Source organism: Triticum aestivum, chromosome 6A, assembly GCF_018294505.1.
Source record: "Triticum aestivum cultivar Chinese Spring chromosome 6A, IWGSC CS RefSeq v2.1, whole genome shotgun sequence".
NCBI classification, from domain to species: Eukaryota; Viridiplantae; Streptophyta; class Magnoliopsida; order Poales; family Poaceae; genus Triticum; species Triticum aestivum.
Genome location: NC_057809.1, coordinates 445,857,882 through 445,929,970, shown reverse-complemented (window position 1 = coordinate 445,929,970; position 72,089 = coordinate 445,857,882). Strand labels below are relative to the sequence as shown.

The window sequence follows — 72,089 nt, the reverse complement described above, 5'->3', positions numbered from 1 at the left end:
ACTCAAATTCAAAACCAAGTTTAAAGTCAAAATTCAAATTTTATCAAACATGAAACTAAAATGTTTGAGGTGTGGCAAATAGTCCCCGGATATTTTTCATGTTGAAATCATATTTTTATAATGTGTTTAAATGCTCTAAAAATAATAAAACAGGGGCTAGTTGTTTATTTTATAAAAAAAGTATATTACAAAAGAAAAGGTAAAGAAAAGGGGAAGCCCCCAGGCCTAGACCACCTCCCAGCCCCGCTGAGCCTCGGGCCAGCCAGGCCGGCCCAACCCTGCACTCCCTCGGTCGCCTTTCTTCGCCACTGCTCACGCGACCGGGCGCCTGCGACCGAGCAGTCCCTGTCGGACCAGCTCGTCGGCGTCACCGCGGAGGCGATAAGGATGCCGCCCCCCTGCGGCGCCTCGGTCCCCTCCCCCACTTGCCCCCTCGCTCCCCACTCCGTCCTCCACTCTCCCTCTCCCCAGATCCCTTTCTCCCCTGCGCCCACCCGACGCGGCCGCTGCTGCCGCCTCGCCGTGACCATGGCCGACGACCTCCCCGAGCCAAGCGAAGACGTCGAGGAGCATCGTCGGCATCTCCTGCGTCTACTACAGCCAGCAGTGCGAGCTGGGAGGCGTTGCTTCCCCGGATCCTCGTCGTCTTCCACCTTCGGCACCGCCGCCGTCACCGCCTCATCGTCTCCGCGGCCAGCGTCGTCCCTTTCGTCCGAGCTTGCGCCAGGAGCTCCACCTGCCTCCCCTGCTTCCCCTACGCGGATCCACTCGAGCTCGAAGCACCCACCTCGACCGAATCGTCCGTCTTCCTCGACTACGGCCGCTGCGGCCATCACCGTCGATCTGCACCACCGGCGCCTCCCGGCCTCGCCGAGCTCGTCCACGGCTTCCCCGGGGTGAGCCGCCGCCCGTTCCCCTTCTCCCCGCCTCGGACTGCCGCTGTAGTCGCTGCCTCCTTCCTTACATGAGCCCGCCCGAGCTTGGCCGTGCCTGCGAGCCGCCACTGCTGCTACTGGTGCGGCCTGCTACTGCTGCTGCAGCCCACGCACACCCAAAGCCACCCACGCCACGACGCCCCGTACTCCCGCTGGCCGCGTCCGGCCACGCGCCGGCCGTCCCCTGGCCGCACGTTGTTGCTCTGCTGTTGGTGCTGACCGCTTGACGTTGTCGTCGCTGCTGCATGCTCTGCCTGATGCCAACGCTGCTCCTGCCGTGCTACTTTGCTCTATGCTGCTCGCTGGTATTGCTCCCTACTGTTGTTGCCTTGCTCACTGATGCCGCTGCTTCGCCTCAACACTGCTGTTGCGCTTCTTTACTGCTACTATTGGCTGGCCATGGCCAAGGCCATGGTCGAGTGTGTTGCGTGGTGTGTTCTGTGTGTGTGACCGGCCAGGATCAATTAGTTTAGGCTAATCTAGATTTAGGTTAATGATTGCTAGGTTAACTGCCAGCCAATGACAGTACCCCCCCTATTAGTTAATCTAATGTAATTAAAGTCTAGTTTAACCATAGACAATGACATATGGGACCCGCCTAAACTATTCATCCTTTGGCTATTCAATCTTTGACTAGGTCAACCCACCCCACTGGCCCCACTGGCATACTCATAGGCTAGAGTAACACTAGGTGACAAAAGTATTTATAGTTATTTTTTTCGAATTAAATTAAATCCAGTAATTACTAGAAAATATTTGAAACCTTAGAAATCATATAAAATAATCCGTAACTCGGTTGGAAAAACTTTGTACATGAAAGTTGCTCAGAACGACGAGACGAATTCGGATACACAGTCCGTTCTTCCGCCACACACCCCTAGCATATCAAACACGCAACTTTTCCCCTTCGGTTCATCCGTCCGAAAACGCGAAACACCGGGGATACTTTCTTGGATGTTTCCCCCTTCGCCAGTATAGGCTAGTACTGCGTTAGGTCACCCCTAACCCCGCGTATTGCCTTGTTATATGTTGTGTTACTTTGATTGCTCTGTTATTTATGGTGTTCCCCCTCCGTTACTCCTTTCCGGTAGACCTCGAGACCGATGCTGCCCCTGTGATCGACTACGTCGATGATGACCCCTCCTTGCCAGAGCAACCAGGCAAGCCCCCCCTTTGATCATCCCGATATCGCCCATTCCTTTCTCTCATGCTTGCATTAGATTTTGCTACTGTTATTGTATGCTCCTATTCTGATGCATAGCCTGCTTTTGTATTTGCTGTTGTACCTTACCTGCTTATCCTAAACTGCTTAGTATAGGTTGGTTAGTGATCCATCAGTGACCCCCACCTTGTCCTTGTTTCCCCTGCTTCATCATTGAAGATCCGATCAACGGGATTGAAGACCAGGCCCCGGCATCGCACATCACTTTCCCCTTAGTTGCTCGACACTGCTGGGTTACTATCGAGTGCCGAGGGTGAGACCTCTACAGCACTTCTGATGTTAACCCTGTGGTGTAGCTATTCGGTCGTGGTCATCGAGGGTGATTCCGCCTTAACCACTTCCGACACGACTCTGTCGTGCAACCCCTCAAGTGTGAATCTCGGGGGTGATTCCTCTTACGTTCACCTTGATGATTACATCGAGTGAAATTCACCGGGGGTGATTCCTCGGGTTTTCCCCTTGATGTTTGGACACACGGTTACTATGGTTACTATGACTTTACACTGAACCATGTTACTAAAGACGGGTTGACCCTAAGGGGTGCCCGCGCGAGCATAATTGCGAGTGATGAGGAGTCGGGTTGACCTGGAAGGTGCCCGTGAGATAATTACGAGGCGTGGCCGGGCATTCTTAGCCCTTGCCGCAAGTCCTCGAGACGGGGCAACGGGGTCACATCTTTCGTGAGTCTCTGCTTGTTACCGCGCGTTCCCAATCCACTACGATTTGGATATTTGATCCGAGGGGCCTCTGGCCTGATAGCACTAACCATCACGTGGGCATAGTATGGGCGTTCTGTGTTGTATGCATCAGCCGAAGCTTAATAGACGTCAGCGACTGAGCGGCACGCGCCGGGTTGGACTGGTAACACCTTCTCTTGTATAAGGGAGGCTAGGTCTGCTCACCGGCCGCGTACGCAACGTGCAGGAGTTTCCGGGGAGATGGCCCATGACCCCTGGGGGCATAGGTTTAGTCCGGCGTGCTGACCTCTCTGTTAAGTCTAGGTCGGGTTGCGGCGTATTGTTTGGCCGAGGCCGGGCATAGCCCAGGAAAGTGTGTCCGGCCGGAGTTAATCAAGCGTGGTGGGTAAGTTGGTGCACCCCTGCAGGGAAGAACTAATCTATGCATAGCCTGTCCTACGGTAACGGACACTTGGAGTTGTATCCCGATCGATACAACTAGAACTGGATACTTGTGATGAGAATTGGATGGTGATGAGAATTGGATTGTGATGATAATTGGATAGTATGGCTCTGGGATTGCTTTCTCGCAGGGAGTCGAGAAAGGATCTCTGGCCGAGGTTGATAACCCTACTACTACCTTACCTTATGTTACTCTACTCCCTCCTGTTTGATGCAAGATGGTGGTTTCCAGAAGATGCTAGTCTTCGACTGGACTAGGCCTTCTCTCTATTCTGGCATTTCTGCAGCCCAGTCCACATATACAACCTTTCTTTGATAATGTTGCATATGTAGTGTAGATCCTTGCTTGCGAGTACTTTGGATGAGTACTCACGGTTGCTTTGCTACCCCCCTTTTCCCTTTCTTTCTTCTTCCTGGTTGTTGCAACCAGATGGTGGAGTCCAGGAGCCAGATGCCACCTTTGACGACTGCTACTACCACGAGGGCGCCTACTACCTCATGAAGACCGCGACGACCAGGAGTAGTTAGGAGGCTCCCAGGCAGGAGGCCTTGCCTTTTCGATCAAGGTTGCTTTTGTGCTAGCCTTCTTAAGGCAAACTTGTTTAACTCATGTCTGTACTCAGATATTGTTGCTTCCGCTGACTCTTGTGTATTCGAGCTTATGTATTCGAGCCCTCGAGGCCCCTGGCTTGTAATATAAAGCTTGTATTATTTTAACTTGTGTCTAGAGTTGTGTTGTGATATCTTCCCGTGAGTCCTTGATCTTGATCGTACACATTTGCGTGTATGATTAGTGTACGATTGAATCGAGGGCGTCACAAGTGGTATGCTTTGGGTAAATGAGTTTACCCTCTTCATCTTTCTTGGTGTGGATGTGACACGGTAGATCCAAAACATCTTTTCCATCTTGGTCTTTAACTTTCTTGGGGTTCCAAGGTCCTTTGGGTTTTCCCTTAAATTTTCCCTGGGTTATGGCCAGGGCCTCCCCAGGAGCGGCTGGCTCGGCTTTCCGCTTCTGTTTCTGACTGGAATTTCCTCCGGTTTCCTGGGCGACTGCTTTATGCTTGCCACTCCGGAGTCGATCCTCATCTTCACCATTAGCGTATTTGGTGGCAATCTCCATCATCAGATTCAGAGACATCTCTCCGGTTCGACCGAACTTTAGATTCAATTCTCTGTACTTAACGCCTTCTTTAAAGGCACAAACTGCTTGATGATCTGGTACATTTTCAACTGTGTGATGCAATGTGATCCACCTCTGGATGTAATCCCTCAGAGTTTCATTCGGTTTCTGCACGCAAGACTGCAATTCCGTAAGGCCTGCAGGTCGCTTGCATGTTCCTTCAAATGTGGTGACAAACACTCGGGATAGATCCTCCCAAGTGTAAATGCTGCTGGGTGCTAACTGATTCAGCCACGCTCTGGCCGAGTCTTCTAACATGAGAGGCAGGTGCTTCATGGCTACCTCATCATTCCCACCGCCAATCTGGACAGCCACTCGGTAATCTTCGAGCCAAGTATCGGGCTTGGACTCACCGGTGAACTTACTAACTCCAGTCGCCAACCTGAAGTTGGGAGGAATTACAGCGGCTCTGATGGCTCGACTGAAACACTCCGGCCCTAAAACATGTACTCTGCTACTGGTAGGCGCATCTTTGTCGTGGCCTTCTCAGTGAGCTCTATTCCTGTCGACCAAACCTTGAACGAGAATGGATCTCGCATCAAAGCCTGGTTCCCTGGGGTCGACTGGAATTCTCTGCCCAACACTATGAGGGCGTCTGTCCACCTGCTGTCGAGGCACATATGATCCACTCCTCGGGGGAGGGGTTGGCACTCGACGTCGATCATCATGATCGAATCGGTGATCATACTGCTCATTCCTTCTGTACTGATCACGCCGGTCTCCACGTCCCTCACGCCTCGGAGGCGATCTTGGGCTGTGAGCTGACTGGACTATATCCGCTGCAATGGATCGACTGTGGATCCTGTTCCGCGACTGAGAAACAGCGGAATTCTGGTCTCCCGCTGCCCGGAGCAACGCTCTGATTTGCAACAAGCCTCTGCCAGCCTCTGACTGGGAGGGCTGAATCGACTATGCTATATGGGTCGTAGCCGCCAAATTCTGAATTGGAGTACGATATACCTACGGGGGCGGAAAGAGTTGACGTCGACTGGATTCTGGAGCCCGTTGACGCACTCGCCCGTCGAGTATTCGCTGGAGATTCTCCAGTCGAGTGCGCTCGGCCAAGTTATCCAAGCGCGCGTCCTCCAAGTCTCGGGCCTCGGGGGTTTCTCCAACTATAGGAGTGTGGAGTGCATCCATGTTCCGGTGGCGAAGTTCCTCCCGCTGCAACAACGTGAGAGGCTCGGGGAGATACTCCTCGTGAGGATGCGACGGGTCGCCCCCATCCGCACCTCCGTCAGCGCGGGGGAAACCGGGAGGACTGTGTGGCCCATCGATCACCAGAACCTCTGCAGCTGGGTCACTGCTGTCGCATTCGGATGCGGTTTCTGTGAAGCCAGTCGACAGGTCGAACATGCCGTAGAGGGATTCGTCGAGCTCGATTGCCGCGACTTGTGGGGTGGCCGACTGGCAGGCCACCGCATGCCTCACCCGCCTCTGAAGCCTCGACCGACCGGAGCGCTTGCACCGACGAGAAACAGGGCGGGGAGATGCCACGGGAGCCGACCGATACTGGGTCGACGGCTGCCGCAGGAGGACACCACGGACACATGCGCGAAAGTGCGTCGCCCCGCGGACGGGGAGCGCGTCGACGTCGAGTGGAGCCTCCTGAAGCCAAGCGGAGTCGTCGGCGATGAACGTGAGCGCGCCGAGATGGATCTCGCAGCCCTCCACCAAAGCTCCTCCCGAAACCATGATCAAGGAGATCGGAAAAAATCGCAACTTCTCAAACTAGGCGCTAAGACTCCTAGCCCCACGGTGGGCACCAACTGTCGTGGTTCTAACTCTGACAGTGATGTAGGGGGGTAAGTATGGAGAGGCGTGGTCTTAGCTATGGAGAGGTTGTAAGGACGCAAGGTTTACGAGTTCAGGCCCTTCTCGGAAGAAGTAAAAGCCCTACGTCTCGGAGCCTGGAGGCGGTCGACTGGATTATGTCTGTATGAGTTACAGAGGTGCGAACCCTTGTCTCGGAGGAGGGGGTGGCTTATATAGAGTGCGCCAGGACCCCGGCCAGCCCACGTTATGAAGGGTTCAATGTACATTAAGGTAGGGCGTTACTGATAACGCTAGTAATAAAGTGCTATGATGACCATAAAAGCTACTTAATGACCGACCGTTAGCGTGCGGAGTGACTTTAGGTCTCCTGGCCGTCGAGTGGTTGGATCTTGGTCGAGTAATTACTTCTTGGTCGAATGTCTTCGAGTTTGTCGAGTGGAACACCTCCAAGTCGATTGTAAGGTGATTTATTCTAGAGGTGTCCTTGGGTAGGGCAGTTAGGACAGGTCCGTGACCCTACCCTAGGTACATAGCTTCATCACGTATAATCCATGGACTCAACATTAGTCATAAAGAACTCACATACTTATTGGAAAAGTTTATTAGCCCTCGAAGCAAAGTACTACTAAGCATGCCCCTAGGGGGGTAGATTGGTAGGAAAAGACCATCACTCGTCCCCGACCGCCACTCATAAGGAAGACAATCAATAAATACCTCATGCTCCAACTTCGTTACATAACGGTTCACCATACATGCATGCTACGGGAATCACAAACCTCAACACAAGTATTTCTACTAATCCACAACTACCCACTAGCATGACTCTAATATCACCATCTTTATACTGCAAAACTATTGCAAGGAATCAAACATATCATATTTAGTGATCTACAAGTTTTATGTAGGATTTTATGACTAACCATGTGAATGACCAATTCCTGTCATCTCTCTAAACAGATATAAGTGAAGCAAGAGAGTTTAATTCTTTCTACAAAAGATATGCCCACGCTCTAACAAATATAAGTGAAGCAAAAGAGCATTCTACAAATGGCGGTTTTCTATGTAAAGAGAAATAGGCAATCCAAGCTTCAAATGATATAAGTGAAGCACATGAAGCATTCTATAAAGCCATACTCAAAATATATAAGTGAAGTGCATAGAGCATTCTATAAATCAACCAAGGACTATCTCATACCAGCATGGTGCATAAAATAAAAAAGAAAAATAAATGCAAAAGATGCTCCAAGATTGCACATATCGTATGAACGAAACGAATCCGAAAACATACCGATACTTGTTGAAGAAATAGGGGATGCCTTTCGGGGAATCCCCAAGCTTAGACACTTGAGTCTCCTTGAATATTTACTTGGGGTGCCTCGGGAATCCACAAGCTTGAGCTCTTGCCTCTCTTCCTTCTCCTCACATCGAGACCTTCTCGATCATCGAACACTTCACCCACACAAAACTTCAACAGAAAACTCGGTAAGATCCGTTAGTATAATAAAGCAAATCACTACTCTAAGTATTGTTGCAAACCAATTCATATTTTGTTTTTGCATTGTGTCTACAGTAATATAACTTTTTCATGGCTTAATCCACTGATATGAATCGATAGTTTCATCAAAACAAGCAAACTATGCATCGAAAACAGAATCTATCTAAAATAGAACAGTCTGTAATAATATGAACATTCACCATACTTATGATACTTGAAAAATTCTACCAAAATTAGGAAAATAAACGATTTGTATAGGAAGACAGTGAAAAAAGAATCAGAACCATTTGACGTTCCAGCAAAAAATGTAAAATTGCGCACTATAGCCAAAGTTTCTGTCCTGCACCGTACAAACCATCAAGCAAATGTAAACATCCTAAAGGCAAACCTTGGCACAATATTTTTATAATACAATGGAATTGTACAAGGGGATAATTATTTTTATTGAAAAGTTTCTGTAATCAAGATTCACAAAGTTTCCATGAGCATGAACGAAGTTCAAGGCTAGCTCCCACTTCAACAATGCTTGTCTTTCTCACTTTCGCTTTCCTTTTTGAAATTTTTTTGGGTTCCCCTCTTTATTTTTGTTGTTTTTAAACTATATAAAAGCACTCAACAGAAATAAATGACTCTCTAAAACTTCTGGGTTGTCTCCCTGGCAACACTTTCTTTAAAGCCATTAAGCTAGGCATATAGTGCTCAAGTAATGGATCCACCCGGATCCCAAGGTATATCAAAGCCAATTTTAATTAACAATGATTTGTAATTTAGTGGTCAGCACAAGGTAAAATATATCATGTAATGACGAAGTCTAACTCTCTTCCTATGCATCGGCATGTCATAAAAGAAAAATTCATGCACACACAGTAAAGGCCAATGCATAGTATAAACAGTTTCTTGCAATTTTACCATGTTGGAAACATAGAGAGGTCGAGATATAGTTCCTCTCTCATAATAATTGCAAGTAGGAGCAGCAAGCACATGCATATTATATCTATCAAAATCATCATGTGTAATAGTAAAACGCAACCCATCAATGTAATCCTTAATAAGGGCAAACTTCTCTGATATAGTGTAGTCGGGAGAATTCAAAAAGATAATAGGACTATCATGCGTGGGTGCAATAGCAACAATTTCATGTTTAACATAAGGAACTATAGCAAGTTCGTCTCCATAAGCATAATTCATATTGGCATCTTGGCCACAAGCATAGCAAGCATCATCAAAAAGGGATATTTCAAGAGAATCAATGGGATCATAACAATCATCATAGCAATCATCCTCCGGTAAGCACGAAGGGAAATTAAACAATGTATGAGTTGAAGAGTTACTCTCATTAGAAGGTGGGCACGAGTAGCTAATCTGCTCTTCCTCCTTTTGTTCTTCGCTCTCCTCCTCATCTTTTTCATCCAATGAGCTCACAGTTTCATCAATTTCTTCTTCCATAGACTCCTGCAAAATATTAGTCTCTTCTTGGGCAGCGGAGACTTTCTCAATAAGCGCATTAATATAGGAATTATATTCATAATTATCATAGCAATATTTTAAGATAGCTAAATTTTCAGGCCTATAAACATCATCATCATAAGCTTCATGCTTTTCAAACAAAGATTCAATTTCATAAGCACCCTTAAAAGCAACAAATTCTTCTATTTATTCCACATCATAGTAATCATACATACCATTAGCATAAGAAGATAAGGTTTCATTATCATTAAATTCACATGAAAAGGGAAGGTGTGGAGCCTTCACCTTAGAGAAATAAGTATAATCATATCTCAAGCATAGTTGCCTAGCATACCAATTCAATATATGAATTTGATCCCATAATAGTTTCCCTTTTTATGTCAAGAGGTAATCCCTAAAGTATTCATGTTGATCCAACGTTACTCCCATTACATAATTGAATGGGGTTTTCTCAGGATTATTAAAGTAGTACATAATATTTTTCACATAACCAACATAGAGGGTTTTACGAGGTTCCCCATCTCCATGAGTAGCAAGTACACCTAATTTTTTTGGTATTTCGTGTTCCATATCCATAACTAAAGATAAAGAACAACTAAGAACAGCAAATAAAAATTACTTAGTGATAAAGCAAACAAGCACACACGAAAATATTCACCCCACGCTATTGCTCCCCGGCAACGGCGCCATAAAAAGGTCTTGATAACCCACAAGTGTAGGGGATCGCAACAGTTTTCGATAAGTAAGAGTGTCGAACCCAATGAGGAGCTAAAGGTAGAACAAATATTCCCTCAAGTTCTATCGACCACTGATACAACTCTACGCACGCTTGACGTTCTCTTTACCTAGAACAAGTATGAAGCTAGAAGTACTTTATAGGTGTTGTTGGATAGGTTTGCAAGATAATAAAGATTACGTAAATAAAAAGTAGGGGCTGTTGTAAGTAAAGAAGCAATAAAGTAACTATAGCGAGTGTGGAAAAGTGGTGGTAGGAGTTGTGAAATTGCCCCTAAGCAATTGACTACTTTACTAGACCGATAGCAAGTATTATGTGGGAGAGGCCACCGCTAGCATGTCATCCCTGACTTGGAATTCTATGCACTTATGATTGGAACTATTAGCAAGCATCCGCAACTACTAATGTTCATTAAGGTAAAACCCAACCATAGCATTAAGATATATTGGTCCCCCTTCTATCCCGTATGCATCAATTTCTATGCTAGGTTGAAGCTTCTGTCACTCTTGCCCTCCAATACATAGTCCTATCAACATACAAATAACCCTAGGGTGTGATCCACACACGCAAGCATATGATGGGCACCAAAGGACATCAACATAACCACAAGCAAATTAAATCAATCATAGCAATTCATCAACCACCGATAGGACAACGAAAATCTACTCAGACATCATAGGATGGCAACACATCATTGCATAATAATATGAAACATAAAGCACCATGTTCAAGTAGAGGGTACAGAGGGTTGCGGGAGAGTGGACCGCTGTAGATAGAGGGGGGGAGGTGATGGAGATGTTGGTGAAGATGGCGGAGGTGTTGGTGTAGATCGCGGTGATGATGATGACCCCCGGTGGCACTCCGATGCCACCGGAAGCAAGGGGGAGAGAGCCCCCCTCCTTATTCTTATTCCTTGACCTCCTCCCTAGATGGGAGAAGGGTTTCCCCTCTGGTCCATGGCCTCCATGGCACGGGAGGGGCGAGAGCCCCTCCGAGATTGGATATGTCTCTCTGTCTCTCTCTGTTTCTGCGCTCTCAGATTCTTCCCTTTCACCATTTCTTATATTCTCGAAGATCCGTAACTCTGATTGGGCTGAAATTTTAACACGATCTCTATCCGGATATTAGCTTTCTTGCGGCGAAATAAGGGCATCAACCGCCTTACGGGTGGCCCACGAGGGTCAGGGGCGCGCCCCCCTGCCTCGTGGCCACCTCGGGCACCGTCTCGCGTGGATTTTTCTTCCCAAAAATCATATATATTCCAAAAAAATCTCCATCAGTTTTTATCTCGTTTGGACTCCGTTTGATATGGATATTCTGCGAAACAAAAAACATGCAACAAACAGGAACTGGCACTGGGCACTGGATCAATATGTTAGTCCCAAAAATAGTATAAAAAGTTGCCAAAAGTATATGAAAGTTGAATAATATTGGCATGGAACAATCAAAAATTATAGATACGATGGAGACGTATCAGGGGGCGCGCGCCCCACCTTGGCATGCCTCCTCTCTACCACTACTAGGCCCATGAAGGCCCAATACTTCCCCCGGCAAATTCCCGTAACTCTCTGGTACTCCGAAAAATACCCGAATCACTCGGAACCTTTCCGATGTCCGAATATAGCCCTCCAATATATCGATCTTTATGTCTCGACCATTTCGAGACTCCTCATCATTTCCATGATCTCATCCGGGACTCTGAACAACCTTCGGTACATCAAATCACATAACTCATAATACAAATCGTCATTGAACGTTAAGCGTGTGGACCCTATGGGTTCGAGAACTATGTAGACATGACCGAGACACATCTCCGGTCAATAAACAACAGCGGAACCTATATGCTCATATTGGCTCCTACATATTCTACGAAGATCTTTATCGGTCAAACCGCATAACAACATACATTGTTCCCTTTGTCATCGGTATGTTACTTGCCCGAGATTCGATCACCGGTATCATCATACCTAGTTCAATCTCGTTACCGGCAAGTCTCTTTACTCGTTCTGTAATGCATCACCCTGCAACTAACTCATTAGTAACATTGCTTGCAAGGTTTATAGTGATTAATATTACCGAGAGGGCCCAGAGATACCTCTCTGATACACGGAGTGACAAATCCTACTCTTGATCTATGCCAACTCAACAAACACCATCAGAGACACCTGTAGAGCATCTTTATAATCACCCAGTTACGTTGTGACGTTTGATAGCACACAAGGTGTTCCTCCGGTATTCGGGAGTTGCATAAACTCATAGTCAGAGGAACATGTATAAGTCATGATGAAAGCAATAGCAATAAAACCAAACGATCATTTATGCTAAGCTAACGGATGGGTCTTGTCCATCAAATCATTCTCTAATGATGTGATCCCGATCATCAAATGACAACACATGTCTATGGTCAGGAAACATAACCATCTTTGATTAATGAGCTAGTCAAGTAGAGGCATACTAGGGACACTCTGTTTTGTCTATGTATTCACACATGTATTAAGTTTCCGGTTAATACAATTCTAGCATGAATAATAAACATTTATCATGATATAAGGAAATATAAATAACAACTTTATTATTGCCTCTAGGGCATATTTCCTTCATGGGTCCCATGCCATTGTCAATGTAGTCAATAAACGAGAGAATTGCACAACGAGCGGCTAACACGAGAGATCCAGTAGCTTGCCCAGTTTTTTTTGGAGGGAAGTAGCTTGCCCAGTTATCTTTGTTTTTTGAGACGGAAACAGGGTGTCAACTAGGCTGTGCGGGGCACTCTGGCCTGTCTAAGCGAGCATTTTCTTTTATGTTTACCACAAGACCATCCCAGTAGTTTTTTTTCTTTCTGAAAATAGCTATCCCAGTTTTTTTTGTTCTATTGTAGAATACTCAACCGAGGCCTACTTGCTTTGTCAGCCCTGCTGGGCTGCAAATCTTTCAAAACAAATCAAACCGGCAATTAGTTTAAAATTTCTTTTTTTTTCATTTCGAGATTTTAAATTCCATTGATTTTGATGCATGGACAATTATTTGGATTTTATATTGATATGAATTTATTTTTCAGATTAGTTTGAATGTGACTCGAAATTTTGGGATTAAAAACAGTTGACCGCACCGAAATATGCAAAAAAATTGTATAATTTTTAATCGTGGCCACAATATGGGCGGTAATGCTAACAAAAAGATGGGCTCCAAAAAAATCCTTAAGAATTAGCAAATGGGTTGTAAATTATTAGAAATAATAGCAGATGGGATGTATGTCGTTTTCCACACATTTGAGGTTGACTTGTGCGCCTACTATAGGTTGACGCGTACACTTTCCTAAAAAAAGTTTGACGCACACGCAACGCCTGTGTCAACTTAGTCGACACACGAGAGCAGTGACTGTTGGATGTCCTTCCAACAGCCTTCGTGCTTCTTCAATGTCTGCTCTTCCTGCTCCAGCCGCTCAAACAAGCTCCAGCGGGACTGCATGCTCCCTCCTCCCGCGGTCGGCTGTTCTACCGCGCAGGCCTCACCGCCCCATCGTACTCCCATTGCTGGCCTAGCCATACCTCAACTCACCCACACCTGTTGTTATTCTCCAGCGACGGCAGACGAACCAGTAAACCCTCGTACTCCCCTCTGTGTGGGAAACAACTATCGAGTCTTCCCTGGCTCCGTGTCGTTCCCTTCCTCGGCCTCGCCTCGTCCACTGCCCTGGTGCTCTCGGCGTGGCGTGGTCAACATGGTCAACGAACAACATCCATTGCAAGTGCACTGTACGTGGAGAGGTTGATAGCTGGGTCCACGACCGCACACAAGGAAATGCCTCCTTATTACGCGCAAAATAATGATTCCTCCACCTGGCAGCTGGGACCCACCAGAATGGCCTCTATATTTTGTGAAAAAATGTTCCCCCGCTGACAGCTCAGACCCACCAGCTATATCTTCACACGCAAGGAAGTGCCTCCTTATTACGCACAAAAAATGAATACTCCCCCTGCTAGCTAGGACCCACCCGTAGTTGGAGGCTGACTTGTGGGCATACTGACGCAGACGGAGGGCTTTGTGAACTTAGTCAATACGAACGATTCTAGCTCCAGTGACCGTACGATGTCCATCTAACGGCCGTAGTGCTTCTTCAACCTCTGGTCTTCTTGCTCCAGCCACCCAAACCAGCGCCGGTCGTGCCACCTGCTCCTGCCTCCCATGGCCGACTGTGCTGCCGCGGAGGCCTCACCGCGCCCCCTACTACTTGTTGGGGAACGTTGCAGAAAACAAAAAAATTCCTACGTTTCACCAAGATCAATCTATGGAGTTAACTAGCAACGACAGGAGAGTGCATCTACATACCCTTGTAGATCGCAAGCGGAAGCGTTCAAGAGAATAGGGATGATGGAGTCGTACTCGTCATGATCCAAATCACCGATGAGCAAGTGCCGAACGGACGGCACCTCCGCATTCAACACACGTACGGAGAGGATGACGTCTCCTCCTTCTTGATCCAGCAAGGGGGAAGGAGAGGTTGATGAAGATCCAGCAGCACGACGGCGTGGTGGTGGATGCAGCAATGATCGCAGCAGGGCTTCGCCGAGCTTCTGCGAGAGGGAGAGGTGTAGCAGGGGAGAGGGAGGCACCAAGACTTGAGGTGCGGCTGCCCTCCCTCCCCCCTTTATATAGGCCCCCTGGGGGGGCACTGGCCCTGGAGATGGGATCTCCCAAGGGGGCGGCGGCCAAGGGGGGTGGAGTGCCCCCCAAGGCAAGTGGAGGCGCCCCCCACCCTAGGGTTTCCAACCCTAGGTGCAGGGGGGCCCAAGGGGGGGCGCACCAGCCCACTATGGGTTGGTTCCCCTCCCCACTTCAGCCCATGGGGCCCTCCGGGATGGGTGGCCCCACCCGGTGGACCCCCGGGACCCATCCGGTGGTCCCGGTACAATACCGGTGACCCCGAATCTTTCCTGATGGCCGAAACTACACTTCCTATATATAATTCTTCACCTCCGGACCATTCCGGAACTCCTCGTGACGTCCAGGATCTCATCCGGGACTCCAAACAACTTTCAGATTACTGCATACTCATATCTCTACAACCCTAGCGTCACCGAACCTTAAGTGTGTAGACCCTACGGGTTCGGGAGACACGTAGACATGACCAAGACGGCTCTCCGGCCAATAACCAACAGCGGGATCTGGATACCCATGTTGGCTCCCACATGCTCCTCGATGATCTCATCGGATGAACCACGATGTCGAGGATTCAAGCAACCCCGTATACAATTCCCTTCGTCAATCGGTACGTTACTTGCTCGAGACTCGATCGTCGGTATCCCAATACCTTGTTCAGTCTCGTTACCAGCAAGTCACTTTACTCGTACCATAATGCATGATCCCGTGATCAACCACTTGATCACATTGAGCTCATTATGATGATGCATTACCGAGTGGGCCTAGAGATACCTCTCCGTCATACGGAGTGACAAATCCCAGTCTTGATTCGTGCCAACCCAACAGACACTTTCGGAAACACCTGTAATGTACCTTTATAGTCACCCAGTTACGTTGTGACGTTTGGTACACCCAAAGCACTCCTACGGTATCAGGGAGTTGCACAATCTCATGGTCTAAGGAAATGATACTTGACATTCAGAAAAGCTACAGCAAACGAACTACACGATCTTTAAGCTAAGCTTAGGATTGGGTCTTGTCCATCACATCATTCTCCTAATGTTGTGATCCCGTTATCAATGACATCCCCATGTCCATAGCCAGGAAACCATGACTATCTGTTGATCAACGAGCTAGTCAACTAGAGGCTCACTAGGGACACATTGTGGTCTATGTATTTACACATGTATTACGATTTTCGGATAATACAATTATAGCATGAATAATAGACAATTATCATGAACAAGGAAATATAATAATCATTTTATTATTGCCTCTAGGGCATATTTCCAACAGTCTCCCACTTGCACTAGAGTCAATCATCTAGTTACATTGTGATGAATCGAACACCCATGAAATTCTGGTGTTGATCATGTTTTGCTCTAGGGAGAGGTTTAGTCAATGGATCTGCAACATTCAGATCCGTATGTACTTTACAAATATCTATGTCTCCATCTTGAACATTTTCACGAATGGAGTTGAAGAGACGCTTGATGTGCCTGGTCTTCTTGTGAAACCTGGGCTCGTTGGCAAGCGCAATAGCTCCAGTGTTGTCACAGAAGAGTTTGATCGGCCCCGACGCATTGGGTATGACTCCTAGGTCGGTGATGAACTCCTTCACCCAAATTTCTTCATGTGCTGCCTCCGAGGCTGCCATGTACTCTGCTTCACATGTAGATCCCGCCACGACGCTCTACTTGCAGCTGCACCAGCTTACTGCTCCACCATTCAACATATACACGTATCTGGTTTGTGACTTAGAGTCATCCAGATCTGTGTCGAAGCTAGCGTCGACATAACCCTTTACGACGAGCTCTTTGTCACCTCCATAAACGAGAAACATGTCCTTAGTCATTTTCAGGTACTTCAGGATATTCTTGACCGCTGTCTAGTGTTCCTTGCCGGGATTGCTTTGGTACCTTCCTACCAAACTTACGGCAAGGTTTACATCAGGTCTGGTACACAGCATGGCATACATAATAGACCCTATGGCTGAGGCATAGGGGATGACACTCATCTCTTCTATATCTTCTGCCGTGGTCGGACATTGAGCTGAGCGCAATTTCACACCTTGCAACACAGGCAAGAACCCCTTCTTAGACTGATCCATATTAAACTTCTTCAATATCTTATCAAGGTATGTGCTTTGTGAAAGACCTATGAGGCGTCTTGATCTATCTCTATAGATCTTGATGCCTAATATATAAGCAGCTTCTCCAAGGTCCTTCATTGAAAAACTCTTATTCAAGTAGGCCTTAATGCTGTCCAAAAGTTCTATATCATTTCCCATCAAAAGTATGTCATCTACATATAATATGAGAAATGCTACAGAGCTCCCACTCACTTTCTTGTAAACGCAGGCTTCTCCATAAGTCTGCATAAACCCAAACGCTTTGATCATCTCATCAAAGCGAATGTTCCAACTCCAAGATGCTTGCACCAGCCCATAAATCGAGCGTTGGAGCTTGCACACCTCGTCAGCATTCTTAGGATCGACAAAACCTTCTGGCTGCATCATATACAATTCTTCCTTAAGGAAACCATTAAGGAATGCCGTTTTGACGTCCATTTGCCATATCTCATAATCATAGAATGCGGCAATTGCTAACATGATTCGGACGGACTTCAGCTTCGCTACGGGTGAGAAAGTCTCATCGTAGTCAACCCCTTGAACTTGTCGATAACCCTTAGCGACAAGCCGAGCTTTATAGATGGTCACATTACCATCCGCGTCTGTCTTCTTCTTAAAGATCCATTTACTTTCTATGGCTCGCCGGTCAATGGGCAAGTCAGTCAAAGTCCATACTTCGTTTTCATACATGGATCCTATCTCGGATTTCATGGCTTCCAGCCATTTGTCGGAATCTGGGCCCGCCATCACTTCTTCATAGTTCGAAGGTTCACCGTTGTCTAATAACATGATTTCCAAGAAAGGGTTACCGTACCACTCTGGTGCGGAACGTGTCCTTGTGGACCTACAAAGTTCAGTAGCAACTTGATCTGAAGTTTCATGATCATCCTCATCAACTTCCTCTCTAGTCGGTGCAGGCACCTCAGGAACATTTTCTTGAGCTGCGCCACTTACCGGTTCAAGAGGTAATACTTCATCAAGTTCTACCTTCCTTCCACTTATTTCTTTCGAGAGAAACTCTTTCTCTAGAAAGGACCCATTCTTGGCAACAAAGATCTTGCCTTTGGATCTGAGGTAGAAGGTATACCCAACAGTTTCTTTAGGGTATCCTATGAAGACGCATTTTTCGACTTGGGTTCGAGCTTTTCAAGTTGAAGTTTCTTGACATAAGCATCGCATCCCCAAACTTTTAGAAACGACAGCTTAGGTTTCTTCCCAAACCATAATTCATACGGTGTCGTCTCAACGGATTTTGACGGAGCCCTATTTAAAGTGAATGCGGCAGTCTCTAAAGCATAGCCCCAAAATGATAGCGGTAAATCGGTAAGAGACATCATAGATCGCACCATATCTAATAGAGTGCGATTACGACGTTCGGACACACCATTACGCTGAGGTGTTCCAGGCAGCGTGAGTTGTGAAACTATTCCACATTTTCTTAAGTGTGTGCCAAATTCGTGACTCAAGTATTCTCCCCCACGATCTGATCGCAAGAACTTGATTTTCCTGTCACGTTGATTCTCAACCTCACTCTGAAATTCCTTGAACTTTTCAAAGGTCTCAGACTTGTGTTTCATTAAGTAGACATACCCATATCTACTCAAGTCATCAGTGAGGGTGAGAACATAACGATAGCCACCGCGAGCCTCAACACTCATTGGACTGCACACATCAGTATGTATGATTTCCAATAAGTTGGTTGCTCGCTCCATTGTTCCTGAGAACGGAGTCTTGGTCATTTTACCCATGAGGCATGGTTCGCACATGTCAAATGATTCGTAATCAAGAGACTCTAAAAGTCCATCTGCATGGAGCTTCTTCATGCGTTTGACACCTATGTGACCAAGGCGGCAGTGCCACAGTATGTGGGACTATCATTATCAACCTTACATCTTTTGGTATTCACACTATGAATATGTGTAGCATTACGCTCGAGATTCATTAAGAATAAACCATTCACCATCGGAGCATGACCATAAAACATATCTCTCATATAAATAGAACAACCATTATTCTCGGATTTAAATGAGTAGCCATCTCGAATTAAACGAGATCCTGATACAATGTTCATGCTCAAAGCTGGCACTAAATAACAATTATTGAGGTTTAAAACTAATCCCGTAGGTAAATGTAGAGGTAGCGTGCCGACGGTGATCACATCGACATTGGGACCATTCCCGACGCGCATCGTCACCTCGTCCTTTGCCAATCTCCGCTTATTCTGCAGCTCCTGCTTTGAGTTACAAATGTGAGCAACCGCACCGGTATCAAATACCCAGGAGCTACTATGAGTACTGGTAAGGTACACATCAATTACATGTATATCACATATACCTTTCGTGATGCCGGCCTTCTTGTCCGCTAAGTATTTGGGGCAGTTCCACTTCCAGTGACCACTTCCCTTGCAATAAAAACACTCAGTCTCGGGCTTGGGTCCATTCTTTGGCTTCTTCCCGGCAGCTTGCTTACCGGGCGCGGCAACTCCCTTGCCGTCCTTCTCGAAGTTCTTCTTATCCTTGCCTTTCTTGAACTTAGTGGTTTTATTCACCATCAACACTTGATGTTCCTTTTTGACTTCTACCTCTGCTGATTTCAGCATTGCAAATACTTCAGGAATGGTCTTTTCCATCCCCTGCATATTAAAGTTCATCACAAAGCTCTTGTAGCTTGGTGGAAGCGACTGAAGGATTCTGTCAATGACCGCGTCATCCGGGAGATTAACTCCCAGCTGATTCAAGCGGTTATGCAACCCAGACATTGTGAGTATGTGCTCACTGACAGAACTATTTTCCTCCATCTTACAGCTGAAGAACTTGTCGGAGACTTCATATCTCTCGACCCGGGCATGAGCTTGGAAAACCATTTTCAGCTCTTCGAACATCTCATATGCTCCGTGTCGCTCAAAACGCTTTTGGAGCCCCGGTTCTAAGCTGTAAAGCATGCCGCACTGAACGAGGGAGTAATCATCAGCACGTGTCTGCCAAGCATTCATAACATCTTGGTTCTGTGGGACGGGTGCATCACCTAGCGGTGCTTCTAGGACATAATCTTTCTTTGCAGCTATGAGGATGATCCTCAGGTTCCGGACCCAGTCCGTATAATTGCTGCCATCGTCTTTCAGCTTGGTTTTCTCTAGGAACGCGTTGAAGTTGAGGACAACATTGGCCATTTGATCTACAAGACATATTGTAAAGATTTTAGACTAAGTTCATGATAATTAAGTTCATTAATCAAATTATTCCATGAACTCCCACTCAGATAGACATCCCTCCAGTCATCTAAGTATAACATGATCCGAGTTAACTAGGCCGTGTCCGATCATCACGTGAGACGGACTAGTCAACATCGGTGAACATCTTCATGTTGATCGTATCTTCTATACGACTCATGCTCGACCTTTCGGTCTTCTCTGTTCCGAGGCCATGTTTGTACATGCTAGGCTCGTCAAGTCAACATAAGTGTTTGCATGTGTAAATCTGTCTTACACCCATTGTATGTGAACGTTGGAATCTATCACACCCGATCATCACGTGGTGCTTCGAAACAACGAACTGTCGCAACGGCGCACAGTTAGGGGGAACACTTTCTTGAAATTATTATGAGGGATCATCTTATTTACTACCGTCGTTCTAAGTAAACAAGATGCAAAAACAAGATAAACATCACATGCAATCAAATAATAGTGACATGATATGGCCAATATCATATAGCTCCTTTGATCTCCATCTTGGGGCTCCATGATCATCTTGTCACCGGCATGACACCATGATCTCCATCATCGTGTCTCCATGAAGTTGCTTGCCAACTATTACTTCTACTACTATGGCTAACACGTTTAGCAATAAAGTAAAGTAATTTACATGGCGTTTCTCAATGACACGCAGGTCATACAAAAATAAAGACAACTCCTATGGCTCCTGCCGGTTGTCATACTCATCGACATGCAAGTCGTGATTCCTATTACAAGAACATGATCTCATACATCACATATATATCCTTCATCATTCATCACAACTTTGGTCATATCACATCACATGACAATTGCTGCAAAAACAAGTTAGACGTCCTCTAATTATTGTTGCAAGTTTTACGTGGCTGCAATAGGGTTCTAGCAAGAACGTTTTCTTACCTACGTAAAAGCCACAACGTGATTTGTCAACTTCTATTTACCCTTCATAAGGACCCTTTTCGTCAAATCCGCCCCAACTAAAGTGGGAGAGACAGACACTCGCTAGCCACCTTATGCAACTAATGCATGTCAGTCGGTGGAACCTGTCTCACATAAGCGTATGTGTAAGGTCGGTCCGGGCCGCTTCATCCCACAATACCGCTGAAGCAAAATAAGACTAGTAGCGGTAAGAAAGTTGACAACATCTACACCCACAACAAATTGTGTTCTACTCGTGCAAAGAGAACTACGCATAGACCTAGCTCATGATGCCACTGTTAGGGAACGTTGCAGAAAACAAAATTTTTCCTACGTTTCACCAAGATCAATCTATGGAGTCAACTAGCAACGAGAGGAGAGTGCATCTACATACCCTTGTAGATCGCGAGCGGAAGCGTTCAAGAGAACCGGGATGATGGAGTCGTACTCGCTGTGATCCAAATCACCGATGACCAAGTGCCGAACGGACGGCACCTCCGCATTCAACACACGTACGGAGCGGATGACGTCTCCTCCTTCTTGATCCAGCAAGGGGGAAGGAGAGGTTGATGAAGATCCAGCAGCACGACGACGTGGTGGTGGATGCAGCAATGATCGCAGCAGGGCTTCGCCGAGCTTCTGCGAGAGGGAGAGGTGTAGCAGGGGAGAGGGAGGCTCCAAGACTTGAGGTGCGGCTTCCCTCCCTCCCCCCCTTTATATAGGCCCCCTGGGGGGGCACCGGCCCTGGAGATGGGATCTCCCAAGGGGGCGGCAGCCAAGGGGGCTGGAGTGCCCCCCCAAGGCAAGTGGAGGCGCCCCCCACCCTAGCGTTTCCAACCCTAGGCGCAGGGGACCCAAGGGGGGGGGCACCAGCCCACTATGGGCTGGTTCCCCTCCCCACTTCAGCCCATGGGGCCCTCCGGGATGGGTGGCCCCACCCGGTGGACCCCCGGGACCCATCCGGTGGTCCCGGTACAATACCGGTGACCCCGAATCTTTCCCGATGGCCGAAACTACACTTCCTATATATAATTCTTCACCTCCAGACCATTCCGGAACTCCTCGTGACGTCCAGGATCTCATCCGGGACTCCGAACAACTTTCGGATTACTGCATACTCATATCTCTACAACCCTAGCGTCACCGAACCTTAAGTGTGTAGACCCTACGGGTTCGGGAGACACGTAGACATGACCGAGACGGCTCTCCGGCCAATAACCAACAGCGGGATCTGGATACCCATGTTGGCTCCCACATGCTCCTCGATGATTTCATCGGGTGAACCACGATGTCGAGGATTCAAGCAACCTCGTATATAATTCCCTTTGTCAATCGGTACGTTACTTGCCCGAGACTCGATCGTCGGTATCCCAATACCTTGTTCAGTCTCGTTACCAGCAAGTCACTTTACTCGTACCGTAATGCATGATCTCGTGATCAACCACTTGATCACATTGAGCTCATTATGATGATGCATTACCGAGTGGGCCCAGAGATACCTCTCCGTCATACGGAGTAACAAATCCCAGTCTCGATTCGTGCCAACCCAACAGACACTTTCGGAAACACCTGTAATGTACCTTTATAGTCACCCAGTTACATTGTGATGTTTGGTACACCCAAAGCACTCCTACGATATTCGGGAGTTGCACAATCTCATGGTCTAAGGAAATGATACTTGACATTCAGAAAAGCTACAGCAAACGAACTACACGATCTTTGAGCTAAGCTTAGGATTGGGTCTTGTCCATCACATCATTCTCCTAATGATGTGATCCTGTTATCAATGACATCCCCATGTCCATAGCCAGGAAACCATGACTATCTGTTGATCAACGAGCTAGTCAACTAGAGGCTCACTAGGGACACATTGTGGTCTATGTATTCACACATGTATTACGATTTCCAGATAATACAATTATAGCATGAATAATAGACAATTATCATGAACAAGGAAATATAATAATCATTTTATTATTGCCTCTAGGGCATATTTCCAACACTACTCCCATCGCTGGCCAGGCCATCACTCTACTCACCCATACCCCCTGTTATTCTGCAGCGACGGCAGCCACACACCGCAGCTGAACCAGTGAACCCTTGTTCTCCTCTCTGAATGGGGCATCCACTGCCACGTCTTCCCCGGTTCCACGTCATCCCCTTCCTAGGCCTCGTTGTCGTCCACCTCCTTGGTGGTCTCAGCGCGGCGTGGTCAATGTGGTCAAGGAACGACTTCCATCGGAAGAGTACTATACGTGGAGAGGCTAACAGCTGGGTCCACGGCTGCAGAAAGGAAGTGCCTCCTTATTACGCGCAAAATAATGATTCCTCCACCTGACAACAGGGACCCACTGGACGGGCCACCATATTTCGCAAAAAAAACATTTCCCCCCTGACTGCTGGGACCCACCCGCTACATCTTCGCACGCAAGGAAGTGCCTCCTTATCCTCACTAACAGTCGGGACCCACCAGGTCGAAGCGTACGTAGCGTTGCCATTATGGTCGCGAACGTGTACATACATACTGATCGATTGGTCTGTTTGCAGGCTGCAATGATGAACCATGGCCGAGTAAGGAAGGGCACGTGTCGTAGTAGAGGCGCAGATGTAGCATGTACACGTACGTACAGCCAGGGTGCAAGAAAGTAAATACGGCCATGCACATACATACGGGCGGGGTCTCGAATGCCTACTCGCGCATATGTATGACCAGGGCTTGTGTACATGGAGAGGCAGCGATGGCGTCCTGTTCATCGGCAGCCAACCGACTGAGTCAGAACGGAGAAACTGTGTGCTGTTCATCAGGAGGCAACAGAACGTGTGCTGTTCATCGGGAGCCAACCGGCTTGGATGGAACAACCGATCGAAATGAGGCATGGCGTACCGTAGAACGGAGGAAACGGCCTTGTGTTCGACCGCCAACGGTCGAAACGGGATCCTGTTCACCGGGAGGGGTGTGGCGTACTGCAAAATGAGGAAATGGACTTCTCTTCGACCTCCTACGGTCCAAACGGGGTCTTGTCGATTGAGAGGGGTGTGGCGTACCGCAAAACGAAGGAAACATACTTGTGTTGGAGCGCTACGGTCGAAACGGGGGTCCTGTTCATCGGGAGGGGTGTGGCGTACCACAAAACGGGACTCCACGGGCTACTATTCATCTTCATTGTCGACCTCTTCCAGCCTCCACGGGCTACTATTCATCCACTGTCGACCTCGTCCAGCCTCCACCTGCGACTGTTCATCCACGGGCTCCTGTTCATCCAGCCTCCACCGCTCCTCCACTGGCTGCTATTCAAACAGCCCTCTCCACGGGGTCCTGTTCAACCACCCCTCCACGAGCTACTATCCATCAAGCTTTCACCGGCTATTGTTCAACCAGCCCTCCATGGGGTCCTGTTCATCCAATCCTCCACGAGGTCCTGTTCATCCAACCTCAACCGGCTCGATCGGGGTCCTATTCATCCAGCGGCAACGGCCTCTACTACTGCGGGGTCCTGTTCATCCAACCCCCATGTGGAACTATTCATCCAACCCCCCAACAACGCTCACTGTTCATCAAGAGGCAGCAGGTTCGATCGGCTTCAGTTAGCAGTAGTAGCGAATGAATCACTCGATCGGGTTCAGTTAACATCTAGGGATCGATCGATCACTCGGGTCTAGTAACGTGTAGCCTTTAGTGCAATCGCTCGGGTTTAGTAGGCGAATGCCTCACTCGGGTTTAGTTAGAGCCCAACGCCTCGCACCCACGCGTGTATGTGTACGAGAGAAACGCGCATCGCTCGGCCCCCGACCACCCACCGTAACCGGGAACTCCCCGATATTTTCCTTGCCCTCGCTTCTACCACGGTTTTTTCCATCATGGATGGCCCAAAGAATGTCATGCAGCTGCGTCTCCGGCCCACCCAGGACAAAAAGCCCATTTTCTGTCATGATTTTTTTGTCATAGAAGTAGGAGCCCACCACATCTATGATGATACCGGTTTTTTCACACTTATCGTCATAGAAGTGTCATAAGCATGATAGAAAAAATTTGTTCGGCCGAAAATGTCACGGATGTGTCTTTTTTATGTAGTGAATATACTCATATATAGATGACCTAGTCATCGTCAATTGCTTGATAGATGCTAGAGTGTTTGTGCATGCTTTACCACATATTTCATTTGCTATCTTATTGTGTGCGCATGTTGGTTGCATAATTTTCTCCATTCGAGGACATCCATTTGTTGCTTTGATTGTTTGGTATTTCTTTTTGCCAAATGGATGGACAATAATCCCTAAGAACTCCCTCTAGCTATCTATGCTTTTCTCGTCTCAAACTCTATTCATGCTACATCACAAAGTTTTAACAAGTCGAATTTGGACCCTTCGGGTGAGAAGCACTCGGAGCCATCGATCCGTCAAGGGCTTAAACTTCCAAAACCTCTTAATGGCTTTCGGTCTGACCGATTCTTTCCCCTCGGTCCCACCCAAATCGTTGAGTTGATCTAGCTTTTCACCTTGGTGCAACCAATTAGAACTGTTTGGTCTCACCGAGTTGTAGCAATCGCTTGTGATTCTGCATCTCGGTGCCACCGAGTCGTTCCACTCGGTCACACCGACAGTGACTGGGCATATATACGCCACGGGTTGAAATTTGGAAAATTCTTCAAACACCCAACTGCGCCTACCCAGTTCTGCCGCCCTCCTGGTCTCTGGATCCTCTCCGTTGTCACCAGCGCCCTCCTGTCGCTGGTCTTCATCACCGTCAACAGAAATCTCACCACCGGTGTCGCTGTAGCGAGTTCGTCGCCAAGCTAGGGTACGAACTTGATCTCTTTGTGCGTCCTTTTACTCTGATTCTTCTACAAAGATCAATGCCTAGTTTCTTGCCACGATTGAGATAAATCTATCCACCAAGAACTCCATTAGAATTGATTTTATGAAAAACTTAGGGTTAGGTTTCTGCTGAACTCCTCTCGGACCGACCGATCTGAAGATTTCGGTCTCACTAATTTGGCTCAGGCCATTGCACATGTACTACTCGGTCTGACCGAAGTGTACTAATCAGTGTGACCAAGTTCACTTTCTCTGTGAAACCCTAGCATGTCGGAGTCACCAAACTGCATTTCGGTCTGATCGAAATTGTATTTTTAGACTCTAAAGTTGCTTCGGTGTCACCGAGTTTGTCATATCGGTAGCTCCGAAATGCTTTCTCCAGAAAACTAAAATTAAGTTTTTGTCTCAATGTTTTGCAAAAATAGCAGTGCTTTGTGATGCTCATCCACTCTACCTATACCTATCTATTCAAAAGGACAGCTTCAGAGATGTCAGAAGGCAGTGACAATTAGAACAGGTCAGAGGAGCAGGTGAATCTCAGTGAGGGCACTAGTCCCTCCAGCAACAGCTATGATGAAGGTAGCAGAAGTACACCCAACAATTTGCCTAAAGCTGCAACTAGGCAAAGAAAGAAGAAGGCCTCAGAATCTGAATATGAGGACTTTGTTGAAGATGTGACTTACAAGAGGTAAGTTCTGAAGAAGGAGTATGCTACTACTGCTGCCACCAAGCCTAGTGCTAAGAAAGCTCCACCTAGGAGAGCTCCAATGTCCAAACCCAGGAACATTCCTACAAAAGAAACTATGCAGCTCACTATAGAGCAATCAGATGATGATGATGAGGCTGCTAGAAAAAGAGAGCAAGAACCACCACTAAAAAGGTGCTTGGAAAACCTTCTATGAGGAGAAGTGATGATGAAGATGAGGAGGAGGAGGAAGAGGCAGTTGCACCACCTCCAAAATCTCAGAAGCTCATGGGGGATGCAATAAGGTCTCGGGCTGCTCCATCTAAGCCCAAGTCTGTCCCCAAGCCATCTGCTCAAGCTCAAGCTCCAAAAGCATCTGCACCCAATAGATCCACCAGAAACATCCCTGCTGCTGAGAAGAACAAGGCCCCAGTGCCAGAAGCTCAAGAGGATGAGGAGCAGCAAGTGCTCAGAAGGTTAAAGCCAAAGATTCATGATCACAATGATGATCATCTTGTTGCTGAGAATATGAAGGAAAGGAAGGATGTAGGTCTGAGATTGTGGAGACAGACTGATCCATATGCTATGAGGAGAAGAACTGCTGTTAATTATCGCTTTCACACCAAAAAACATCAAGGTTTCTATGAGATATTCTTATTGGACAAGAAACCTATTGTCTGTGACATGAAATGGGTTGACTGGAAGTACATTGATGACAATGAGGATTACTTCCCATGAGTACATGAAATTTTTAGAATGAACGGTGTTGACACTTTTGTTGGTCAAAAGTAGACAAAATGGAATGATGAGATGATTATGCAATTCTATTCAATTGCTCATTTCTACCCAGATGGCAAGATTGTCTGGGTGACAGAAGGAACAAGGTATCAATCTTCAATTGCTGAATGTGCCAAGTTGATCAATGCCCCCAAGGAAGATGAAAATGACACAAATGTGTATGCCAAGCCCAGAAAGGATCACAACTCCATGGTTCACATGTGTAAGCCAATTCCTCATGCTGCATTGGAAACTCATAAGTTTGGATCCATCTATTATTTGATGTCAGGTCTAACCACAATGAACACTATATTGGGGCACACTTTGTTGCCCAAATCAGGAGATTATAGAATGATCCGTGGTCACTCGATCAACTTGCTTCATATGTTTGATGTGCCACAAAAGTTCAAGGTGATGAGCTTAATAGTTGAAACAGTGAAGATAACTGCAGCTGATTAGAAGAGATCATGTGGATATGCCCCTCACATTCAAATATTGATCAACTCCAAGATGGGAACAAGGACATATCTTCTTGACAAAGAGCACCTTCCCCTGAGGCCAGAATTTGAGGACGACGAGGTTGTCATGGATGCATCACATCCTACTTCGGTAGAAGCCCAGGAGAAGAGAGAGAGCAAAGGCTGCTAAAGCAGCAAGGACAACTAGTGTACCAGATGCTTTAGTAATCAATCTCAAGACCAAGCAAGATCAAATCAGTTATCTGCTTGAGGCAACCGTGAGAATTGAGAAAGGACTAGCAACCCTGACTCGAAATCAAGAGAGTCTTGAGAGGATCTTTGAGACAAAACTTCATGATCTAGATGTGAAGGTCATTGAGATTCAGACCACTGTTGATGTAACACCCTCGATGCGACTATATCTCCCACGTGTCGAGGCACGACTTAGAGGCATAATCGCATCGAAGGCATATGTCGCAAGTGAGGTAATCTTCACACAACCCATGTAATATAATAAGGGAAAGAGATTACATAGTTGGCTTACAATCGCCACTTCACACAATTACATGAATAAAGCATTACAACAACCAAATACAATCAGGGCCCGACTACGGAGCCTAAATAAAAGAAGAACCCCAAATGCGACAAAGGTCCCCGATCGACCCCAACTGGGCTCCACTACTGATCAACTAGAATGAAACACCACAAAGGACAAGATCTTCATCGAGCTCCTCCTTGAGTTTGGTTGAGTCATCTGCACGGTCTCATCGGCACCTGCAAGCTGTTTTGGAAGTATCTGTGAGTCACGGGGACTCAGCAATCTCACACCCGCGCGATCAAGACTATTTAAGCTTATGGGTAAGGTAAAAGTATGAGGTGGAGCTGCAGCAAGTGACTAGCATATATGGTGGCTAACATACGCAAATGAGAGCGAGAAGAGAAGGCAAAGCACGGTCGAGAAACTATGATCAAGAAGTGATCCTAGACAACCTACGTCAAGCATAACTCCAACACCGTGTTCCCTTCTCGGACTCCGCCGGAAAGCGACCATCACGGTTACACACGCGGTTGATTCATTTTAGTTAAGGTCAACTTCAGGTTTTCTACAACCGGACGTTAACAAATTCCCATCTGCCCATAACCGGGCACGGCTTTCGAAAGTTCCAATCCCAGCAGGGGTGTCCCAACTTAGCCCATCACAAGCTCTCATGGTCAACGAAGGAATAGACCTCCACCCGAGACATTTCGATCAGACTCGGTATCCCAGTACAACAAGACATTTCGACAGGGTAAAACTAAACCAGCAACACCGCCCGAATGTGCCGACAAATCCCGATAGGAGCTGCACATATCTCTTTCTCAGGGCACACTCAGATTGTCCTAGGTACGGGCAAGCCATCCCAGAGTTGCCCCTGGTGGCCACCGGCAGCTGACAGGTTGGACCAACACTCAGAGGAGCACTGGCCCGGGGGGGGGGGGGTAAAATAATGATGACCCTTGGGCGCACGACCCCCAAGGGAAAAGAAAAAGGCTAGGTGGCAAATGGTAAAACCAATGTTGGGCATTGCTGGAGAAGCTTTACTTAAGGCGAACTGTCAAGGGGTTCCCATTATAGCCCAACCGCGTAAGGGACGCAAAATCTGGGAACATAACACCGATATGACGGAAACTAGGGCGGCAAGAGTGGAACAAAACACCAGGCATAAGGCCGAGCCTTCCACCCTTTACCAAGTATATAGATGCATTAATTAAATAAGATATATTGTGATATCCCAACAAGTAAATAAATGTCCCAACAAGGAACGCCTCCAATCTTCACCTGCAACTAGTAATGCTATAAGAGGGGCTGAGCAAAGCGGTAACATAGCCAATCAACGGTTTGCTAGGACATGGGGGGTTAAGGGTTTGACATGGCAATTTGGGAGGCTGACAAGCAAATGGTAGGCATCGTAGCATTGGCATAGCAAAAGAGCGAGCAAACTAGCATAGCAAAGATAGTAGTGATTTCGAGGGTATGATCATCTTGCCTGAAATCCCGCAGGGAAGAAGAACGAGTCCATGAAGAAGACAAACGGACATAGTCGAACGGGTCCTCACAAAAGCGACATAACCGGAACCAACCCGAAGAAGCAAACACCGGAAAAGAAGCACACAACATAGTAAACAACCAACACATCAACATGGCATGATGCACAATCGAGTATGAGGCATGTCCGGTTTAATGAAGCATGGCATGGCAAAGTGCACAAACAATCCTACAAATTAAGTGGAGCTCATTATGCAACGGAGTTGCATATTGAAGAAAACACCACATGACTTATTTAGTTCGATCTTGTTTATGTACCCAACAATATTAAATGTTGTTAGCATGGCAATAGGGTGAAGCAAATGAAAACTACCTATCTAGTCAAGGTTAAATGAGGCCGGAAGCAACGAACAACAATTCCGAAAACTCCTCATATGCATATATTATGTTTGGTACTGTTCTGCCCTAAACATTATTTTAGAGTTGTTAAACATGCAAGATGAGTGCACCATGTTAAACTAGGCATTTTTCTACCCCAATTACATATAAAGATTATTAAAATCGGAGTTACGGTTATTTAGTTATGAATTGAATCATTTTAACATGGCATAGGAGCAAATTAAAGCAAACAACATTTTTTAACATTTCAAACATAGATGAAAGTTGGATATTATTAATATACACAAAATTCTGAGCAAGTTTCATATGTAAAACATTTTAATCCGATGCACGGTTAGTGAGTTATTAAATGCATGAACTAGGGGTACTATTCTGCAAAACTGGCGATCTCTGGATAAATAGGAAAAACGTTCAGGCAGAAAAAGTATAGAGCTGGGCCGAAACTAGCCGGCCCAACGAGAGAGAGAAAAAAAAGGAGGGGGCGGTGGCCTCACCCAAGTGGGCTCGGCCCAGGAAGGGAGGGAGAGGCAGGCCGAGGGAGGCCGGCTGGAGCTGGGCCGAAGGCGGGGCGCTGGCCCGCGCGGGGGTGAGGTCAACGGGCAAGGGGAGCGAGCAGCCCCTCTGCTCGCTCCCGAGCGGTCATGGCGGCGGCGCACGACAGGGCCGGCGAGGGTGGAGGTCAGGGACGACGGAACGGGCAGATCAGGTCGGGAACTGGTGGATCCGGCCCTCGGCGGCGGAGGACGGTGTACTAGGCGACCCGAGGCTACATGGCGGGGTTGCCCTGCGAAGAAGAGAGAGATAGGACATGAGAGAGAGCACGGGGAGGACGGGAAGAAGGCCAGACGGCGAGGCTCTCGCCTGAGAGATCAGCGGCGGCGACACAGCGGGCCCCGGCGACGAGCTGCATCATCGAGGGGCTCCTCCCCTCGAGCGGAACCTGAAGTGAGCGCAGTGGTGGGGATCCGGGCCTGCGCGGGTCTCAGATGGGCTCGGCGGGCCGCGGCGAAGTGGGGCGGCGCGCAGGCTGAGGTGGCGGGCGCCGATTGGGTGAGGGCGGCGATGTGATGATGTGGCGGCCTGCTATTGGCCGGAGCGACGTGGAGGGAGGCGGCGGACGCGCCCGGCGGCGGAGTGGACATGTCCGGCGGCGCTGAGGGAGGAGTTTTAGGGTTTCAGGGAAAAGATCCGAAAACGAAAATGAAGGGGTCTATTTATAGAGGTAGAGGGAGCTAGGAAGCTCCAAATGAGGTGCGGTTTTCGGCCACGCGATCGTGATCGAACGACCGAGATGATGGAGCAGAGTTAGGTGGGTTTTGGGCCAAAATGGAAGGGTGTTGGGCTGCAACACACACGAGGCCTTCTTGGTCCCTCGGTTAACCGTTGGAGTATCAAACGAAGTCCAAACGGTACGAAACTTGACAGGCGGTCTACCGGTAGTAAACCAAGGCCGCTTGACAAGTCTCGGTCCAATTCGGAAATGTTTAATCCCCACACAAGAAAGAAAGGTAGAAATGACCACCGGAGGAGAACGGAACGCTGGATTGCAAAACGGACAACGGGGAAAATGCTCGGGCCATGAGACGAACACGTATGCGAATGGAATGCACATGATGACATGATATGCAATGCATGACACGCAAGCAATGACAAGGCAACACCAGCGAATAGCTGAACGACACCTGGCACATCGGTCTCGGGGCATTACAACACTCCACCACTACGAGAGGATCTCGTCCTGAGATCTAGAATGGCACCGGAGGGAAAAACGGAAGAGAAAGAGAAGAGGTAAAACAAATTGCTTCTTTGACAAACGAGTGAAACCAAAGAACCTTAAAAAAGCTTAAGCCATTTCGAGAAAATAATACAACGAAGATGAACAAAGTTGAAAACACTCCGTTAGAAAAGAGGGACAAAGAACATTGCGAAAAAACCTTGGGGTTGAAGGGCAAGATATATATTGAAAACACTCCGGTTAAAGAAGGGGATCAAGGAAGTCCAAATTCGGGCAGCACTCCGGTTGAAATGAAAATAATTGAATAAGAACTTGATAAGGAGATAGAACTTGAAAGAGGGCATGACACTCTGGTTAAATGGACAATCATGAAAAGAACATGATCTTAGAGAAACGAGTTGATAGGTTGAAAAGAGCGACATCACAATGCCTCCGGAACGAAAGAATAGAATAAAGATAATTGGAATAGGAGAAATGAGGAGAAAATGCCAACTACTGCCAAAAGAGGTTGAGAAGGCATCCTTAGGAGAAGGGTCGAACTGAGTTGTTGGAACACCAACAATGAAAAGATAGGCTTGAAGTGGGCTTATGGAAAACATCTCAAAACCAAGAGGTGAAAATCTGCCACTAACGGAAACAATATATTGGATTGATATCAACAAGGAGACGAGAAACTTATTTCACCGGGAGGGTAGATGAAAAACTTGGATCATATATGAGCACCATAAGTAGCAACAATCCTTAGGGAAGGCTTTAGGTGAAATATAACCCAAGATAATTCCAATGACGAGATTGATGGATTTAAAATATCTCATTCATGACAACATGTGAATCATGAAACATGAATTCAAATTATCAAGAATGACATAATACCACCTCGAATGGAACGGTTAAAGAATTGCACTCCAGATTGCACGATGAAGAATGCTTGAGCTTCTTAAAAGAATCTCGATGAAAACTTTGAGAAGGAATTAAATCCTTGATGAACCAACATGTAGAACCTTGATGAAGTACTCCGGTAAACAAAAGGCTGCTCAAACGAAAGGCAAGAGAAGATGGCAACACAAGGTGAAGACTTGCAAAGATTTAGATGAATCTCCGTGGTGATATAATTGCGAGAGGTAGGAACTCCGGGAAGAAAAAAAATAAGATGAACAATTGAGACCAAGAATTTTGATGAGCCTCCGGAATAGGGAATTAATCATTAGGATGAAACAAGAATAAGAATTACATTATGCTTATCCATCACCAATTTAAATTGATGACAATAAACGGATTTGGCACACTACTCATTCTCGTAGAAAGGATTAAGAGAGATATCGCATAAACTCGAGAAAATCTTCAATGAACCATCAGTAGGATAGAAACAACGAATAAATTGATATGATAAGAAAGAAGAAGAAATCTTGAACGAACCCACCGTAAGAATTGAAAATGATCGAAGTAGGGGTGCATCACCGGTAAGAATTAGCAAATGAACGAAGGTGCTTGAGAGAATTTAGATATATGAGAACGAAGCGATCACGAGCTGATAAGAGAATACTTGAATGATGCGCCAGTAAGATTTGGAGAAAGATAAGTGAAAACTAGAATGGATAAATCTTATTTGATGAACTCCGGATAATCAAACTGAGAAGACTCTTGAATTACTCCGGATGGGTGAGAAAGAATTCTGACAATCGAAAACAATTATGAGAGGATTGCAACAATCTCGAATGACGAAACTTGAAGAGAATGGAGCAAGGTTGAAATAATAATCTTCTTCGGTCTTCCAAACTGAGAATGACGACGAGAAATGCCATCATGACTTATTTAGGCACTCCGGAAGAATCAAAAGCGAAGAGATTGAGTCCACGATGAAAATAATTTGAACGATCTAGGAGATGGCATTTGACTGATGATAACTCATTCTTAAGTCAAACTTTGAAAGGAAATTTTTGAGGATAGCTCCGGGAAAATAGAAGAGTCAGGTAAGATCCTGGGAAAAGACCTATGGGTTAGGGCCCACTCAAAATAAGCACCGTTGAAAAGATTTAAAAGAGAGAAAGCACCGGTTGAATTAAATGACTTGAATGAGATAACAACCTCGAGATATCTTCAGCACTCCGAAACAAATGAATAGCGAGGAGTGGATGATTAAGAGGTGCACCGGTATGAGAAGGTATTTGAAACGAGGAAAAAGAATATGATCAACAAAACTTGACTTGAAACCAGCGGAGATGAAAAGAATGAAGAATGATGAACTAGAAGCTCCGTTAGAATCTTCATGAGAATCCCCGGATAAGAATATTGACGGAAAGAATGGAGAGACTTCACATGAATAGGATGGACACTTGATTACGAAATCTGAGTCCTTGAATAAAAAGGGTGGGAGGGTGGGAAAAACAAATGCAACTTGAGATGGATGAAACGAACACCGTTGAGAAGAACGGATACTTGATCTTGCAGATGTTGAAATGATCGGATCCACTTGAGGAGAGACACACCGGTTGAAAAGAAATTGAAATGAGAAACTCGATGATCGAGAAGGATTAGTATTCACATAGAAATATGAGAACACCATTTGGGGAAGGTATGGAATCAACATTTGACTTCGAAGCAACTCGAATACCACAACTCAAAACAAAAACAAAGGGATTGGCTTGCAGAATAAGCCAGAACAAACATATGATAGAGATTTCGTCCGAAGTTTTCGTGGTGGGGCCTACACGGGCTCGATCGTACAGCACCATCATGTACAAGGCAGTGCACATGACATACGAAGCATCCCCGAGTCGGCATAGCCAAGGACTCTTTAAGACACAACGAGACCACTGTAAAACCGACCGTGAATAGGCGGACCACTAGACGTCGAACCCCAATTTCATATCATACATCTGTCGGAAAGATATCCTAAGAGCTACTTGAATTCCCACCTATGAAACTCCCGAAATTTTCCCAGTTATGCAATCAGGTGTTGGGGATACAGGGGAAGCATAATATCTCACCCAAACTAGCAAATCCTACATCCAGCTGTATCCATCCTTCAACACATAACCAAGAAACCTTCGGAAATCATCTACCTCAACCTTCGAAAAGCATCCGTTATACAAGTTATGGCGATACTCCCGAACTCCCGCCCCAGTACTGGGTGGCGTCGAGGTTATCTCACCAACAAACTGCATAAAAGAGATTTTCGATGTCGGCGTACTAAACTCAGGTATTCCAGAACTGCAACGATAAAATTATGACGACAACACCTCAGAGCTCAACTCCCCGGGACACTTCCACAAAACCCCTGACAGGAGGCACCAAGACAATGTTCTCATCATAAAACCATCGGAACGATTCCAAGATACCCGCGTGATCCTAAATTTTTTTTAGTGAAATTTGAGAAGAGAAGAGTCAAAACTCTACGTCTGGATGCCTTACCAGAGCGATGAGGAGACTGGGAAGTAAACAGAATTCCTAATCTCTCCGATATATAATTCCTAAATGACTCAAAACATTTTTCTAGACACAACTCGGCCGCTAAAAACGATCAAGCAATGGGGCTCCTAAGGTTGGGGAAGGCTCTGATTACCAACTTGTAACACCCTCGATGCGACTATATCTCCCACGTGTCGAGGCACGACTTAGAGGCATAATCGCATCGAAGGCATATGTCGCAAGTGAGGTAATCTTCACACAACCCATGTAATATAATAAGGGAAAGAGATTACATAGTTGGCTTACAATCGCCACTTCACACAATTACATGAATAAAGCATTACAACAACCAAATACAATCAGGGCCCCACTACGGAGCCTAAATAAAAGAAGAACCCCAAATGCGACAAAGGTCCCCGATCGACCCCAACTGGGCTCCACTACTAATCAACTAGAACGAAACACCACAAAAGACAAGATCTTCATCGAGCTCCTCCTTGAGTTTGGTTGAGTCATCTGCACGGTCTCATCGGCACCTGCAAGCTGTTTTGGAAGTATCTGTGAGTCACGGGGACTCAACAATCTCACACCCGCGCGACAAGACTATTTAAGCTTATGGGTAAGGTAAAGTATGAGGTGGAGCTGCAGCAAGTGACTAGCATATATGGTGGCTAACATACGCAAATGAGAGCGAGAAGAGAAGGCAAAGCACGGTCGAGAAACTATGATCAAGAAGTGATCCTAGACAACCTACGTCAAGCATAACTCCAACACCGTGTTCACTTCCCGGACTCCGCCGGAAAGCGACCATCACGGTTACACACGCGGTTGATTCATTTTAGTTAAGGTCAACTTCAGGTTTTCTACAACCGGACGTTAACAAATTCCCATCTGCCCATAACCACGGGCACGGCTTTTGAAAGTTCCAATCCCTGCAGGGGTGTCCCAACTTAGCCCATCACAAGCTCTCACGGTCAACGAAGGAATAGACCTCCACCCAAGACATTCCGATCAGACTCGGTATCCCAGTACAACAAGACATTTCGACAGGGTAAAACTAAACCAGCAACACCGCCCGAATGTGCCGACAAATCCCGATAGGAGCTGCACATATCTCTTTCTCAGGGCACACTCAGATTGTCCTAGGTACGGGCAATCCAGCCGAGAGTTGCCCCTGGTGGCCACCGGCAGCTGACAGGTTGGACCAACACTCAGAGGAGCACTGGCCCGGGGGGGGTAAAATAATGATGACCCTTGGGCGCGCGACCCCCAAGGGAAAAGAAAAAGGCTAGGTGGCAAATGGTAAAACCAATGTTGGGCATTGCTGGAGAAGCTTTACTTAAGGCGAACTGTCAAAGGGTTCCCATTATAGCCCAACCGCGTAAGGGACGCAAAATCTGGGAATATAACACCGATATGACGGAAGCTAGGGCGGCAAGAGTGGAACAAAACACCAGGCATAAGGCCGAGCCATCCACCCTTTACCAAGTATATAGATGCATTAATTAAATAAGATATATTGTGATATCCCAACAAGTAAATAAATGTCCCAACAAGGAACGCCTCCAATCTTCACCTGCAACTAGTAACGCTATAAGAGGGGCTGAGCAAAGCGGTAACATAGCCAATCAACGGTTTGCTAGGACATGGGGGGGTTAAGGGTTTGACATGGCAATTTGGGAGGCTGACAAGCAAATGGTAGGCATCGTAGCATTGGCATAGCAAAAGAGCGAGCAAACTAGCATAGCAAAGATAGTAGTGATTTCGAGGGTATGATCATCTTGCCTGAAATCCCGCAAGGAAGAAGAACGAGTCCATGAAGAAGACAAACGGACGTAGTCGAATGGGTCCTCACAAAAGCGACGTAACCGGAACCAACCCGAAGAAGCAAACACCAGAAAAGAAGCACACAACATAGTAAACAACCAACACATCAACATGGCATGGTGCACAATCGAGTATGAGGCATGTCCGGTTTAATGAAGCATGGCATGGCAAAGTGCACAAACAATCCTACAAATTAAGTGGAGCTCATTATGCAACGGAGTTGCATATTGAAGAAAACACCACATGACTTATTTAGTTCGATCTTGTTTATGTACCCAACAATATTAAATGTTGTTAGCATGGCAAGAGGGTGAAGCAAATGAAAACTACCTATCTAGTCAAGGTTAAATGAGGCCGGAAGCAACGAACAACAATTCCGGAAACTCCTCATATGCATATATTAGGTTTGGTACTGTTCTGCCCTAAACATTATTTTAGAGTTGTTAAACATGCAAGATGAGTGCACCATGTTAAACTAGGCATTTTTCTACCCCAATTACATATAAAGATTATTAAAATCGGAGTTACGGTTATTTAGTTATGAATTAAATCATTTTAACATGGCATAGGAGCAAATTAAAACAAACGGGAAGAAGGCCAAACGGCGAGGCTCTCGCCTGAGAGATCAGCGGCGACAACACAGCGGGCCCCGGCGACGAGCTGCATCATCGAGGGGCTCCTCCCCTCGAGCGGAACCTGAAGCGAGCACAGTGGCGGGGATCCGGGCCTGCGCGGGTCTCAGATGGGCTCAGCGGGCCGCGGCAAAGTGGGGCGGCGCGCAGGCTGAGGTGGCGGGCGCCGATTGGGTGAGGGCGGCGATGTGATGATGTGGCGGCCTGCTATTGGCCGGAGCGATGTGGCGGGAGGCGGCGGACGCGTCCGGCGGCGGAGTGGACATGTCCGGCAGCGCTGAGGGAGGAGTTTTAGGGTTTCAGGGAAAAGATCCGAAAACAAAAATGAAGGGGTCTATTTATAGAGGTAGAGGGAGCTAGGAAGCTCCAAATGAGGTGCGGTTTTCGGCCACGCAATCGTGATCGAACGACCGAGATGATGGAGCAGAGTTAGGTGGGTTTTGGGCCAAAATGGAAGGGTGTTGGGCTGCAACACACACGAGGCCTTCTCGGTCCCTCGGTTAACCGTTGGAGTATCAAACGAAGTCCAAATGATACGAAACTTGACAGGCGGTCTACCGGTAGTAAACCAAGGCCACTTGACAAGTCTCGGTCCAATCCGAAAATGTTTAATCCCCACACAAGAAAGAAAGGTAGAAATGACCACCGGAGGAGAACGGAACGCCGGATTGCAAAACGGACAACGGGGAAAATGCTCGGGCCATGAGACGAACACGTATGCGAATGGAATGCACATGATGACATGATATGCAATGCATGACACGCAAGCAATGACAAGGCAACACCAGCGAATAGCTGAACGACACCTGGCACATCGGTCTCGGGGCGTTACAGTTGAGAAGCTGCAGGAAGAAGTTGAAGACAGGAATGATAGAGCTACCACAGACACATTCTAGAGAGTGCCAAGGGCACAAAGGTCTTCAGCACTGCCAGTTGCCAGAGACTTCAGAGCTACTACTTCAGCACCTGTAGCAACTACCACTGTTGTACCTCCAGTTGCAACTCCTCCAGCTCCTCAGACATCTTCAGAAGCATTTGCAGATGCTATCCTCTCCACGCCATCTACGGACACTGGAGCAACCAGCCAGAAGACCACTTTAGGAGCTCCCAAAGATCGTGCCTAGAGTGCCGCATAACACTATGCATTTTCGAGCTTTTTGGTAACTTGTTGCCAAAGGGGGAGGAAGTGTATAGATCATTAGGCTTCGAGAGAGAGTGTGTTTTGCCTTTTGTTGCCTCTCTTGCTACTTTCTACTTTGATCGTTTGCTCGTTTGATTCCTATGCTAATATCTGTGCTTGCTCGTGAGATACTTTTATGATCATGTGTTTGATCATACTATGCTTTAATGTGTGCTTGAATGCCTATCTCCATTATCTGTGTATGATCAATCATGGTTTGTCCTTGGTGATGAGTGCATGTTCTTTATATCTTATCATTTTGGGCCCTCCACCAAGATGTATGTGACATGGAAGAGTGACCCATGATCCTAATCGATTGTGCATTTGCATTCAAAAGCAAATTTTAAATAATGCACAAATTTAGGGGGAGCTCTTGCTTATCACATACTTCTCTAAGCGACGATGTATTTCATTCATATTATTGTTTGTCTAGGCTTTGATTTATATGTTGTCATCAATTACCAAAAAGGGGGAGATTGAAAGTGCAACTAATCCCCGGGTGGTTTTGGTAATTCATAACAACATATAACTCATTAAACTAATATCCATTCAAGTTAAATATTTCAGAAAGTTCAATGATTGGCATGGCATGTACTAGAGATGTGGACCTGTCAAAATGCTAAGGACAAAGATTGGCAAAAGCTCAAGACTCCTCATTTTCATTTTAGTGATCCAGGATCACATTGAGTCCATAGGAAAAGCCATTACTATTAAAAGGGGATGAGGTGTTGCTTAATGGTCTACTTCTCAAAGTGCTTAGTGATATGCTCCAAAACCCTCAACCACTTTCTCATTTCCAAATATGTCCAAAACCCAAAGTCAAACTCAGCCCTACCGATTTGATTTATCTGGCGCCACCGAGTTCTTTTGACATAGCCATTGCCAGAAACCCTAGACAATTTGGTCTCACCGATATGGATCTCGGTCCACTGAGATGGCAATGCAAACTCTCTGTTTCCCTTCATAACATTTCGGTCTTACCGAGATGAGCGATCGGTCCCATTGAGTTTGCCTAGCCAACTCTCTGTTTACTCATTGCTTAAATCGGTCTCACTGAGTTCATGCAATCGGTCACACCGAGATGAGGTTTTGCCCTAGCCCTAGCACATCGGTCCCACCGAGTTGATCACGTCGGTCTCACCGAGATTCCTAATGTTCACATTTTGAACTGAATTGGTCTCACCGAGTTCTTCTATTCGGTCTGACCGAATTTGGTCAAATATGTGTAATGGTTGGATTTTGTGTGGAGGCTATATATACCCCTCACCCCTTCTCTATTCAAGAGATAGCCATCAGAACGTGCCTACACTTCCACTACTCATTTTCTGGGAGAGAACCACCAATTCATGTGTTGGGACCAAGACATTCCAATCCAATCACAAGAATCTTGATGTCTAGCCTTCCCCAAGTTGCTTTCCATTCAAATCATCTTTCCACCATAGCTAAATCTGTGAGAGAGAGAGAGAGAGAGAGTTGAGTGTTGGGGAGAGTATCATTTGAAGCACAAGAGTAAGGAATTCATCATCAACACACCGTTTATTACCTTTTGGAGAGTGGTGTCCCCTAGATTGATTAGGTGTCACTTGGGAGCCTCCGACAAGATTGTGGAGTTGAACCAAGGAGTTTGTAAGGGCAAGGAGCTCGCCTACTTCGTGAAGATCTACCCGAGTGAGGCAAGTCCTTCGTGGGCGATGGACATGGTGGGATAGACAAGGTTATTTCTTCATGGACCCTTCGTGGGTAGAGCCCTTCATGGACTCGTGCAACCGTTACCCTTCGTGGGTTGAAGTCTCCATCAACGTGGACGTACGATAGCACCACCTATCGGAACCAGGCCAAAACTCCCCATGTCTACATGGCGTTTGCCTTCTCCAAACCCTTCCCTTTACCTTCATATGCAATGTTTTTCTTTTCGCTGCTACACTCTTAGAATTGCATGTGTAGGTTGATTGCTTGACTTGTGCTAAGTTGCTAAAATCTGCCAAGACTTAAAATTGGGAAAAGGCTAGATTTTTATATGGTCAAGTAGTTTAATCACCCTCTCTAGACCTACTTTTGATCCTACAATGTCTCCGCCATCGCTCGCATAGTTTGTCTTATTTGCCACGTATCACTGTGTCGGCCTCTACTCGCGTCCCTCGACGCACTCTGCTCGCCGTTAGGCACCGCAACGCGCTGTGCTCACCGTTAGGCACTACGCGTGTTCTGCTCGTGTGTGTCAGTGCAGTCTGCCGTTCCTTGGCGCGCTCTGCTCGCGTACCTCCACGCGCTCGGCCTGTGGACACTTTTCCTTGTGTGTTCAATTGCTATTTGAATATATATGGTTGCTCGTCGTTGAGGCACCGCGGAGCGCTCTACTTGCGTCCTTGCGCGCACGCTCTGCTAGCGGTTGGGGCATGTGCACGATCACGTTGGGGGCCCATATGCATGCGGTTGCACCGTGGCGTTGCCACGGTGCAGTTACGTGCAACACGATGGAGTTACGCACTGTAAATTAGAACTACCATCCGGGCGTGGGGATATTCCAGTCCGTTCGGCTTCCCCATTAATTCCCGTGACCATTATAACCTTAGTCTCTTCAACCTTTTGATCTCGCCCCACACAACAAGCACACCCACCATGACACATACAGAGAGGATATCTAGCGGTGCTCCAATGGAGTTCGGTGAGCATAAAGTCAAGACCTCGGGAGACGAATCTCATGATGGTGTACACCATCGATCCGGCCGTGGTGGAGGACTACATCAACACCATGGAGCATTTGCTTGCTGGAGACAAGTACAAGGTGGTCGGCATCGACCTCCAGTACACCATCGGTCTTCCCGACAAAGATCAAAAGGTTGTCGTCGCCCAGTTGTGCGTGCGCCATCATGTCCTCATCTACCACTACTACATGGCCACAGAGCCTTACGACCGTTTCACCAGGTTTGTCAACAACATCGACTACAAGTTCGCTACGATGGAAACCACCAACGATGTAAAAGCGCTCAGGGTTACGGGCTTGGCCTGCAAAAACCTTGTTGAAATTCGTGAGCACTACAGGGTCTGGGGCAGCACGAAGAAGGACTCCCTGGTTGAACTCGCCTCGGCCATCATCGACCCCTACTACGAAAATATGAAGCAGGATGCCAAGAGAACAAGTCCCGTATCCTGGCACGGGGCCTGGATGTGGCAACTGGATGAACCTCACCTCAGGTTCGCGGCCAAGAGCGTGTACACATGCTATGAGATGCACAGGCGGATCGTTGACATGAGGAAGTGCCTCGTTACCGAAACCGATGAGGCCGGATCGAGCCACAAGCAGAGTAGTAGCGGCAAGCGTCACAAGAAGTAGATGATGATCAGATGATCGTTTATCCTAGTTAATTATGCATGTAATATATAGTTAACTTTGATGTGTGGAATTGTCATGTGTGTAGTAGCCACATATGTAATTATGCATGTAATAGTTTACTTTGGTGTGTGCAAATGTCATGTGTGTGGTAGCCACCTATGTAATTGGATGTTTAATTTGGTTATGCAACCATGTCCTTATAAGTGAGTGAGTGTGTGTGTGTGTGTTGTTGTTGTTGTTCTGTATGCAATCCCAATGCAAAACACACACGTCTTATTAGCAGCAATCATCTATGTTATTATCGGTCTTCACACACATTTCTGATTACAGACCTGTTTGCCGCGTATCACATATATCTTGTTAAACTGAACCGTTTCTGTTATCTTGGCTCAGCGCAAACAGTTCATCCGAGTGAACAGTTTGCCCTCTATCGCACACACCTTGATCTGGCTGACCGTTTCTTTTGTTCCACCTAATCACAAACAGTTCATTTGAGTGAACCGTATGCCGTATATTGCACACACCTTCATTTGGCCGCCCATTTTTGTTCTTCTGCCTCATTGCAAACAGTTCACTGAACTGAACCGTATGCCCAGCATCGCACACACAACTAAAATCTGAACCGTGTTTGATGTACCCGCCATCGCAAATGTTTTGCATCTTTCTTGACCGTTTTTACATCATCGATTGCGATTATTACATCACACACAGTTTCATCGAAGGGTCTCTGATTGTAGTGTCGCGTTAGCAACATCCTACAGTAGTGACCCTTACACTTGGGGATTGTCGAACCACTCCTATGGAAGAGCAAGCATGGCATCTTGATGGGAAGCCTGACAGCAGGCCTGCCCCCGGGCCCAGAAGACGCGAAGAAGGCCCAATAAGAAGGGGAGCCCAGGGTCCTGATAGAGATCGGAGGGTCGTCTTGGCGTGCAAGCCAAGATGGCAGAGGCGCGAGGTCGGTTAGATCCCTGTGTAAATCTTAGCCTCCGCTGTCTATATATGTCAGAGCTAGGGATGATAGTAATTCCAATCTACTCCCGTAGAAGCATACCCTCGGTAGCTATTACATCCACATCCTTGTAACCCCCTTGCACGAGGTGCCTCACCATTAATACAAATCCAAAGCACGACGTAGGGTATTACCTCGCCATGAGGGCCCGAACCTGGGTAACTTCCTCGTGTTAACTCCGTTCTACCACTTCCGGTCGCATTTGCCACCCTACCGAGGGTATTGACGGTTTTCTGTACTGTCAAGGCCCTCGACCCTTCACACACGATGCTTTGGTTGACGTTCTGCATGACTAAGGTGGCCCAGTTCGATCGATAGCATCCGATCCTGGTCTGGTCCCCTCATGATCAAGGCTCTGTGATTTCAACATTTTCATAAGCACCATGCGGGAAACCGACGTGCAGGAGCCGCCTTCATGGGATGGCTTCATCATGGAGATCAGCTATCTACATCAACAATTTAGGACTAAGTGAGCTTCATGAACCGTTTTCGACAAGCTTGCTGATACTTGTGGGTTATTACTTGCATAGGCCGGCTCCAGCAGACCGACCCCGACCAAGAAGCAGCTAGATTCGAAGACCAGTTCGAAGGCTACTAACGGTGTTACGACACAGGGGTGCACCACCTTACAGAAGTCGTCCTGACTAGGACGATCTGGGGGCCCATAGGTCATTTATATCATGTAACTCTAGACTCTGGTACCCATATATTCCGGGGTCAGCCTAGTCGAATAAACAACATTAAAACCATATAACTTTTGCCTCAATCCTTGATTTTTGTAACCCATATACAATCAATATATACGAGCATGAGTAGCGTATTACCTTGTCTATCAATGGCCCGAACCTAGGTAAACTATACCCCTTGTTGCCATCCAATCCATTAGTTTCGTCGGATGTCTTATCGAGGGACCTGTCGAAAAACACTCCGACAAAAAATTTAAACAATTATCATCGCTAACACGGTCTCACAACCATTTCAACAAGATTTCCTCTCTGAACCACTTCCCTTAGTTTGGACACGTCAGCGACACGAGGTTCACCTCGTCAAATGTATGAATTCAAGACAGTTTTGAAGTTTATTTGGACTAGCACCTGAAGAAGGATTTCGCTACCAATCAAATGTCGGATTTTTGAGCATGTCAAATTGAATATCCATGATAACAAATTAGTATGTTGTTGCGAGGATTTGCCGTGTTTGCTAAAGGAAATTGTCATCCTCAGGATATCATAATTTGTCATGAGAAACGTTTGATTTGATGCTTAGACATTCCCGGAAGAAAAATATCTCTATCAATCTAGCAATACTAGCAAATTCGAATTGAAGAAACATTCGCATCTACTGCTGAAAACCTGGGGAAAACTGAGGAAGTCGTCCCTTTTCGTGTACCCTTCCTCTTCGCCATCTATGTCGCGGCCGCTCCCCCCGATGCTCTCCGTGCCGGAGAAGAAGACGGCCGCCGCCGAGCTCTTTCGCGACCGCCACTTCTTCAACTCCCCCGTCTTCACCGATCTCCGCGACGCCCGCGCCTCCGTCTCTGCCCCGAACCCCCAAACCCAGCCCCCCTCCTCCAGCCGCGCCCTCCTCCTCCGCTACCACCGGCTCCTCTCCTCCGCGCGGGACGACCCCTGCGCCTTCGACGACAACCTAGCCTTCACCTGGCACGATGCCTTCAGGCCCAACCTCAAGCACACCTCCGCGTCCCTCCGGTTCGAGAAGGCCGCCGTCGTGTTCAACGTCGGCGCGGCCTCCTCGAGGATCGCTGCGGCCGTGGACCGGGCGGCGGAGGGAGGGGTCAAGGAGGCTTGCGGGGAGTTCCAGCGCGCGGCGGGGGCGTTCCGTGCGGTGGGGCAGATGATGGAGGGGGGGGAGGGGACGGTGGATATGAGCCCGGAGGCCGCGGCGATGCTGGAGCGGCTCATGCTCGCGCAGGCGCAGGAGTGCTGCTTCGAGCGCGCACTCGCGGCTGGAACGTCGCCGGCGGCGTGCTCCAAGGTGGCCAGGCAGGTGAGATTGGCTGCCCTTGCTTGCCGTGTGCTTCTTTCCTAGTGGCATTGCATCCATACGATCTGTGATTGTTCTAGGTTCCACTTAGCTTCCCCTCGGTTTTAGTTCAATTGCCTGCCCTTGCCTGCCGTGTGCTTCTTTCCTAGTGGCATTGCATCCATACAATCTGTGATTGTTCTAGGTTCGCCTTAGCTTGCCCTCCAATTTCTGAGTATCATAAACTACAATGTCTTTACCTTACAACAGAAAGCAAAAAAAGTGACCGATAAGCTAAGATATCCAAGAGCGCACATGATAAATTCCATGATCTTTGGGCATCCACCAGCCGGATCCTCAAAACATCACAGGATAAGCAGTCAAGATGGTGGCTTCAGACTTACTGATATACAGTATTATTTTGTAAGGTCTTTGTGAATAATCAATAAAATGGCTGCATGCATCTCCCAGATGCAGAGGCCGGGGGTCATCCTCCTTTCAAAAATAAAATAAAATCACAGGATAAGCACCCAGAAATCTCAGGCATCAGTTCAGAGTTCAGACGCTACTCAATCACCCCAGCTGGAACCAACAGGAAACATAACTAGACTACTAACACCTGAGAACCAAAAGTCCTGACGAGAATCAGATCACATCTCAAAAGTCAAAAGGGGCAACTACTCCTTCACTTCTAGATCCTGTTCAGTCCAATCCTCCATCCATGTACCGCATGAAACACCTCATTTGCTAGTAGTTCGAACATTCCTACCCCCGACTTTAGCATTTCTTGATCTCCAATCATTAAGAAATCTCGCAATCATATTAACAAGAACGCAAGGATCAGTGATTTTAAGATTGTCAAACATCACACTATTTCTCAATTTCCAAACTGTCCAGAAAATATCAAACACCCCTGCCATCATCAGTCATTTTTCATTAGAAGGTGCAAAGTAGAGGTTGTGAGGCTAATCCAAGGTTTACGCCAATTGCAGTATCCAACTCTCCCTAGCCATACTTTATCTCCCACGTCCCACACACGCAAGGTTTCGATTCTATTTAATGCTTGCACTAACTTTGATTATGGTAGGAACCGGATCCCTACCAGGGCGTAGTCTCAGGTTGTAGGGGTGGAAGGAGGGATGGCGTGGTCGCCGGTGCTGGGGCGCCGTCGTTGCGTGCGCGCGCGCGCGGCAGGGGCGGCGGCTAGGGTTAGGTCTCCCGGCTCCCTAAGGAAGCCGATCAAATATGATTGCTTCTTGCTTAACTTCAAACGAGTCCTTACATGAGTTTATATAATCTCCAAATATGATGACTGGGCTAAGCCCCTAATAACGATAAGATAACTGGGCCAGGCCCGTAACTGCCTGGGCTGTAGTATATGCCGGCCATTACAGATTATTATAATTTTCTCTATCACCTTACGAATTTGGTGTATTCTATTTTTTATCCTTGCTTTATCATCGCCGTGCTGATATAGTTTTATATTTCAGATTAATTCGGTGTACTATGCTTTGAGATCATTTTTTGTCGAATAGAAATTAATTTTCAAGAATATGCATCTTCAGGTAGAGGATACTAGGAAAACATAAAATTAGTCGGAAGAAAGATGAGAAAGAGCTTCATAGGGACCCCAAAACCAGAACAACCGTCATGAAATGTTAGCTTGCATGTCTCAGGTCATATCTTGCCTTATCATCTCATCCTCCATCTTAGCTATTAAATCTAAATATGCAAAAAAATAATTTGTTCAAACCAATCAATCTGGTTATAATTTCTAGTACGCCCTCCGTTCCATAATTCTTGTCGTGGTTTTAGTTCTTGGTGAAGAGCCATGTATTTTTTGTGCAATCTAGAGGTGGTTTTTCAATTGAAGTTAGGATCATATTGGATCTAAATTCTGCCAGTTTATAACTGTTTCTGGTTGCAACTGGTCCAACATATCCGTGCTGCTCATGTCTGGTTTGCTAGGATACTCCAACATGTTCTACCATTATGGCTTGATGAGGATCACATGTTATAGGTATGTGGGGGGAGGGCGAGGTTGGTAACCTGTTAGCAAACTGGTTGTTGCAAACTGAATTGTGAGTTCCAAAGCAGGCTTAAGCACCTCCTTGTCTACTTTTTCTGGGGTCTGGTCCAGTTTTTCGTTTTGCTATTCATATGGATGTATCTTTGAGAGAGTTCCATAACAGGCTGCCCTGCACAAGCAATCTTTTGCTCTCTTATTTTAGATTACCTACCCGAGTGCAAGATTGGTGTAATTATATGCCTGTAATTTTGGCATGATGTCCGGTCAGCATTCCATGAGAAAAGTACTGGAGTATGTTTCTTGTTGGATTAGCAAAACACCAACTGAATCAGAATCTTTGCCATACGCTATTAAAGTGCGAGGGTCAGTAGGTTCGTGGGCTGAAGTGGCAAAGATAATAGAACATATATTTTGCATATCTGAGCATTTTAAACACTATAATTCTGTTCAAATGCATAGAAAAAATTTGACATCAGAAAAACATTTGCCTCTGGCCTTATGCAGGCTGCCTTGTACTACGAAGAAGCGTATGCTGCACTGGTTATCCCTCCATTGCAGAACCACTTTGAAAGATCATGGTTGTCTCACGTCCAGTTGAAGGCTGCTCAATTCAATGCAGAAGCTTGCTATCGGTATGCTATTGAATTGCATGACAAGATGGAAATTGGCGAGGAGATAGCTCGACTGCAGTTTGGGATTAATGCAGTTGTTGATGCCAAGAGAACTGCCAGGGGAGCTCCCGCTTCCCTTTATGATTCTGTTTCCAGGCTAGAACAAGATATGAACCAGAACTTGGAGAAGGCAGTGAATGAGAACAACCGCATCTATCTTATGAGAATTCCAGCAGCCAAGTTGTTGTCTCCCTTGCCATCAGCTTCACTTGTCCGGTCTGCTTCCAAGAGTGAGGTCTTGGATGCAAAAGCAGAAACTGGCCTTTAGTCCTCATAACTGAATGCCTTGACATTGTGAAATGAAGCAATGGCACACATCCTGTGCCGCTGTTGCATGCTAAAGAGTGTCTGCTGCAGCAGAGATTATCGGAAAGTCTCGTATAGTCGTCGTGTATCTAGGGTGTAGCTACAATGTGTGTTGGCATGTCAAGCTAGGACCGTTCTAGTTGAACCTTGAGAAATGCTTGGTAGGCTGTTGCTGCTGGAATCACTCAGGCTTCTGTGATACTCCTTTTGTGCCGTAATGAAAAGTTCATCTGCTGTCAGCCGTTTCAGTAAGCACACACTTTTCCTGTTTTAGCACAAGTTTATGTAAATTCTTTGCACTTTGTTTACAAAATGACTTCTCCTTTTGGTAGTGTTTGTTTCGGCGTAGAATTGCAAAACCGCTTGTTGATCTAATCTTAATATCCAATGTGTTTTGTTGTTGTGGATAATGAAGTTCAGTATGTGTGAGCAAGAACATGACAGGACAATTTCTTACCAGGACTGATTTGTAGGAACAATTATATCTTCTCAAACTATTCACAGTCGACATGAGCTTAAGAAATTCTAGATATTAGAAATGGCTCCTGGGAGCATTTTTTTAAACAAATGCCAAGAATACTTTTTTTACATGTATTTGTTCTTGCCCTTTCAGTTGCTTGTAAATATTCACAAAGTTGTACTAAAGCAACGGCAATTAACATGGATCGGAGGGAGTAGAAAAGCAAAGTATTGTGACCTGTGCTAAGAAAACAAGTTTATAGTGCTTAAAAAATGATTTTACAGCACTGGATTTTCTTTTTTCCCAGATCAAAACATATGACATTTCTGTGCTTTAGCAAAACTGTTCTTTGTGACACTTTATATTCAGTCAGAAGACACGAACATGCATGTTGTCAAACGAAGCCATTTTTTTTTCCTTTTAAATATACTCCTTTTACTGTTTGAGTGCGGAGCCAAAGCGTCACCCGCATGAATTTCACAATCCTTTGCTTATGAATTTCACGGTCTGTCGAGTATTTCGTGTCAGCTCCACCGTTTTCTGAGATTGATAACAGCCCTGGGAAGTGGGAAGTTTACGATGACGGAGCTACAAAATTCCGGACGTTTCCGAAGCCCGGATGCAACAAAAACCGAAAGCGCCAGAAATATTGCAGTACGCAACCCTCTCTCGCCTCGCACAATCCTCACTCGCTCGTCTATCCGTTCCTCCGCCTCTCGTTGCCCGGGCTCCCTATCCTGCACTCCTCTCCCGCGCGCCCACCACCTGTTCGACCCGACGCCCCGCCCCTCCACACGCGCCCCACATTCCAGTCGCTCGCTCGCCGCCAATGGCAACGACCGCCGCGGCCATGGCGCCCCCCTCCACCTCCACCTCCGCCTCCTCGGTCCTCCTCCTCCGCCGCCTCCCCTCCCCGGCCTCCGCCGCCCAGCGCCGCTGCCGCCTCGGCCCGCCGCCCCGCCTCCGCGCCGCCCGCCCGCGGGTCTCCCTCACCAGCGACGTCTCCTCCTCGTCCGACGTGGCCGAGGAGGAGGCCGAGCACGCGCCCAAGGTCGGCAGGCGCGTGCGCGTCACGGCGCCCCTCCGCGTCTACCACGTCGTCAAGGCGCCCGACCTGGACATCCAGGGCATGGAGGGCGTCATCAAGCAGTACGTCGGCGTCTGGAAGGGCAAGCGCATCACCGCCAACTTCCCCTTCAAGGTCGAGTTCCAGCTCACCGTCGACACCCAGCCCAAACCGGTCAAGCTCTTCGTCCACCTACGCGAGGACGAGTTCGAGTACATCGCCGACGAATGAGACCACTGTACCTACCTCTCTGTAACAACTGTACATGGCCAAGTAAGCCGACCGCCTTCCTCATATACAATAATAATGGCCGCAGCGTAGGCGTGTGTATATTGTTCCGGTGTGTGTGTGTGTGTGTGTGTGTGTGTGTGTGGTGAGAGGGATGAAGGCTGAAGAGGGTTGGAATTAGGAACGCATGACCAGGAAGTTGATTGCTTGCTTGCTGTCGTTCCCTTGTTCCTCCTCTAATTCAACATCTATTTTTTCTCAGATGTGGGGAATTGTTCGGATAATGATGATTGATAGTTCTAAAATAACACAGATATTTTGCTCTTCCTTGCAGCCTATGCTTGATAATTTCATTCCAAGAGCTTCTGTTAATCTGATTGGTATAATCACATTGTTGCTTCTAGGAAACGTGTCCCCTTCATTTATTGAATCTAGGCTATTTTTTATAGTTTATAAAACATATGTTCTTTTATGAGGGAGTTCGGTTAGGCAACAAGTATCTTGTTTTTGGCCAATACGATAAGTGTTTGGAGTGTAAGGCTATATATACATCGATGTATATATTTTGTTCTTACTGTAACCCTGTAAACTTGAACTCAGATGGCTAAAGTTCGTCTGAATTTGGATGGTCTATGTTGTATAAATACAAGAACATTCTTGAATTAACTTCCAAATTGTGGCTTGTAGAGTGAACAAACAGCTAAGACTCTAAGCTAGGTTCTCGGTTGACTGTAGGTAGTCCTAAAATTTAGTTGCTTCCATTCATTATAATCTATGGTATTATATACTTTCAGTGGAATGTTCAGAGTAACCTCATAGAGTTCTTTATATCAGCTCATACTTCCCCATTGAACAACAATGTGAAACAGCACATTGGACATATTTACGTCAATATTCTTCTAAGAGAAATGTATGCAGCCATACTGTACCTAGTTATGAACTTACCCTGAGCCTGAGGCACCCTACTACTTGGTGGCTTATTATATGGACAAGACAATGCGAAGGTACCGTGCAGAGGCTAGGCCTCAGACGTGGGTAGGCAGAGTGCACAATCACAATGCGAGCCAACAGGGCAATGTTGGGTTCTCTAACTAATCCTGTTATACCAAGTAGTATTTCTTAAGCAATCAGTTCTCAGCATCCATGCTCTTGGTTATAAACAAATAGCATGTTCTAGGATTTGCTAGCTAACTTAGTCACATCAGAAATTTCATTCTAATTTAAATTTTGTGGCATTAAAGTTGAAATATAGTCCACAAGAGTACATGTGAACTGTTAATTCTTCAGTACTAGTATGTACCATTTCTAAAATGTATTTCTCTAACACATTTATATTGCACCAAAAGTGTGTTTGGATTCCTTCATGGTGTAAGTGTTGCAAAGGGCACATCTGAATTTAGCAAGACAATATGATGGGAGGTTCTAGGAAGTTGCCAACTTCTCTGAAACAAAACTACTTTTGTTCGCTTATAGAGGATTGGACCTTGCAAAACTTTCTGGGTAAGATTTGAATGTTGAGTGTGCAGCAGTTTTACCTTTCCAATACCATATTGAGTTGTGGATGACTGATGAATGTGCTGAAATCTGGCATTTAAAACTTGCTCATGAGATTTTGATAATATTCAAGAAAAATCATCGTACTCTACAGAAGTTGTTTACGCTTGAATATAGTGAAGATAAATGAGCCAAAGCGAAGTTGATATTTTCTTATTGGTTGATTGGATAATTTCGCTAGTTGAACATAGTATAGTCAGAACCACATTATTCAGTAGGAACCACAACAAATATGCCTCATTCAGTAGGAATGTTCGGGAAAATCCTATTCGGTAGGACTATATGATTTTGCTAAGGAATAATGCAGAGTGTAACAATTAAACTTCAGATTGCACATTTGGCACACCCTTAGCTTCTGGGCAGCTATGGAGTCGTCTGACGAATACTTCTGTCAAAACTTTTTTTTGCATGGACCATCACAATACTGCGGCATGCATTTGCAGTCCATATTTTGCAATGTTTGCATGATTGTGCGCCTTTGCATAGTAGGGCAGTAACGACTGTCGGATACCGCGAGACATAATTTATACCACTATGAGACTGATGGTCCTCTCCACTACATGGCATTTGAGGTAGAGATCCTGAGAGACAGAAAGTATCTCAGTATAGTTCATATATCTTCATTATAAGAAGCTAACAGTGTCCATTTCTTGATGAAACATGCACAAATCCAGTCAATACATTCCGAATAACCGCAAAAAGGATTTATCACAACCTTTTTGCTGAGTATTTTTGTGTCTAGTTATGTCAGGAGTGTAGATCGGTTCGCCTCTAGACATATATCATAATCACTAGTATGTACATTGATCCTGGGCCTGTGAACTTTAGATTTCCTTTATTTGAAGCCCCTGAGGTCTTGTTGGCTCAGTGGTCAGTCACTTAATCTATGTTTCTGTTCATGTTTCCAGTGATATGCTTTTGTTTCAAGCGTTTCTTTTGACCTGTAATATACTGTATGTTGTACTGGAGCTAACCAGGTTAACTAATATTACATCCGCCCCCAATTACTTGTTTTAGATTTGTCTAGATATGTATCTAGAACACTAAAGAGTGTCTAGATACATCCATAATCTGGGATGGATGGAGTCTTTTTTCTTTTCCGAAATGGAGGCATAAGATTTGCCTCATCCATTAAATAGTACTCCCTTCGTTCGAAAAAGCTTTGTCTCAAGCTTGTCCCTCAAATGGTTGTATCTAGCACTAACTTGATGCTAAATACATTCATTTGAGGGACAAACTTTTGAGTGCTAAATAAGGAGAAGAATTTTACAAGTGGCCAACGTTACAATATTCCCTAGTTTCTTGGTCCCCGCAATAACCCAAAGCTTTGCCTAAACGGAGGCATGATTCGGGACAGATGGAGTATGATACATACAGCAGCAGTGCTCCTCAAGTCCGAACCCTCGTCCTTGTTACCACGCTTAGCACTGTTGTTTGCAGAGGGCTCCGAATGGCGAATTCAAATGAAGGGGCCACCTATATTAACACATACAGTACCGGCCTAGACGCATCCTGCATGTCGTTCATCCGGTATTCAAGTTCAACTCGACCAAACTACGGTACTGAATACTGATGATGCCTTTGATGAGGTTTGCTGCAAGGGGCCCTGGCCTGTCATTGTGCGTGAGGCCTCCTGACTCTGGTTTAATCTGTCATGAGAACATGTGACCACTCAAATCTACCGCGTTTCATTGTTCCGCTGACACGTCTTCCGTTCGCTTCCACTGCGTCGCTTTTATACATGTTTTAAGAGCATCTTCAACAACCGCCCAATGCGTGGCGTCCAAAAAATGGGTTTAAAGCGCGCAAGTAGTTTTTTTAGGACGCTAGAAGACGTTTGCTCCAACAAACGCTGTAAAATATGCATCGCGCGCGAGTCAAGCGGTCCCAATCAAGCGGTCCCATCTGCAGCAGCCCAGAGTTTGCAGCGCGCGCGACCGGACGCACTAATATGCTGCGCGCGATGCCTTTTGTGCGGCTGCTGGAGACTTCAAATCAGGTCCGCGCGTGCTAAAAGCAACTTTTATACCCCGCGTCGTTTATATAGCGCTTCTGTTGGAGATGCTCCGAGGCTCAGCTGATTTCAAAAAAGAAGAAGGGCGAGAGGGACATTAAGAAAACGGTCAACTTGGAGGCTCTATGAAGTAGGAAGGGAGCTTTCAGCTTTGGTCCCTCTTGTTTGTTTACCTTAGCCATGGAGTCTCTGTGCCAGACATATATTTGTTACCTCTTGTGAAGAACCGGCAAGCCAGCAATTCGTTGGAACGTACCACCATTCACTGCGGGTGGCCCCGTCCCGTCCCGTTGCAAATGCCAACCATGATTGCCACCTGGGGCAGCAGGCCCACGACCTGGGCTGATGCTTCTTGCACGGCCAACACACGGAGACGAGAGTTAAGAAGGCATCAGCGAAATCTATCAATGACCTGATGATGTACTAGCAGTATACTACGTACAACTACGGCGAGCTCACGTGCCCACCATTCGTCACACCCGTCACGTGAGTTGGTGACACGGTCTGACCCCCCACCCTGGCTCTGGTGCGATCGCGCAATTAATTAGCGCTCCGATCCGATTCGATCCGATCAAAAGTGTCACCTACTCAGCGAGGAGAGGTCGATGGCATGCATGCATGCACACGAGCTCCTCTCCAACGGTCGGCTCGCCTGCTCCCACCGTTGGTTCGTTCGTTCGAAAAGAAAAACTAATTTTACCGGGCGCAACGGTCGGATCCTTCTGGCGGATGACGGGGCCAAAAGGGATCCATCTTTCCACGAGCACCCCCTCGTAGCCGTTGAGTCGTTTGAATCCCGGCGGATACGGGTTCGGGATGATGAGCCAATCGGAGCCAGGCCCCACCTCCAACGGGCACCACCGCGAGCGAGAGAGGATTTCAAATCTCACCTCAGCTCAGCCGTGACCGTCGTCGAGCGAGAGAGTACTAACACGAAGCACCACGCACACCGATCGCGTACTTAATCCCCCCTCACACTCCCCCCCGAAGCTCTGCATAAATACCAGCGCCACGCCTTCCAACCCCAGACTTTCCATTGCTTGCACCCGGAGCTCACCAAACCATCCGTCGACTGAGTCGCCATGGGGCTCTGTTTCAGCAAGAAGCAGCAGGGCAAGCCGCCGCCGCCGCAGCCGACCGCGGCTGCGGCCACCACCAAGGTCGCCGCAGCCGCGGTGGTCGCCGGCGATGAGAAGGCCAAGAAGGCGCCGCAGCCGAGGAGGGCGTCCAACGCGGACGAGTCCGCCGCGGCCGCCAAGAAGGCGGCGCCGATCGTCGTGAAGGCTAACAAGGCGGCTGCGGGCGGGGAGGAGGGGGAGAAGAAGGAGGAGGCGAGGCCGGTGGTGGTGGTGGCCAAGGGGCCGATGCCGGTGCGCACGTCCAGCTGCACCAAGGAGGAGGTGGACGCCATCCTCATCCAGTGCGGGCGACTCAGCCGGAGTTCGTCCGGGAGCGAGACGAGGGGCGGCCACCGCTCCAAGAGGAGCTCCGACTTTGATCCGTCCGGGGCCGGTGGCGCGGACGAGGAGGGCGACTGGGAGAGAAACGGGGTCCCCGTGTCGAGGCCGTCGCCCCACCGGGGCTCGCCGCAGAGGAAGCGCTCCGGGAGCCGGGAGAGGACCGGCAGCGGGAGCCGCAGGTCGAGCCGATCGCCCGGACGGCGTGGCGAGGGCGGCGCGCCCTCTGCGACCTCGGCGGGCTCCGGCGCCGCCAGACAGCAGCCGGGGAAGATGGTCTCCGTTCCGGCGAGGGAGAAAGGGCGCGCACCGTCGCCCGCGGCCGCGTCCGGGAAGAGGTGCGCGTCTCCGCGATCAAGCTCGCCTGCGAGGGTGACCGCGGCCAATGAGAATGCTGGAGGGGGACAGAAGACGGCGGGGCAAACACCGGCGCTGAGCCGGAGCTCGTCCAGGAAGGCCGAGCAGTCGCCACTCCGGCGCAGCCCCATGGCCGAGATCGACGAGAATTCCCTCCGCAATAACAACAGCAGCACCAACACCAAGCCCCAGAAGGTAAGAAACAATCAAAGTTCGAGTTTTAACGCCCTTCCTTTTGTAACTCCACATCTTAACAACCGATCAGCCGCTCACAATCTTCAAACTGATTCAGAAATCGACGGAGATTGCTGTCGCCACCCCGACCCGGAAGACCACGGAGCGCGCAAAGGAGCAGAGTTCTCAGAAGGAGAAGGTGGAGGAGACCATCATTGCAGCGTCGGAGACGAGAGCACCGTCGTCCAAGACCACCGAGACGCGCACGGTGAGCATCGTGGCCGAGACCCCAGGCCGGAGGTCAGGCCGCCGTTCGCGCCGTGCGTCGCGCGACTTCGATCAGAACCCCGGCTTGTACGCCAGCCATCTCCTCGAGGACATCCAGAACTACCACACCTCCGCTACGGCTACCCCCGGAACGCCGCCATCCTTCACGCTACCGGCCTGCGTCTCCAAGGCGCAGTCCATCGTCGACGCCGTCGCCGACCTCAACTCCTCATCGTCGGAGAGCCGCACCTGCGAGCCCGATCGGAGCGTCGACGACAAGGCCTCCGTCAACGCGGCGGCCGGCGGGGACGACCTTGACGCGCCGAGCGTGCACAGGTACGTGTCGGTGCGGGACATCCGTGGCCGCGGGGAGATGGAGCTGCAGGAGTCCGCGGGGAGCAATAGCCTCTCCGGCAACCTGTGGACGCCGTCGTGCGAGTCCACGGACCGGACGTGGAGCGGCTCGCGGTCGTCGAACAACGGCGACGAGGTCGTCGAGCAGGTCCCTAGCCACCACGGTGGCGCGCGCAGCCCGGTGAACCGGCCCAGGCAGAGCAAGCAGAGGGCGGCGGCGCAGCTGGAGCCCAGCGGCCGGTCGCGCGCCGGCAGCTCCGGCGTCAATGCTCACCGTGGACGCAGCGCTCACCGCGGCAGCGGCAGCGTGGTGAGCGGCCGATCGGGCGCCCGTGGCGTCTCGGCGAGCTCGTAGTGAGGTAGATCAGGCAAGATGTATGAGATGGTAGTGTTGTTGCTAGCGGCAAGATGGATTGCTGCTTTCACGGTCAGATCTGTAGTGTTTGTTTTGTGTTGGGTTGTTTGGCGATGCAGTTCAGATGTAGTCTTGCTAACGTTATCAACGTGGACCTCATTATTTGGGAGCAAACTTGTAACCTTTATTCAACCTGTTTGATCCGACGATCGGTTCCGGATTACCGGAAGGTTTCTGATGCTTTATGCAACACGATTTGGCATGTACGTGTCCCAAAAGTTAGTGTACCAGCAGAAGCTTCAAAAGATCGTCATTTTTACAGACGTGCTGTCTGTGCTATTCTTGAACTCACAGGAGGAGCTTTTGGGATCGATATGTGCTTGGTGCATAATATCTTATAATTTACCATGGATTTCAACTCTCAATGAAAGCAATTTTTGCATCTGTATTACATGGTTTTTTTTCAGACGGATAATATAGCATTAAAACCTGCGCGTGACTGAGCTTCCTCCTGTGTGCGATTGTTCATGAGCTACCTAATCTGTTACAGGGAGACATCTGTTGCAGGGGGATATAAGGTGTGGGTCTGGTACGATGGAAAATTCACGTACACTTTTCTAAAATGTGACGTAAAAAATATTATGATTGAAACAATATTACCAAGTTCTTTCCATGTAACAAAAATCCTGCAAGATTTTTTTTTAGGTGAATACGAAAATTGTTCACTTGCAACAAGCTCGGCGGAAAGCCATGGGTTGTTTATTCGGTATGAACTCTTGGCAATCTAAAACCAACAAACTTGATGGTCACATAGCAGAGGAAAGCAGCCCCTCTCCTTCAAAGAGTGGAAGTTGGAGGTTCCGCAACACCTCAACTTCTCGAGAAAGAGGGAAGTGAAACTAGGATGAAGGGGTCATGGCAGTGCTAAACGAAGTGTCATCAAAGAAAACCCCGCGCCAAAAAAAAAGGTGGAGTGGCAATCCGTCGCAAAAACTCTTGAAGACATTCAGGGACCATCATGAAGGTGCACGATGAAGCAGCCAAACCCAGCGCACATCAATGCATAAGGGTCCCATACAATTGAAATAGTAGTCCAAAGTGCATAATACGTAGCCGCCATCTTATGCCTCCTCCCAAAAACACTAGGGTCCTCTGCCTCCCGCTAGCGTTGCCACCGATCCGTCTTGTCTCATGTGGCCTTAGGGCCATGTGGGCATGGGGATCCCGATCCTTGCTGGTGGGAGGGCTTCGTTTTTAGACATTTCTTTGAGTTTTGTTAGACTTTGTGTCCTGCTCTGGAAGTCGAGACGGGATGCTCCCTGCAGGTTCTCGTCGCCTAGCTCCTGTCCCGATGGTGCATTTAGCATCGTCAGTTCATTGGCTCCCTGCGTGTGGAGGGTCTCCAGCAGATCTATCTTTGGTGGATCTGCTCGGACATGTTCATCTTTCGTCTACGTTTGTGTGTCTTTAGGTTGAATCCTTCTGATCTACACTACTCTTCATTGGCATCGGTTGCTATTTTGGTGCGCTGATCCTATGGGGTCTTAGCACGACGACTTCCTGACTGTCTACTACAAAAAGTTTTGCCCGGCCCCGGCGAGGGAGGGGCGATGACGGCGGCGTTCCTTTGACTCGTTTCAGTGCTTGCAGTCGTCGTTAGGTGGTCTTCGAATTTGGATGTAATACTGCCATGATTGAAGATAAATAAATTTGAAGTTTTCTCACAAAAAAGCATAAGGGTACCATCTGCGCATTATCCGCCAATCATGTCTCTCCCTCAAGGCCTCAACAACTTTTCAGATACATGTGGCTGCAAGTACAACCAACGGCGATATGATGAAAGCAGTCTCAAACTCTCTGAAACCATGTAAATGGTTTATAATCATGTGAGGGCCTGTGATGAGAGGAAAGTAAACCTATAATGAATGAAGCCATCATCAACATACTCCACTGCCATCCAATGATCAAACCTAAAATTATGTTATTTGACACCTCCATATCTAGCAGAATCTCATATTTACTTTATCGTATACTTCTTGTCTCTATCTAGTAGCATGTTATTTTTCTAAACTTAGTTGCAAAGCGGCCTTTTTCACTATTCTGACCCTTTCAGCAAACTTTGTCACAAAATGAACTCGACATAAAAGTATTTCACGATCTGACCCTTTTTAGCAACGCCATAGCCCGCGGCGTTTTTGCCCAACATAGCAACGCCGAGGTAGCTAGCGCTTCTGTCCAATAAAAAACGCCGAGGTAGCTCGCGTTTCGGACCATGTAAGAAACGCCATAGGCGTTGGCGTTTCTGACCAAGAAACAAACGCCATATGTCTTGGCGTTGCGGCCCTGGTTACCGAGTAGTTTCTTACCTTGGCGTTTCTAAGAAGGTCGGAAACGCCGCTAGCCTTGGCGTTTCTGGTCCGGCGTCTCTGGCAGCTGAGGAGGAAGACCCTGACGAGGCAGCGAGTGGGTTGGGTGCTAGCGAAGAAACGCCAAGGCCTATGGCGTTTCTCACCTGGTCCGAAACGCGAGCTACCTCGGCGTTTCTTTTTTGGATAGAAGCGCTAGCTACCTCGGCGTTGCTATGTTGGGCAGAAACGCCGCGGGCTATGGCGTTTCTAAAAAGGTTAGATCGTGAAATACTTTCATGTCGAGTTCACTTTGTGACAAAATTTGCTAAAAGAGTCAAAATAGTGATTTCGGCCTTGCAAAGCGTGCTATTGCATGCCAGGAGCGACTATAGTTGTATTCGTTGGCGTGAGGCTTCATAATAAAGCAATGAATGTGCGGAAGCTTCCTTTTGATTCCTACTATTTCATAGTCTAAGTCTAAGGTATCAACTCTCTTTATAGCTCTCTCCATGTTATGAGGTCATGATTGATAACATTGGAAGTCTTATAAATCAAGACTATTGTGGTGTTTAACTAGAGATATATCTACAAACTTCATCTGTCGATTGAGGTGTTACGAGGTGATGAATGATCTATGTCACCCACATCCTCAGAAAGGAGCAGAAGCGCGCTCTTCGGGATGTCTACGCCTTGGAGCCTGTGACCCCAAAGTACAACCCGTGGTCGGCTAATATGTCTCCAACGTATCTATAACTTTTGATTATGTCATGCTATTATAGTATCAATATTGGATGTTTTATACGCATTTATATGCTATTTTATATCATTTTTTGGGACTAACCTATTAACCTAGTGCCTAGTGCTAGTTGCTGTTTTTTCTTGTTTTGGGGTTTTCAAAAAATCAATATCAAACAGAGTCCAAACACGATGAAACTTTAAGGTGATTTTTATGGACCAGAAGAGACCCAAGAAGGTTCGAGAGAAGATCAGAAGAGTCACAGGGTAGTGACAAGCTCACCAGGCGCGCCCCAAGGGAGGGGGGGCTTGAGCTTGTGGGCCCCTCGTGGCACCTCTTGACCTAATTCCACCTCTATAAATTCCCAAATATTCCCAATATACCAGAGAGCCACTCGAAACACTCTTTTCTACCACAACAAGCTTCTGTTCTTCCGTGATCCCATCTGGAGGCCTTTTCCAGTACTCTGCCGGAGGGGGGAATCGATCATGGAGGGCTTCTACATCATCCTTGCTTCCCTACCGATGATGCGTGAGTAGTTCACCATAGATCTACAGGTCCATAGCTAGTAGCTAGATGGCTTCTTCTCTCTCTTTGATCTTCAATACAATGTTCTCCTCGATCTTCTTGGAGTTCTATCCGATGTAATCTTCTTTTATGGTGTGTTTGTTGGATCCGATGAATTGTGGATTCATGATCTGAATATTTATGAATATTAATTGAATCTTTTGTGAAATCTTTTATCCATTTGGTTTGGCAAACTTGATTGATTTGTCTTGCAATGGGAGAGGTAATTTGTGATGGGTTCAATCTTGCGGTGCTCTATCCCAACGACAGAGTAGGGGACAAGACACGTATTTGTATTGTTGCCATTAAGGGTAAAATGATGGGGTTTATTCATATTGATTGGCTTTACTTTGTCTACATCACGTCATCTTGCTTAAGGCATCACTCTGTTTTATACTTAATACCCTAGATGCATGCTAGATAGCGATCGATGGGTGGAGTAATAGTAGTAGATGCAGGCAGGAGTCGGTCTACTTGTCTCGGACGTGATGCCTACATACATGATCATTGTCTTGAATATCGTCATAACTATGCACTTTTCTATCAATTTCCCAACAGTAATTTGTTCATCCAACGTATGCTATGTGCTCGAGAGAGAAGCCTCTAGTTAAAACTATGGCCCCCGGGTCTACTTTTATCATATATAAAGACACAAAATTACTTTACTACAATTTTATTTCTTTTATTTATTTTGCAATTTATTTTATTATCTATCACCACAAGATTTAATCCTTGCAAGTAACCGCGGAGGGGATTGGCAACCCCCTTGTTCGCGTTGGGTGCCAGTATTTGCTTTATGTGTGTAGGTGTTGTTCACGAGGCTTTGCGTGATTCTCCTACTGGATTGATAACAGATGACCCACAAGTATAGGGGATCACAACAGCTTTCGAGGGTAGAGTATTCAACCCAAATTTATTGATTCGACACAAGGGGAGCCAAAGAATATTCTCAATTATTAGCAGCTGAGTTGTCAATTCAACCACACCTGGAAACTTAATATCTGCAGCAAAGTGTTTAGTAGCAAAGTAATATGATAGTGGTGGTAACGGTAACAAAAGTAAAGAAAGCAAAAGTAATATTTTTGGTGTTTTGTAGTGATTGTAACAATAGCAACGGTAAAGTAAATAAGCGTAAACCAGTATATGGAAAGCTCGTAGGCATCGGATCGGTGATGGACAATTATGCCGGATGCGGTTCATCATGTAACAGCCATAACATAGGGTGACACAGAACTAGCTCCAATTCATCAATGTAATGTAGGCATGTATTCCAAATATAGTCATACATGTTTATGGAAAAGAACTTGCATGCCATCTTTTGTCCTACCCCCCGTGGCAGCGGGGTCCTAATGGAAACTAAGGGATATTAAGGCCTCCTTTTAATAGAGAACCGGAACAAAGCATTAGCACATAGTGAATACATGAACTCCTCAAACTATGGTCATCACCGGGAGTGGTCCCGATTATTGTCACTTCGGGTTTCCGGATCATAACACATAGTAGGTGACTATAGACTTGCAAGATAGGATCAAGAACTCACATATATTCATGAAAACATAATAGGTTCAGATCTGAAATCATGGCACTCGGGCCCTAGTGACAAGCATTAAGCATAGCAAAGTCATAGCAACATCAATCTCAGAACATAGTGGATACTAGGGATCAAACCCTAACAAAACTAACTCGATTACATGATAGATCTCATCCAACCCATCACCATCTAGCAAGCCTACGATGGAATTACTCACGAACGGCGGTGAGCATCATGAAATTGGTGATGGAGGATGGTTGATGATGATGACGATGACGAATCCCCCTCTCCGGAGCCCCGAACGGACTCCAGATCAGCCCTCCCGAGAGGTTTTAGGGCTTGGCGGCGGCTCCGTATCATAAAACGCAATGATTTCTTCTCTCCTATTTTTTTTGTCCCCGAAAGCAAATATATAGAGTTGGAGTTGGCGTCGGAGGAGCTCTAGGGGGCCCACGAGGTAGGGGGGCACGTCCTAGGGGGGGGGCGCCCCCACCCTTGTGGACAGGGTATGGGCCCCCTGGTCTTCATCTTTGGTAAGGATTTTTTTAATTATTTTTAACTTGACATTCCGTGGAGTTTTAGGTCATTCCGAGAACTTTTGTTTTCTGCACATAAAACAATATCATGGCAATTCTGCTGAAAACAACGTCAGTCCGGGTTAGTTCCATTCAAATCATGCAAGTTAGAGTCCAAAACAAGGGCAAAAGTGTTTGGAAAAGTGGATACGATGGAGACGTATCAATAACCTTGGTTCTTAACTGAGGGAAATACTTATCTCTACTGTACTGCATCATCCTTTCCTCTTCGAAGAAATCCCAACGCAGCTCACAAGTAGCAGGAAGAATTTCTGGCGCAGTTTCCGGGGAGAAATCATCAAAACCTATCAAGTACCTTCGCACAAACTATAATCTACTTGCTCTTATTTTTGTTTTCCTTTGCCTCCCGTTTTCATCTCCCCCACTTCTATTTTTTTACAAAAACACAAAAATATTTTTGTTTGCTCGTTTTCTTGCTTGTTTTGCCGTTATGGCTAATTCTTCGCTTGTTGCTTGTACCCCTAGAATGAAGTGCTTAATTTTAAACAAAGGGGAGGAGAAAGTTTAAAAGATACTTTGTATAGGATTTGCGATGCTCCAAATAGGTCAGCTCATAAGCAATCCACTACCGTCCTTCTTCGCAATTTTTATGTGGGTGTTACTACTTCGTATATATTTGTTCTTGAGACTATTACCGAAGGGAATTTTTTGAGTAGTCACCTTATGGATGCTTTCAGTGCTACGGGAAATTTAGTGGTATCACACCTATTATTATTAATGAAACAACATTAACTTTAGAACATGTTATGCAGAGATTGGAAGCTATTGAAAATAAAATGCCTACTGTAGAACATATTGAAAATCTAGATAAAAAGATTCATAATCAAGTAACTCAATTTGGATCAAAGTTAGGAACTACATTGAAGATGCTAAAAGAGAAGGAACCAATGATTAATGAGATAATATAACAAAGTTCCTTTAGAATTGATAAACTAGAAGTTATTAATAACTTGGGTTCCACTTTTGCTTCCGTTAAAACTATTGAGAAAATTCCTCCTAGTAAGAATCCTAAGTTTATTTATGTTCCTAAGAATAGAGGTGCATCATCTAGTAATAGATAAGACCTTAAAATGATTAGTGTGCACCCCAACTTCGTTGATCTAATAAAGGAACCCATTACTGAAAACAAATTTCTTAACTTTGTTCCTAGGAATGTGATTATTACAAATATGTATGACAAACCTCCTAGGAAGCATGTATGTGTAATTGAGGAGTTGGACTTGGAGGATGAAAATACTTGAAACTATGTCTTACGCCTAGCTGCGGGCGTAAAACAATAGCACTTGTTGGGAGGCAACCAATAGTTATCTTATTTTTCTTCTTTTCTTTTCTAATTTTTTGTGTTCACACAATTATTCTACTTTTATGATTTTTATTTTTATTTCTTAATTAGTGTTTGTGCCAAGTAAAGCCTTTGGGATGATTTGGTTGATAGTTGACTTGATTCTGTGAAAAAACATAAACTTTTGTGCCTAGTACTAGAATTTTTAAACTTACTGGAACTTGATAAAATTCTGAATTGCTTACAAATTATTAGTATACAAATTGCCCATGTTGTCTTAATTTTCAGAATTTTTGGAGTTACAGAAGTATTTCGTTTGTTTAGATCATTATAGACTGTTCTGTTTTTTACAGATTCTGTTTTCATTGCATAATTTGCTTGTTTTAATGATGTTATGGATTATATTGGGGGTATAAGTCATGGACAAGTTAGAATACAATAGGTATTATGCAATAATAGAATATGAATGTGTTTACAACAATATCTAAAGTTTATGCTTTGCTTGTTATACTAAGGGATCTCACGAGGTTTATGTTGAGTTTTGTGTGCTAAAGCTTTCAAGTTTTGGGTGAGATCACGATGGATGAAGGAATAAGGAGCGACAAGACCCTAAGCTTAGGGATTCCCAAGGCACCCCAAGTTAATATTCAAGGACCACCAAACATCTAAGCTTGGGGATGCCCCAGATGGCATCCCCTCTTTCGTCTACAATCCATCGGTACATTACTTGGAGCTATATTTTTATTCGTCACATGATATGAGTTTTGCTTGCAGCGTCATGTATTATAAGAGTCTTTTCTTTGTTTTCTTTTTTAGTTTGCCACAATCATTGTTTGCTGCACACACACCTTTTGAGAGGGACACACATTTATTCGTGATTTGTTAGAATACTCTATGTGCTTCACTTATATTTTTTGAGCTAGCCAGTTGCTCTACAGCTTCACTTATATCTTTTAGAGCACGACAGTTGACGGTGTCCTGGACTAGGGGGTCCTAGCCTAGCCGGACTAATGTATGGACCGGGCTACTAGCCCACAAAGGAAGGAGGACTCCCGAGGCCTTCAAAGTGTGGCGACCGAAGACTTGGCATATACTTCAAGCATATTTGGCTATATTTGGCATGTAAGTCCTTAGATGGAAACCGACCATGTGTAACCCTAAATACCCCTGGTGCCTATATAAACCAGGAGGTTTAGTCCGTAGAGGCCATCCATCCATACACCCATTCATCATAACTTGTGACGCCCCCGATTCAATCGTACACTAATCATACACGCAAACGTATACGATCAAGACCAGGGACTCACGGGAAGATATCACAACACAACTCAAAAAATAAAATAAGTCATACAAGCATCATAATACAAGACAGGGTCCTTGAGGGCTCAAATACAAGTGCTCGATCATATATGAGTCAGCGAAAGCAACAATATCTGAGTACAGACATAAGTTAAACAAGATGCCATAAGATGGCTAGCACAAACTGGGATACAGATCAAAAGAGGCACAGGCCTCCTGCCTGTGATCCTCCTAAACTACTCCTGGTCGTCGTCAGCAGCCTGCACGTAGTAGTAGGCACAACCGTGAGTACTCATCCGAAGTAGTCGCAAGCAAGGAACTACACTACATATGCATGGGTATCTGTGTAAGGGGCCAATATCGGTGGACTGAACTACAGAATGCCAGAATAAGAGGGGGATAGCTAGTCCTGTCGAAGACTACGCTTCTGGCAGCCTCTATCTTGTAGCATGTACAAGAGAGTAGATGGTAAGTTCACCAAGTAGCATCGCATAGCATAATCCTACCCGGCGATCCTCTCCTCGTCACCCTGTGTGAGAGCGATCACCGGGTTATAGCCAGAATAAGAGGGGGATAGCTAGTCCTGTCGAAGACTACGCTTCTGGCAGCCTCCATCTTGCAGCATGTACAAGAGAGTAGATGGTAAGTTCACCAAGTACCATCGCATAGCATAATCCTACCCGGCGATCCTCTCCTCGTCACCCTGTGTGAGAGCGATCACCGGGTTATATCTGGCACTTGGAAGGGAGTGTTTTATTAAGTATCCAGTTCTAGTTGTCATACGGTCAAGGTACAACTCCAAGTCGTCCTGTTACCGAAGATCACGACTATTCGAATAGATAAACTTCCCTGCAGGGGTGCACCACATTACCCGACACGCTCGATCCCTCTGGCGGGGCACACTTTCCTGGGTCATGTTCGGCCTTGGGAGATCAACACGTCGCAGCCCCGCCTAGGCTCAACAGAGAGGTCAGCACGCCGGTCTAAATCCTATACGCACAGGGGTCTGGGCCCATCGCCCATTGCACAACTGCATGTTGCGTACGCGGCCGGAAGCAGACCTAGCCCCCTTAATACAAGCGCGAGCTTACGGTCCAATGCGGCGCGCGCTGCTCAGTCGCTGACGTCAAAAAGAGGTTCGGCTGATACCACGACGCTGGTTGCCCATATCTTGTCCCATGTGGCAGTTAGTGCGTATAAGGTCAACGACCCAACTCAGATCAAATACCAAGATCTCGTTAAGCGTGTTATTCTAAAGTAACGGCGGACGCCGACCAGGGCCAGGCCTACCTCTCTCCTAGGTGGCCTCAACCTGTCCTGTCGCTCCACCACAAAGTAACAGTCGGGGGCCATCGGGAACACAGGCCCACCTCTACCGGGATGGAGCCACCTGCCCCTTCAGCCCCCATCTTGGAAATATGTTCCAACCATCATATCTGACCGAGATTCAGATATGATTGGTGTCAGGATACCTCAGACTCAGGATGCCCGAGGAAAAAAAGGTGCAACAACAGTTGACGCAAAGACATTTTAAGATCCTCGGGAAATGAACCATGGAAGCAAGTTCCGAAACCAGAGTTCATCATTAAACCAAGGAGAGGATGAGGGGGTGGCTGATGAACTAAACAACAATTCATCGAGATTTCCAAAAGATGGATTTCCACAATCATGTGAACAAAGAGATAACATTTGTCAGACCAAATGATATAAGGAGATATGCTCGAGGAAAACATACCCAATTTGAAAGGTGCACCCGAAATATGGGCTTAGGTAGCATGAGCGATGTTATAATGGTGATTTGATAACCAATTGTCTAAGAATGATATGTCGACCATTAACTTCAAAGCAATAGGGTTGCTAGAACGAAAGAATCCAAACAACACCGTTCACTTGTTGGAATCGACACGGGGACCAAGAAAGAATGGTGATGGTGAGAAGTATCACGATACCAGGAATTCTTAAGAGGTGGAGTAATCCTCACGACATTCTTGACATAAAAGATGGTAATACTCCAAGGTAAAGAAGAAAAAATGCTGGATAGCAAGGGACTCAAGGTATACACAGAACACGAACAAGTTTGTGTTGGAGGGAAAGCAATAAAGTGGTCGATGACAACACAACTCATCGAGGGCAAGGATGGTATTTCTCATCATGAATTCAATTGATATCCTGGAAGATCTCCGAATGCTAATGATGATCACGACACATTTTTCGAGAGATTTCATGAAGATGTAATCTATCGGCGATGACATCAAGTTAAAGGAATTCAAGTCGAAATCAAGTTTGCTGTCCAAAGAGAAATGATATGATGAGGAAGATCAACATAAGCTTAGTTCATCGTCAAAAATTGTGCTCCAGGAAGAAGGACCAGGTACCACAGTTAAAAATTAGCATGATAATAATATAGCCGATCAGGCTAGGAATAACTTGAAGGATTATTAAACTCGTAAGCAATGAAGATTACAAATAGTTATTAAATCACGGTTGAAAGTGCAACTATCCCTAGGTGGTTTTGGTAATTCATAACAACATATAGCTCATTGAGCTAATGCTATTCCAAGATGATTATTTCAGGAAAGCTCAATGATTGGCATGGCATGGATGTGAAAGTGGGACCCTCAAAATGCTAAGGACAAAGGATTGGCTCAAGCTCAAAAGCTCAAGACTCTTCATTTTATATTTTAATGATCCAAGATCACATTGAGTCTTTAGGAAAAGCCAATACTAGTAAGGAGGGATGAGGTGTTGCTTAATGAGCCTCTTGCTTCATGTGCTTAGTGATATGCTCCAAAACCCTCAACTACTTTCCCATATCCACATATGACCTAAACCCTAAGCCAAACTCGGTCCTACCGATTCTTCCTATCTGGCGCCACCGAGTTTCACTTGTCATTAGCCACTGCCAAACCCTAGCAATTCGGTTCTACCGATAAGGATCTCGGTCTCACCGAGATGGGGTTGCAAACTCTCTGTTTCCCTTTCGTAACTTTTCGGTCTCACCGAAAGAGCGAATTGGTCCCACCGAGATTGCAATGTAAACTCAGTGTTTCCCTTTTGTAACTTTTCGGTCTCACCGAGTTCCACTCGGTCTCACCGAAAGAGCAAATCGGTCCCACCGAGTTTTCCTGACCAACTCTCTGGTTAGCTAATTACCAAATTCGGTCTCACCAAGTTTGTGTAATCGGTCTCACCGAGATTACGTTATGCCCAAACCCTAACCATATCGGCCCTACCGAGTTGCATGTCAGTCCCACCGAAAATCACTAACTGTCACTAGGTTTACATTTTCGGTCCGACCGAGTTCATTGATTCGGTCCCACCGAGATTGGAAAACTGTGTAATGGTTGGATTTTGTGTGGAGGCTATATATACCCCTCCACCTTCTCCTCATTCGATGAGAGAGCCATCAGAACACACACACCATTCCAACTCATATGTTCTGAGAGAGAACCACCTACTCATGTGTTGAGACCAAGACATTCCATTCCTACCATATGAATCTTGATCTCTAGCCTTCCCAAGTTGCTTTCCACTCAAATCTTCTTTCCACCAAATCCAAATCCTATGAGAGAGAGTTGAGTGTTGGGGAGACTATCATTTGAAGCACAAGAGCAAGGAGTTCATTACCTACACACCATTTGTTACTTCTTGGAGAGTGGTGTCTCCTAGATTGGCTAGGTGTCACTTGGGAGCCTCCAACAAGATTGTGGAGTTGAACCAAGGAGTTTGTAAGGGCAAGGAGATCGCCTACTTCGTGAAGATCTACCGCTAGTGAGGCAAGTCCTGTGTGGGCGATGGCCATGGTGGGATAGACAAGGTTGCTTCTTCGTGGACCCTTTGTGGGTGGTTGCTTCTTCGTGGACCCTTCGTGGGTGGAGCCCTGTGTGGACTCGCGCAACCATTACCCTTGGGTGGAGCCCTGTGTGGACTCGCGCAACCATTACCCTTCGTGGGTTGAAGTCTCCATCAACGTGGATGTAGGATAGCACCACCTATCCGAACCACGGGAAAAACCTCCGTGTCTCCAATTGCATTTGAATTCTCCAAACCCTTCCCTTTACATTCTTGCAAGTTGCATGCTTTACTTTCTGCTGCCAATATACTCTTTGCATGCTTGCTTGAATTGTGTGATGATTGCTTGACTTGTCCCAAAATAGCTAAAATCTGCCAAGAACTAAAATTGGGAAAAGGTTAAGTTTTTATTTGGTCAAGTAGTCTAATCACCCCCCCCTCTAGACATACTTTAGATCCTACAGCGGTGCGGACTTGATTCAGTTGTCGGTGTCTCTGAGTGTTTAATAACTCGGAGCCCATGAAAAATTGTAATCATTGAGATTGTAATACTTGATGAAGAACTCATAAAAAGTTATGTAGTTCCAAGATAATCTTGAGATACCAGGGGGTAATACTCGACGACAGATCAAAGTAGAGGTTGGACTAGGGTATTGCTCTATAGAAGAGAAGTGCTTAAACTTGCACGAGAAATGGTATTTAAAGGAGAACATGGTCGGGACCACGATTGCAAAAGGCCAGATCCTAGATATAAGAACTTATACCAAAGGAATAATTAATTTAAGAGAAGCTTTAATGATATGATCTACATCGTGTCCATGGGCATGAACACAAAGTTCAAGGTCGACTCCCACTTCTTCAATGCATAACCTTTCATTCATTGCTCTAATAAAAATGATTTCAGTGTCAAAACCTACCCGGTGAATTACTAGAGGAGTATGACCCATGAAAACTTTCGGGTTCACACAGATTAAGGAAGGCATAGGTTCAACCCATCGGGGCTTCTTAGAACATATACCATGAACACACAAGCTCAAAATTAGAGCATAGCTGACAAAAGTAGAGGATAGAATTTACCAAAGGCATTATGTATCAGGTAAAGAACTCACAAGAATTTTGGTTGTGAAGGACACTGTCGGATAATAACCCGGCAATGGGTATGGTGGTCCACAATGGGGCTGATGTGAGTATCGGTACTCAATCAGAGGAAGAAGGAATGCCAAGGCATCAAACAACTGACTAATTCAAAGCTTAATGCAAAGAAATTTTATGATTTCCAAATCAAGGGATCAGAAGCAATCGTTCTGATTGAAAATGAATAAGTTCAATAGACTTAGAAGCACAAACGATCAAGGCATTGATTGGTCAAGAACCAGCTCATATCCAAATGATGTCTGAGCCGGAAGGATGAATTATAGGATTCGACTGAGGAATGCGAGCATCCTCAACATATTGAATCAACGGACTTAAAATGATAAAGACAAGGGAGGCCAATAAGATTACGAGACTTATGGGATTAACCATAATGCAAGCAAGCGAGAATTTCAAGAGCAATAGGCTGCTCAGGATTTTAGGAAGATCGAATGATATTTTGAAGTCTTTTGCGAAATACATGAACAACTGGGAATGAGCGGATACTCGATAAGTGCGAGAATTATCCGTAGGGGTATTCAGGTGACAAAGAACAGCAAGGCAGTAAGCTCAAAGGATTCTCGGAACAACAAAGAGAATTTTGAGGTATCTTGTAATAACAAGATCAACTGGGAAACATTGTATGAATGGCGAGTATACGTGCTTATCCATAGGGGTTTATCGATGGAAGGGAATTGCATAAGTGACCATAAAGTCTCGAGAGAACATCGGAGAGTATCTTGGGATTCTTCTGGTGCAGCAGACGATCATCTGTAAAAAGGGGCTCTCCGGGAGAAAGTTGTTACGAGAACCTAATGTTAGAGTTTAGCAAATTCATTTAACCCGAATAGAAGAGAGATTAGAGTCCCAGAGTATAGGTCGAGGAATAAAAGATCCTAATACCACCCAATGGCGACGTGGGCCCGTAAGACACACCGCCATGTTAGTAAAAGTTTTGCAATGTCTAGACTCGACTTCGGCCAAGGGGTGTGGAAGGGGGATTCCTACAGGCAGTCGGCTCTGATACCAACTTGTGATGCCCCCGATTCAATCGTACACTAATCATACACGCAAACGTGTACGATCAAGACCAGGGACTCACGAGAAGATAACACAACACAACTATAAAAATAAAAGAAGTCATACAAGCATCATAATACAAAACAGGATCCTCGAGGGCTCGAATACAAGTGCTCGATCATAGACAAGTCAGCGAAAGCAACAATATCTGAGTACAGACATAAGTTAAACAAGATGCCATAAGATGGCTAGCACAAACTAGCATACAGATCGAAAGAGGCGCAGGCCTCCTGCCTGGGATCCTCCTAAACTACTCCTGGTCATCGTCAGCGGCCTGCACGTAGTAGTAGGCACCTCCGGTGTAGTAGGAGTCGTCGTCGACGGTGGCGTCTGGCTCCTGGGCTCCAACATCTGGTTATGACAACCAGGTAGAATGGAAAGGGGGAAAAGAGGGAGAAAAGCAACCGTGAGTACTCATCCGAAGTAGTCGCAAGCAAGGAACTACACTACATATGCATGGGTATCTGTGTAAGGGGCCAATATCGGTGGACTGAACTGCAGAATGCTAGAATAAGAGGGGGATAGCTAGTCCTGTCGAAGACTAAGCTTCTGGCAGTCTCCATCTTGCAGCATGTAGAAGAGAGTAGATGGTAAGTTCACCCAGTAGCATCGCATAGCATAATCCTACCCGGCGATCCTCTCCTTGTTGCCCTGTGTGAGAGTCACCAGGTTATATCTGGCACTTGGAAGGGTGTGTTTTATTAAGTATCCGGTTCTAGTTGTCATAAGGTCAAGGTACAACTCCAAGTTGTCCTGTTACCAAAGATCACGACTATCCGAATAGATAAACTTCCCTACAGGGGTGCACCACATTACCTGACACGCTCGATCCCTCTGGCCAGGCACACTTTCCTGGGTCATGTCCGGCCTCGGGAGATCAACATGTCGCAGCGCCACCTAGGCTCAACAGAGAGGTCAGCACGCCAGTCTAAATCCTATGTGCGCAGGGGTCTGGGCCCATCGCCCATTGCACATCTGCATGTTGCGTACGCGGCCGGAAGCAGACCTAGCCCCCTTAATACAAGCGCGAGCTTAAGGTCCTCAGTTGCTAACGTCAAAAAGAGCTTCGGCTGATACCACGACGCCAGTTGCCCATATCTTGTCCCACGTGGCGGTTTGTGCGTATAAGGTCAACGACCCAACTCAAATCACATACCAAGATCTCGTTAAGCGTGTTATTATGAAGTAACCGCGGACGCCGACCAGGGCCAGGCCCACCTCTCTCCTAGGTGGTCTCAACCTGCCCTGTCACTCTGCCACAAAGTAACAGTCAGGGGCCATCGGGAACCAAG

The 72,089-nt window shown here is 46.6% G+C and overlaps 4 protein-coding genes across 5 annotated transcripts; all 4 read left to right on the top strand.

Annotated features, from left to right (window-relative positions):
* Nucleotides 1-361: 361 nt before the first annotated feature.
* LOC123130714 (vegetative cell wall protein gp1) lies at nucleotides 362-3,929 on the top strand. 2 transcript variants are annotated; one of them, XR_006463999.1, is made up of 2 exons: nucleotides 362-896; nucleotides 2,027-2,066. XR_006463999.1 is itself a non-coding variant. In XM_044550531.1 (2 exons), exons 1-2 carry the CDS (start codon nucleotides 388-390, stop codon nucleotides 3,758-3,760), a joined length of 543 nt encoding a protein of 180 aa, XP_044406466.1. In that variant the 5' UTR covers nucleotides 362-387; the 3' UTR covers nucleotides 3,761-3,929. The 2 variants fall into 2 exon arrangements, 1 of the variants encoding a protein (XP_044406466.1); XM_044550531.1 differs by lacking the exon at nucleotides 2,027-2,066 and adding an exon at nucleotides 3,727-3,929.
* Nucleotides 3,930-44,498: 40,569 nt separating this feature from the next.
* On the top strand, nucleotides 44,499-48,480 carry LOC123127825 (vacuolar-sorting protein BRO1). The gene is made up of 2 exons (XM_044547667.1): nucleotides 44,499-45,167; nucleotides 47,677-48,480. The coding sequence occupies exons 1-2, from the start codon at nucleotides 44,568-44,570 to the stop codon at nucleotides 48,109-48,111; spliced, it is 1,035 nt and encodes a 344-aa protein (XP_044403602.1). The 5' UTR covers nucleotides 44,499-44,567; the 3' UTR covers nucleotides 48,112-48,480.
* A 762-nt stretch (nucleotides 48,481-49,242) lies between these two features.
* LOC123127824 (ferredoxin-thioredoxin reductase, variable chain) lies at nucleotides 49,243-50,229 on the top strand. The gene has a single exon (XM_044547666.1). It carries the CDS (start codon nucleotides 49,439-49,441, stop codon nucleotides 49,904-49,906), a length of 468 nt encoding a protein of 155 aa, XP_044403601.1. The 5' UTR covers nucleotides 49,243-49,438; the 3' UTR covers nucleotides 49,907-50,229.
* Nucleotides 50,230-54,378: 4,149 nt separating this feature from the next.
* On the top strand, nucleotides 54,379-56,713 carry LOC123127822 (uncharacterized protein At1g65710). Its single transcript, XM_044547665.1, has 2 exons — nucleotides 54,379-55,480; nucleotides 55,578-56,713. Exons 1-2 carry the CDS (start codon nucleotides 54,554-54,556, stop codon nucleotides 56,433-56,435), a joined length of 1,785 nt encoding a protein of 594 aa, XP_044403600.1. The 5' UTR covers nucleotides 54,379-54,553; the 3' UTR covers nucleotides 56,436-56,713.
* The last annotated feature ends 15,376 nt before the right edge of the window (nucleotides 56,714-72,089 follow it).

Bases quoted from the DNA above. Each gene is read 5' to 3' on its own strand.
- LOC123130714 (XM_044550531.1), top strand. From the start codon at position 388: ATGCCGCCCCCCTGCGGCGCCTCGGTCCCCTCCCCCACTTGCCCCCTC. The intron at 897-3,726 runs GTGAGCCGCCGC...TGTTGCAACCAG, and splicing joins TCGTCCACGGCTTCCCCGGG to ATGGTGGAGTCCAGGAGCCA.
- LOC123127825 (XM_044547667.1), top strand. From the start codon at position 44,568: ATGTCGCGGCCGCTCCCCCCGATGCTCTCCGTGCCGGAGAAGAAGACG. The intron at 45,168-47,676 runs GTGAGATTGGCT...GGCCTTATGCAG, and splicing joins GCTCCAAGGTGGCCAGGCAG to GCTGCCTTGTACTACGAAGA.
- LOC123127824 (XM_044547666.1), top strand. From the start codon at position 49,439: ATGGCAACGACCGCCGCGGCCATGGCGCCCCCCTCCACCTCCACCTCC.
- LOC123127822 (XM_044547665.1), top strand. From the start codon at position 54,554: ATGGGGCTCTGTTTCAGCAAGAAGCAGCAGGGCAAGCCGCCGCCGCCG. The intron at 55,481-55,577 runs GTAAGAAACAAT...AAACTGATTCAG, and splicing joins CCAACACCAAGCCCCAGAAG to AAATCGACGGAGATTGCTGT.